We start from the raw sequence: 71,580 nt of genomic DNA on the forward strand, positions 1-71,580 counted from the left end.
GTCAGACACAGACACAGGTCATTTTCTCTGGAACCAAAAGCTGTGGAGGGTTTTGCCCACCCTTCAAAGACCACTAAATACTAATCTCAGCAAAGGAAAGAGAACTCTAATGCTTTCTCTAAGTATGGGACTCTGGTGGCAGACACCTGAACAGCTTTACCTTCTCTGCCCTTTTAAACTGTTGAGACAATAAAATAATCCATGTAAAAATGTCTGGCACATGGGAAATGCTACGTTAGACATTATTCACCATTAGCAACTTCTGTCATCTCATTCTGAATGTCCAGTACCTACTGTTCTTCCAAGTCATTCTGGATTTAACTACGGTCTTTACATTAAGTAATGGTCATTCCAGCACTCTCCTCATTCACAGATGCTGAGAACACCAGAACCCTAACCTAGTTCAGAATGTCAGCTGTCACTATTCGGATTTTTATACTGAGATTATGTATTTCAGAAGCCACAAATCACTTACCCTGCATTCTTCTAACAGACCTAATGATGTAGGCCATCTACCGTTCAGGTAGCAGAAATGTCCAAGTGCTTCCAAGAGGTGCCTTCAACAAATACTCCCATGAAGTATGTCATCTATCCACATTTCTGGCCCTATTTTTAAAATCCTGGCTCCTGGGGCACCTGGCCTGCTCAGTCAGAAGAGCATGTGACTCATGATCTTGGGGTTGTGAGTTTGAGCCCTATGTGGGGTGTAAAGCTTAAATAAACTTAAAAAAAATAAAACCCTGGCTTCTGATTTCTAGAGTAGGGTTATTTTTCCTAGTATGTTCAGTGAAGTTGCAAACACCCAAAGGCCTGTAACACAATCAAGATTGTTTTTTTAAAGTAATCTCTGCACTCAACATTGGGCTCAAACTTACAACCCCAAGATCACAAGTCACATGCTCTACCCACTAAGCCAGCCAGGCACCCCACCCAATGTGGGCCTTAAACTCCCGCCCTGAAATCAGGAATTGCAAGCTTACAGACTGAGCCAGCCAAAAGCCCCTCAATCTTGTTTTAAAGATGTCCAGGGGCACCTGGGTGGCTCAGTCAGTTAAGCATCTGCCTTCGGCTCAGGTCATGATCCCAGGGTCCTGGGATCGAGTCCTGCATCGGACTCCCTGCTCAGCCCGGAGTGTGCTTCTCCCTCTCCCTCTGCTACTCCCCCTGCTTGTGCTCTCTCTCCCTCTGACAAATGAAATCTTAAAAACATAAAGATATCCAAAGCTAAGGGCAAAATATTCTGTAGTAGCACCAAAGAGGGTATAATCAGATCTATCACCTTGACCTCTTCCAAGTCATGAGAGGTATCGCACTGCCACCCCAAAGATCTTAATTCATGTTTGAATGTGCCAGCCCTTTACAACCAACTCCAGTGTGGTCATGGGGAGGTAGTAGTGTGCTGGGGTTTGTCTTTGTGGTCTACTTTTAGTCACAGATCATTGAAAGGATTAAAATAAAAATGGTAGTTTTATGTGTAACAAAGTAGAGATTAATCACCCTTTTTTTGCATGATTCTAGGAAACAAAGTATGCTTAAGACCAAACATTATATAGCTTCTCCCCCAACTCCTCTGGCCTGCTGCATTCAACACACCTCCCAGACCCTCACTACTGCTGGCAAGGTACTTGAAAGGAAAGCTGGACCCAACACAGGAAAGGCTTTTTCTACACATTTTACATCTGGTATATTTCACTGTACCTCATAACCTGGCTTTTTTCCTGAGACATATCTGGACACTCCTGACCTTGGAATCAGGAGGCCTCCCCTTGACAAGGCTGACAAAACCTAACTACCAGCCATTGCCCCTGCCCCCTAGTACTATGCCATGCTAAAGCAGTTCTGGATCTACTGCAAAAGCTTAAACCAAATTAGACCACTGAATCTCCTTACAGCCCAGAGGTATGCTAAGCCTTGAGGTAGAGGCACTCAATGGTGTTTGTCATTTCCAATAGCTTTCATTGAACCTTTCACTTCGGTCTTCGTTGTTGACTCCACAGCAAGTACTCTTTCCCTTTTCTGTAACAATTCTGGTCTTTGACTTCCACCAATGGGCCCTGGACTTGCTGGCACCTACAGCTTACTGTTACACTAGGAAATGTCTGCTAATCATCATTGAAGAACATAACTGGTACTGTCCATGGAAGCCTAAATGGACTTTCCCAATGACAATACTCTGGATGGTTAAGGCTATCTCCAGAGAGATTGCCAAGGGGCAATCTAAGTAGCAGTATGAGCCACATGTTGCATTATTGTAGCCTTTTAGGGAAAGAAAACTCAACAGCCCATCTACTTATCCCAAACCTGTTGAGGACACAAACTACTTAAACAAACTTCAGCCACGAGATCTAGAGAACTGATGGGTACCAGAGGGGAGCTGGGTGGGGGGGATGGGTGAAATAGGTGAAGGGGATTGAGAGTACACTTATTGTGAGGAGCACTGAATAATGTACAGAATTGTTGAATCACTGAATTGTACATCTGAAACTAAAACAACACTGTATGTTAACTATACTGGAATTAAAACAAAACCTTCAGCCGTGAGAATTTGTGTTTTGCCGTAAAGAAAAAGAAGACATGGCCTTTTCCGAAGCATTTACTATCTATCTCTTTTACCCTCTGGGAGAGGGATTCTGGTCCAGGTATGACAGGAATCACACATCTAGGGTTTTCTGCTCAGTCCACTTACTCTTAGTTATCACTGATCTTTGCAAGTTCAACTTTTAAACAAATTTGTATGAATATCCATAATCCATATTTTCTTTCCCTCAAATTTATACACCAGCTGATAAACACTAACATATTTACAGGATAGCACTAGGACTGCAACAGTGCCATTTCAGCAACATCCCATTTTTGTCTAGATGGCCGTACCTGTATAAATATGCAGAATAAAAAGGAGAAATAAAATGTACTTATAGTCCCTGGACATAGGCTTAAACTAAAATTGAAACAAGTATGGAGACCATCAGGAATGCCCGAAATAATACATCCACAGCCTTCATAAAATAAACGTACAACTGTGAAGGGAAAAAAACCCAAGTTAAAAAGAAAAGTTTACAAAAACCAGAAATATGTCAAAGAATGTGAGAACAGATGAAGGCTTAAAAAAAAAAAAAAAGTTGCAGCTCATGGGAAGAGAATCCACTACAAAGCGAACATGCCCATCACTAATGCCCATTTCTAGGAACACATTATGGCTTTTTGAAAAGTAAGGGACTGCATATTATACAGGATAAAACTGTTGAAACAAAGAGTCACATGGTATATTTTAATTATTCACCAAAACCTACAACCACCACCAATCACCACAAAAGCCAATTTTCCTAAATTTGTAGCTGGGATACTGAGCAGTGATTCTTAAATCTAAATGTAAATTAAAATCACTTGGGAAACTTAAAAATACCTATGCCTGGATATGCCTCCAATTTAAATCGGAATCTCTGTGGGCATCAAGGCTAAGAACCACAGAAATAACCAGCCTTATTGTACTAATCTAAAGCTAAGTCTTATCTGAAAAATAATACTAATTATACTTGCATTTAAAACGTACCTACTGCAACCAAGAAAAGGAAAAAAGTCACCTGTTTGCTAAAAATATTCCATCTAAGGGGCGCCTGGGTGGCTCAGTCAGTTAAGCGTCTGCCTTCAGCTCAGGTCATGATCTCAGGGTCCTGGGATCGAGCCCCGCATAGGGCTCCCCGCTCACCGGGGAGTCTGCTTCTCCCTCTCCCTCTGTGTGGTTGCTCACTCTCTCTCTGTGTCAAATAGATAAAGAAAATCTTAAAAAAAAAAAATTCCACCTAAGAAATGAGCACACCATTTTACCATTTCATTTTACCCTTCAAAGTTCCAAAGCAAATTTCTACAAGTCATCGGTATAGAAATCTCAAAGCACTCATTTTTAGTTGACAAGTCTTTGATTTTTTAAAAAAAGTTTATTATAAAAATTCTTTTAATCTGTTACTAATTGAGAAATCAGCAACAGCAATTATGTATTTTTAAAGTGAAATTACTATACTTACCAAAGCATTTTTTTAAACCCACTTCATAATCAGGTAGGTTACTAACACTTTGTAGTTTAGAACACTAAAACCCATTCTGTACAATTAGAAACTTAGTTTAAATTCTGGAAACCATTTTAAACCCAAGCCATTTTGGCCACAAGCCCTTTCCTGCTAACCACTAGAATTAGAGAATCTGTACACCTGGAAGATAGTTCCACATGTTGATTAGAAAACGGGCATTCTTTCGAAGTCAGTTCTGTTACCACAGGACCTGAAAACAACTGCTTGGTATCTAGGTCACTTGGACCCTGGGTTAAAGCTACTGCACACCAGATATATTATTTGTTCAAAGAGGAAGGGCATTAAGTGAGAAAGCAAAAACACAGATAGATGTATTTCTTGTGAAAGCATAAAATAAAATGGAATGGAGACATGTAGAAAAACAGGGCTTTTTGCTTTGGACCACCAACTCCACAAGCCACCAAAAATACTGTCAATTAGATCAGAGGAGAGATAAAAAGAAACTAGACTTTTTTTTTTTTTAACATAGTGTGTGTGTACGTATTTTCCTAAAGCATCTTAGATGAGAAAACTTCCTTATCAGTTCCAAATTCAACACAATACAAAGCAAAGGAACTTTTATTACTACATTCACACAAGTAATGATTAAGTGCCCTGAAGTTTACCCTGATAGCTGAAGATTACCATTAGTTTCCACAGAAGACCTAATCCTATTCAAAAGAGAAAAGGGTGGGGAAAACTCATTAAGTGCTTAGCACTGCCACTTCATTTCAAATGCCATTTTTGTCCTTGGGTGAACGTATGTAACACCAAACCGTGATCTAGCAATAGTTTACTATTTGGTTTAACTAGTAGCACTTAAAGAGCTTAATACAGGATAATACTTTAACAGCTTTTTTATCTGACACGAAGTTAACTCTAAAATAACATGACAAGCAATGTACAAAATCTGTCCATATTTTTTTGTCCATCTTACATAGCAATATGATATTTATAACCAGATACTGCACTGAGAAGTAGACACATTAGTCTGTCAAGCTCTACCTGAAAACATGATGTTTTATTAAAACAAAAACCAAAACACTTAAATCTCAAGTTCTATGGTTTTACAGTCCAGTCTTACTGAAGTTGCACAGATTTCCTTTCTTGCAGACAAGGTAATATGCAGGAAGAACCCACGAAGAGCACGCTGGCTATCTGACAAATTGTACTATCTGGATTACAAATAAGTCTTGAAAATCTTCTGAAGAATGTCAAGGAGTTACCAGAGAGATTATATAGTGACCTTGATTTTTATTTTTCTTTACCTAGAATTCTACAAATTCTAAAATTTATCAATTGATGTATATCTTTTAAATAAACAGCACCAGTCTTGCCCATTGATACAATTAAAATTTGACTTTCTCAGTTCTTAGTTCACAAGTTTATTATGAAAAACACTGCAGTGCTCTTGTGCAGTAACATCGTCTTATAGGAGGGGAAAAAAAACAGTTCTGTTCAAAACAACTCACCAGGTTCTGACAATAACAAAGAACAACATGAGGCTGAGATTTGAGAAGGGAAATAAACTGAGTGCAGACAAATCATACAATTAAATTAAACGGTATCCCTGAAAATAAACAAAACGATTTCAAAAGTCACAAGTACAGGGGAGGCCTTGGTACTTATTTTTAAAAATGTTCATTAAGCTCCAATGATTGTTTGCTGCTATCCTTATCTACAGTCATGCTGAGTAAAGCTATAGCTAAATGGAAGTTAAATTGTATTCACGAGGTGTTAATGTTTACATCTTATTATCTGCAGTCTCTCTGAGAAAGCAAAAGTAACTACAAATAGCGCTATGCCAGAAACTGGTTTCTTGACCAACAATGTCGCTTCAGCATGCAATGAACTGGTTCATTCTAAAGTGGTCACGGCTGTTGATGACAAGAGGCTTTGTATTTTTATATGGCACATCTTTTGGTCCGTGTGAAAACAAGTTTTTTGAATGTTAACTATTCTCTGACACTTTGGAGTTACTGTTGCTCTTCCCATTTCCAATATATGGTTCATGGCAATACTGTACAAGTTTAAAATTTCATTACAGAAAGTAGTCTGGAGTACGACGAGTAACGTGTGGCTCGCCTCTGCGAGGTGCTGGGTCAAACTGCAAGCTGAAAAACAAAACATATTTGTTGTTTATACTGATGTATCAATGTACTGACAATCAAGAACATTATTCTTCCTATACAATTTCAGTTTGCCTTTAATGGAACAGAATCCTAACTGTAGCCTAATCATCCATTTAATAAGAGTCTTCTAGCTGCATGTCTCCTCAAAGAGCCAAGGCAAACTTCAGAGAATTTTTTTTTTAAGACAATTTTTATACATCAGGATTCCTTCTAAGATTTTTTGAAAGAAGGGTTCTACTAAACAAAACTTAAAGAGCCTAATGTACTCGTATTTGTAATCTCAACCTCAGGATATATTTTATTAACCCCACAATAAAAACATGTGTTTAAAAGTTAAAATCTAATAATTCACATTGGGGCCTATATAGGACAAGTTTCTATTGATGAGTTTCAACATATCCTAAGTCTGTTCAAAAGGAAACACAGGGGCGCCTGGGTGGTTCAGTCAGTTAAGCGTCTAACTCTTGGTTTCAGCTCAGGTCATGATCTCAGGGTCCTGAAACAGCCCCACACTGGACTCTGTGCTCAGTGCGGAGTCTGCATGAGATTCTCTCCCTCTCCCCCTCCCTGTACTCGCGCGCTCTCTCTCAAAATAAATCAAATCTAAAAAAAAAAAAAGGGGGGGAACATAAAAATCAAACTGGAATCTGGATTTAGCATGAGCCCTTCAAAACTCTTAAACTTCCCATTCCAACTATACAGTGTAACTCAACTGTAATGGCAGCCAACTACTTAGGTGTAAATACTTACAAAGAATATTTTAGAGTATCATCAAGTTCCATGATCGCAGCTTGATTACCACAACGATAACAATAGTTTGGAGCACTGAAAATCGTTACTACATTCCGGTCATGGCACCAGTTATATCCCTACAAGGAAAAGAAAGGTGATAAAAACCTATTTTACTCCCTTATTTACACAACTAAATGTGACTCAAAAAGAAAAAAGCCCCTTCCAAAAGGCTTAAAAGCTATAATGTTTTGTTTCTGGATATTTTAATAATTTTCTGTACTCTGTGCAACTTAAAAAAAATACATGAATTAATTTTTCCTGAATTACAAAACTAGATTATAAATAGAAAAGACACTAAAAAACAGCACCAATCACCAGAGAATAAAGTGCTTCTTCTACATCTGGCTTTCTGTGAATAGCAGTATCTCATCAACTTCCCACCACAGTGGCCCTAAACATGATCCAAGAATGAGTATATGGCCATTCCTTGTAGAGACAGATAACATACTCCTCAAGACCAAACCATATTAATTCTCTTCAGTCAGAGGTGAAGGTCCCTGCCCAGGTACAAAGAAAATAGGCCTCTAGGATCTCCAGCCTCATTTTGTCAAAATCCATGTAAATACATGAGTTACTTTTTAAGTATTGTACACAAATATTGTTCCCTGTCTTTAGCAAAGTCATACTTTTATAATAATCAGTTGTTATTAATATTAATGTAAACAGGACCCTAATTTTAAGTATGCTTATCAATGTCCCATTTCCCTTTTAGTTTCTTCTTTAAAATTATCTATAATCCGGGCGCCTGGGTGGCTCAGATGGTTAAGTGTCTGCCTTCGGCTCAGGTCACGATCCCAGGGACCTGGGATCGAGTCCCACATCGGGCTCCCTGCTCAGCGGGGAGCCTGCGTCTCCCTCTGACCCTCCCCCTCTCATGCTCTCTCTCTCATTCTCGCTCTCAAATAAATAAATAAAATCTTAAAAAAAAAAAAAAATTATCTATAATCCTACCATCCAAAGGACCACTGAAACATTTTGGTATTTCACCTCAATCTCTTCTCCATACATACACATGTTAAACACATGAAATAAACAAAACTGAGATAAAAATGTATATATTGCCTCCTCCCCTGTTCCCTGCACCTTACTTTCCCAGGCTTAAATCCCAAGCACTATCCAGTCATTAAGAATTCTCTGAAAATATGTCAACTATGAAACTCATTATGAGATCAAAAGCTTGAGATTTTAATTCTAGTGTGCATCTACTGTAAAGGCTCAGGCTACAACAGCAAATTCATTGGAAGGGATACATGGAGTATCCTCATTAATATCATTAATTAGCACCCCCCACCACCACCAAAAAACCCCTCCCTAGTATCTTCCTTCATTACGTTTACTTAAAAAGCAAATCAGATTTCAGAGAAGAGGACATACCTCCATCACCAGCTGGTGAGCTCTGGACACCAATGTGAGGCCATTGGCATGATTAAATGTTTCGGAAATGTCTTGCCCAAAGGTATAACCAGCTCCTCGAGGAGATATACCCCAACCACCACGATCATCTGGATCTGACCACAGCAAGTCACACATTGGACCCTAAAAAGCAAAGTAAGTTTTAAATTGCCTCTTGCAAAAAATGATTTGAGTAATTCATCTGACCACAGCAAGTCACACATTGGACCCTAAAAAGCAAAGTAAGTTTTAAATTGCCTCTTGCAAAAAATGATTTGAGTAATTCATCAGAGGGAACACCCTATGAAGTCACACTTTGAATGGTATTTGCTGAACAGTTTAAGGTTTTGCTTTAAAGTATCTCTGTCAAATAAACAAACTATTTCCCAACATTTTTAAGAGGCATATCCTACATCAATGAGCCCCAAGAGCAAAAAGCCCTATAGTATACAAATTTCAATGTCAGACAGTATTGACAAGTAATTAAGGCAACAACCGAGATTCTAAGGCCCAGTCCCAAAGGTGCTGTGATCTTGACAGGTTTCTTACTACTAGCTTCTGAAGACAGAGGTTGTTGACAAGAGTGTTCATACCACATGGGGTCATTTTTGAACATTAAACGAGAGAACACACATAAGAAAGTTACAGTAAAATTTTTCCTCTCTAAAAGGTTTTCTGAAAAGATTTTATTACCAAATAAAAGTCAATAACTCATTAGGAAAAAAAAAAAAAAACGGCAATACCTCATGAGGAACTTCTTGTAGGCGATCAAGTGCTCTGATGTGATCCAGTGTATCTATGGATGGTGAGAGGCCACCATGTAGACAGAATATCTGGAAAGAATGGTTTATAATATTAACATCACATAGAAGAAACTTTAAACATTCTGGACTAAGCTGTAGGCAGCAACCCATATCACTTGGTGTGACTAGTGTTTCTGTATTCTGCCAGAACCAGGCTTGTCTCTGCAGAGGCTTTCTTCTAGCCCACTCTAACCTAGTGAATATATTCCCTTTCTTCCAGATAAATCATTGCTACTGCACCCAGAAAACGTTTCTCTGACCTTAACCTCACACAGACTATCCATTCTTCTCATAGAACTTTTTGCTGTATCTTCTGTGCACTCCTCTATGTGGACCAATAAACAGCTAATTACATCTCCAAGACTTGTCCAGAAACAACCTGAGAGGATGGATGGGCTACATCTTCCATCCCTGTGGTCCCAACATACAGTTCAGTGCTTGATAGAAAGAAGGCATTTCAGAAGTCTAGAAGGGATGTGTGGGTGGAAAAATGACTGGACCTAAACATTAAGAAAGCAGATTCATGAAAAAACCAGCAATGTAAGTTTTAGGAAGACCTACATACCTGCCCATCCACCAAGGCAGTGAGAGGAAGATAGTCAAAAAGATCTGTAAAATATTTCCAAACATTTGCATTTCCATATTTCCTTAAACATTCATCATAGAAACCATATACTTGTGTGATCTGTCTGCTCTCATGATTTCCTCGAAGAATGGTGATACGTTCACGGTAACGAACCTGAAACAACAAAACAGAAAACAATATGAATACCTGGCTTCTTCAAAAACCAAATGACCATTCAGCAAACTTTCTACAGGAAAATTCAGAGTTCCAATTTTGGTGGGGGGAAAAAAAAAATCCCATCCCCCCACATCTACAGACATCTGTCCACGGAGTTATCGGCAAACCCTATCTCAACTACAATCAAACTCCTGCTACTACCAATTTCACAAAACATAATCATCAGCCATAGAACTCCGTGAAATTTTTTTCTACAGTTAGATGACTTTTGGTAAATTTATAGGTATGCAATAACCATCACAATTATTTTAGAACCTTTCCATCTTCAGTCCAAAAATATCCCCCCAGGCCGTCTCAACTCCTACTCCCAGCAACCACTGATTTGTCTTTTCTGTATTTCCTTAAATACTCATCATAGAAACTACGTACTTGTGTGATCTCTCTGCTCTCATGATTTCCCCTTTTGAGATCTTTTTGTAAAATTTCATATAAATGGAGTAATACAAGATATAGTTTTTTTGTGTGTCTGGCTTTATTCACTTAGCAGAATATTTTTGAGCTCATCTGTGTATGTATCAGTGGATTCTTATTATTGTGCTTTTTATTGCTGCACAGTATCCCATTGTATGGCTATACCATATCTTTTTTCTTTATTCCCCAGGAGGAGGAACATCTGAATGGTTTACAGTTTTTGAGTATTATGAGAATGTTGCTACGATCATCTTGCCTGTAAGTTTTTTGTACAGACATACAATACACTTTCATTTCTCTTGAGTATATTCCTAGTCCAATATAATTGCTGGGTATTAGTATGGGTATAAGGTTCTAATCTCTCCATAAACTAACACTTAGTATTATCAGCCTTATTGATGAGAGCCATTCTAATGGGTGTGACTCTGACTTTAATTTGTATTTCCCTGATGTTTAATGATTTTGCACATCTTTAGTATTTTGTCCATTTTTAATCTGTCTATAATTATTGAATTATAATAGGTTTTTATTATATGAACACAAATACTTTTTTCTTAGTGATATACTTTGAAGAACAAAAAATCTTAATTTTTTTAAAGAAGATTTTATTTATCTATTTGACAGAGACACAGCGAGAGAGGGAACACCAGCAGGGGGAGTGAGAGAGGGAGAAGCAGGCTTCCCACCGAGCAGGGAGCCCGACGCGGGGTTCGATCCCAGGACCCTGAGATCATGACCTGAGCCGAAGGCAGACGCTTAACAACTGAGCCACCCAGGTGTCCCCAAAATTCTTAATTTTGATGAAGTCCAATATAACAATCTTTTTAATGGATTATGCTTTTCATGTCTTAGAAATCATTGCCTAACCCAGAGTGACAAATACTTTCTCCTATGCTTTATTCTAGAAGTTTCATAGCGTTAGCTCTTACATTGAGGCCCCTGATTGATTTTGACCCATTTGTATGGTATGAGGTACCTAAGCCCATTTTTTTGTATATGGATATCCAACTGTACTCGCTCAGGTTTCCTTCCCCCAGTGCCCCCGTACTAGTGTGCAAGGGCTGCCATAACAAAGTAGAACAAATGGGCAGCTCGAAGAGCAAAAATTAATTTCCTCACAGTTCTCGAGGCTGGAAGTCCAGATCAAAGTGTGAGCCGGGTTAGTTTCTTCTGAAGGCCGGTCTACTGGGCTAATAAAAGGTCATCTTCTCCACGTTTCTTATCATCTTCCCTCTATATCTGTGTCCTAATGTCTTCTTACAAGGACACCAGTCATATTGAATTAGGGCTCACCCATATGACCTTATTTTACCTCAATTACCTCTTAAAGGCCCTATCACCAAATACAGCCACATTCTGAGGTACCGGGGGTTAAGACTTCAATGTACGAATTGGGGGGGGGGAGGTGTATGCGGCACAATTCAGCCCCAAAACCTTTAAATATAAATTCTTGAAGGCAGCATATTCATTCCTCTGCTAAGCACTGGGATTCATCCTGGGCTTTAAGTACAAATTAGCTTACAATGTTGTTTTCATAGTACCTAGAGAAACTTTCCATCACTTAATCCAACTGCTTTATTTTACAGATGCAGAGAACTTAGTATATCCTCCAAAAATGTTTTGTAGCATGTTACATGATTCAGATTATAGTAGCTTCATGAGCATATACATTATATATTGCCTAAAATCCAGCTCTTCCCAAAACCACATCTTACCACTTTTGCAGTATTAGAGGTTTCTGGCAGCCGGTTTTATCACTGTGAACGTTCTTTAGTAAAATCTCCCCTAAAGGTAAAATCACACTTTCTTTCCAAGGAAAGGCAGAAGCCTGCCATTCCAAAAACTAGTGACCACTACGTGTGTCTCACTTTCAGATCTTTGTACAATTCCCACAGCTCCAATTGGCATAAAGCAGCTTGCTTTATCATTCTTATTGTCCTAGATTGTCAAGTTTTAATGGCTGCCAACTATTCCACAGAGAAATCATAATTTAGATATTCACTTTTGTTGGATATCTAGATCAATTCGTTTTCTAGGATTAAACATAATGCTGAAATTAATGTTTTCACACAAAGCTCTTTTCCTCTTGAATTTCTTCTTCAGTAAAAGTCTAATTATAGGATTACTGCATCAAAAGATGTGAACATCCTGACATTTAGTATCTTTAATTTCAAAAGCACCTAGGAAAGGTAGTTATACTACCTCCCCACACCCTAATTAACTGAAGAAATATTTTTATTTGACTGGCTTTCTAACGTTTTTCAAATAACTTGAATGAGAATAACCTTTTTACTTTTATTCTATACCATCCCCTTATTCAGAATGAAGACAGACGTATGATTTATAAGTCCCAAACCTGAATACCTGCATTCCTAAATATGGAACATTCAGAGAAAATCACAAATCACTGGGGAAGAAAAAGAACAAAACTGTCTCACCCAGTACAAAATACCCCCAAACAAAATTGAAATTACCTTGAGAGCTACAAGCAGAGTAACTGTTTCAACTGAATAATATCCTCTGTCAACATAATCTCCCATAAACAAGTAGTTTGTATCTGGTGATTTGCCACCAATTCTAAACAGTTCCATGAGATCATGAAATTGCCCATGTACATCTCCACAGACAGTGACTGGACATCGAACCTCCTGCACATTGGATTCTTTTGTCAGGATTTCTTTAGCCTACAGATGGAGATAAAATAAACCAATACATTTAGCATTAAACAACATTAACAAAAATAAACTTAATGCAGCTTAAAGAACAGACTTGGTGTAAGACGAAATTGTAGGCACTGATAATTCCATTAAAGAGGGCAAGATATGGCCAGATTCCATCTATTGGTTATCTCACTCCTGATACTTAGAAAAAGCATGTTATCAAGATGCATAGTTCCATTCCTCTCATCACTATCAGTTTTTAGGCCTATCAGTTACCATCTAACTAAATGCTAAATAGTTTATTACTAGCAGCCACATAAGATTAATGAAAATGGAACAAGACATTCAGATACCTAGTTCCTTAGCTTTAAAGTTCTAATATGCTTTATGGATTCCAGGATATGAAGAAAGGTTTCTAATTCCCACTTAACTGTTTTTCTGGGGGGAGGTGGGGGGGAACAATACATTAAAATTTCACCTGTATTTTTACACTCAATACTAAAAATACAAACTTTTGTTTTACAACTGTAACTATTCAATATACATGGTTTTTATAAAGTTGTTTGGCAGCATATGCATTCCCCCATGTAATCACAAATTCAAACATTACTTTTAAGGGCAGCATAACATTTCACTCACTCAAAACCCTATCGTCATTCAACATACATTTACTGATCATTTACCTTACCCCAAAAACCAAAGTGCACTGGAGAAGACCATCATTCACTTGCTCAATCATCCGAGTGATACTATGTGCCAGGCCTTGTGCTAGCCATTGGGGGACCACAGCGTACAAGATCGGTCACAGGGGACAGGGGACCACAAACAAGTAACCAAGCAACAAAGTACAGGCTGTGTTAAGTGATGAAAGAAAGGGAAAAAGTAAACGGTGGAGACCCATTTACGTAAGATATCACAACGAACTAGACTGCCCATAAAAGCACACAGTGCAGCATGAGCAGCAGACAATAAAATGATCAGGCCAAGTGCTAAGACATGCTAGAGTAGGCTGCAGTGTTCCAGGATCACAAACTAGGACAGCTAGGAAACCTGCCTGAGGTCCAAGGAATGGGTGAAAGTCAGTTACAGGAAGGGGATGGGAGTAGGAAATGGGAAGAGGTCCAACATAGGCAAGGTGCGATCATGTGTATAAATTCTCAGGAAGAGGAAAAGGTTTTACATGGCTGAAGCATACCACTTAAGAGAAAAGGGCAGACTGGGGTAGGCACAGGGTGACCCAACTATCCTGGTTTTAGTGCTCAAAGTCTGGCATCCCAAGAAATGCCTCAGTTGTGCTCAAGTAAATCATGATAGTTGGCCATCCCAGGTAGGAAATGAGGGGGAGAATAGGGCATGGACATGGACTGAAGAACAAGTCTAATCAAAGCAGTACTACTAGAACAAAGATCCACTGGTGGAAAACTTGAGTGAATTTAGGATTTCAGAGGTAGGGCCATACATGTGGATATCTGAGACAGAGCAGAGCTTAAAGACCACTAGTATTCAGTGACCGATTGGTCACTAGCCTCCCTCCAAAACCTATCTCAAATCAATCTATTTTTATCTTTTTTGCCACTACCCTGGTCCAAGCCACCACTACCTCACCTGGATTACTGTGCTAGCCTCCATACTGAACTCCCTGCTTCCATTCTTCCTGACTCCAATCTATTTTCCACCCAACTGTCCCAAGTTAAGAGCTAAAAAAATGTTCACCAGGTTCCTTTAATTCACCACTGCATACACAGCACCTCGCTAGGGCAATGTCTGAGATGTAAAAGGCATTTAATATCTGTTTGCTTAATGAATCAAGAACTTATACTGGGATACTGGGTAAGTCATCTTCAGGGAAACCCATGGACATCTCTCAGGACAACATCAGAAGTACAGGCCTGGAAACTGGTACCAAGTTCTCTGGAGAATGAAGAAATAATAGGTAACAGTAGTAAGGAAAGGTGCCTGGGTATCCAGGTAGAGAAAAGAAGCCTGAAAAACAGGGAATTTTATCTTAGAGGAAGGCACCATCCATCTATCTGGGAGGGCTACTAGAGAAAGTATAGGACTTCCTCAGGAAGAGTCAGATTTCAGTTCAGCCAAGAAGGTAAAAGAAATCTGTTCTGAAAATGGGTTAAAAGTATTTACTTCATACACTCAACATTTATTGAACATTTTCTTCTATGTGCAGCTAGCATTATGAAATGGTGTTCCAGAATGTACAGTGGGAGGCTGCATCAGGGGAAGGCAACACACTAGAACATGGAGGTGAAATTGCCATAGCGAACTGTTGCTAATGAGCCACTGCTCATTAGATTTTAAGCAACAACCAAAAGTAACAAGGACTGGTTTTAAGGCAGTAGTATGCAATCTTAGCCACATATTAAAAATCATTTGAGCTCTTTAAAAAAAAAAAAAAATCTAGATGCTAAGGCTACTCCTCTCTCAAGCCAGAATCTTTGGTAGTGGAATCCAAGCATCAATAATTTTTTTTAGTCTCCCCTCCTTATTCCATACCAGTGCTTTCTTAGGTGCAGTGAAGTTTAAGAACCATTTTTTTTTAAAGGTTTTATTTATTTGAGAGAGAGGGCGCAAGCACAAGCAGGGGGCGGGGGGGGCAGAGGGAAAGGGAGAAGACTCCCTGTTGGGCAGGGAGCCCACTGTGCGGCTCCATCCCAGGACCACCTGAGCTGAAGGCAAACGCCCAACTGACTGAGCCGCCCAGTCACCCCTAAGCACCATTATTTTCAAGTCTCCAAACATTTGGGGAGCCTAGTTCAAGACACTGATCATTGACATCCAAAAATTAATCATTAATTTGTTCTATTTTTAAGTTTAGAAAAAATTTCCGCTGTGTCTCAAAAAGTGATAGTTCTTCAGAAATACATATAATTCATCTCGCTAGGGTAATTCCAATCTCCCATGATTTATTATTACTAACAAGCAGAATTTCACTAGGCATATTCCTTAAGACTGTTTGGCATTAATACCATGTCCAGTGTTTTTAGCACCTGGCCCATAGTAATGAAAACAGCCATGAATGAAATGATAGGTCCCACTTCAAAGAAATTTGCAAGTTACTCAGAAGTTTTAAAAGGACAATGACAAGAAAACATGGTCACAACCCTATAAATCTTGCAATTCTATGAGAAGTTAAATTCCAAAATACATCTCTTGACACTTGCTTACAGGTAAGGCTATTCTCTATATGAATGGTAAAAAGCTGCCATTCACAACTGCCTGAATTTCCTTATTACTATCTACTCAAAATTTCTATTCAAATCACAAAAGGACAATTAAACCTAAATGCTAGCTGTTCCTTTTATTTCAATTTTGACATATCACAATGATAAGCACTGTATCCTTAATTTATTTATTCAGGTTTTTTTTTTTTTTTAAGTAGGCTCCACTCCCAATGTGGAGCCCAACACGGGGCTTGAACTCACAACCCTGAGATCAAGATCTGAGCTGAAATCAAGAGTCAGATGCTCCACCTACAGAGCCTAGCAGCCAGGCACCCCGATCTTTAATTTTACTTTTAAAACTGTGCAAGTTATAGTGACACATCCTTTGAAAAAAAAAATTTAGCAGCAGATAAAACCAAATGTCCCCTTTGACCACTCTCCACAATCCCACTCCTCTTGGGAAAAGTAACCACCAAGAGTATTCTGATGTACATCCTTTTGAAAGCCTGTTGACAAGTTTTACATACATATTGTATGCCTACAAAAACATAATCATTTTCTTTTGCACTTTAAAACTAGGAGCTGTATTATTCAGCAGCCTGCTTTTCTCGCCAACAATCCATATTGGAGATCATAATGCATACATATAGGCTTGGTTAATTTCTCACACTGGAGGTAGAGTATTCCCTGAGAGATTATTATAATACAGTGAGGGGGAGGACGAAAAGGTAAACACGCTGCAATGTACATCCTAGTATTTGCTCCCTGGTATACACCTGGTATACATCTGGTATACATATACAGACACTTCCTGAAAGAAGATACCATGAAGTTGACATATTAGCAGATCGAACAGTTAGCTTCTTTTTATGTTGACATTATAAAATTGTCCTCCAAAAAAGAAAGGACACTGTATTTATAAAGTAAACCAAAGTAACTTCTACGTCTGGGAAAGCCAAAGCTCTTTTCTTCTCTTCCTACCAAATTTCAGACCAGAACAACTACAATTAAATTCGGGAGAAAACAGTATTTATTACATATCAGATGCCATCAAGCCAATTATTAAGTATATTTTAACAACAAAAACTCAAGCTTACAAAGAATTTAAGTATACCTTTTTTTTTGGTCTCAACTCAGCTTTCAGAGGATTACTACACCAAAATACACTATCCCAGAACACCAGAACAATAATGGTTGCACATCTCCTCATTGAAGATTATTTTACAGTTAAGAAAAACTAATCACAGAAAAAGAAATGTCTGAGAAGCTGTGCTATCACAAGGAGTCAGGCGTTTCAAGTCTCAGAAGCACCTAATAGAACCCCTCTATGGGTCACCTAATGGGACCTCTAATGAGTCATCTTTACACTTGATCTTAGCCAAAAGGCTGAGAAGCAATCTAATGAGTCACCTTTAGAACCTGCAGGCCTTCACCAACCATCAGTTTCTAAGGTAGATATACTTCAACTCTCTAGTTTAATATTCAAGGTAAATGGCAGAACCAGATTTTCAAAGCAACTTAATTAACATTACAGAGGTTTATACTTCTAATAACTACCTTTTCACTTTCTGGTATTCTGATTCCTCTAATTTAAAGCCTCATGTCACCTGAATTATGCAAAGAAGCAAAAGCAAAAGATACACACCCCAAACTTTTGCTTCCCCTAAAACATTTTTTGAGGGCTTGGGTGGGAGGATGGGTTAGCCTGGTGATGGGTATTGAGGAGGGCACGTTCTGCATGGAGCACTGGGTGTTATGCACAAACAATGAATCATGGAACACTACATCTAAAACTAATGATGTAATGTATGGGGAGTAACATAAGAATAAAAAAAAAAAGAAATCGTATTTAGCAAAAAAAAAAAATTTTTTTTTTTTAAAGATTTTATTTATTTATTTGAGACAGAGAGAAAGAGAGAGCACATGAGAGGGGGGAGGGGCAGAGGGAGAAGCAGACTCCCCGCCGAGCAGGGAGCCCCATGCGGGACTCGATGCGGGACTCGATGCGGGACTCGATCCAGGGACTCCAGGATCATGACCTGAGCCGAAGGCAGTCGCTTAACCAACTGAGCCACCCAGGCGCCCCAAAACGTTTTTTGAGGGCCTCAAAAAGTCTCCACTAATAAACATTTGGGAAAAAAATAATTAAAAATCAAGTTTTTAAAAATAGTGTAATCAGCATCATATTTATTTTTTCTTTATTTATCAATTCTTCAGTAGGAGCCCTACTGAAATTCAAATGGCATAAACTGAAATCAGTGAATTCAAGGAAAAAAGATCTAATAAATATGTCTTCACAGAACAAGGCTGAAGCTGAAATAAGCTAGTCCAATAATAACAGCTTAACTAAAAGTTAAATTTTTCTACAGTCCTAAAATTCAAACAATTTGGAGATTCACTTGAAGAAAAGAAACCTTCAGGAACGGTAATTTATTATCAATGTCCTCTCTGCCTTCTGAGTTCAGATTCAGAAATCTTAAAATTTTATTTTCAACTAACATCAGGTTTCTTGGGTATGGGCCATCCCTAACCACCATAATAATATGAAATTACAAAAAAGCAAATTTAAATTAGACTCCTAAAACCATCCACGTCAAGATCTTTCAAGGAAGACAAGTAAAAGAGAAAAAAAACAGGAACCAACAAAAGGTTCACAAACCATTTATATATTAATTTCCTTAAGGACACACAACAGCAGTGTAACTTCTCCTTAACGTGTACCGTAGAAAAAGAAATGCATTTTTATATTAAAGTCACACAACATATTCATGCATTTTCATTATTAAACCAAGCAAACATTTTAAAATGGAAAATGATTACAATTATGTAAAAGTTCTTTGTATGAGAACACTGGAGAACATAAAATGTTGATAGATTATGGCTGTCTTAAACCTACCACACCAACAAAAACTACTCTCATTTCTTTGTATTCCCTTCCAGCTTTTACCCACATACTGACCTCGTGCTTAAAACTGGTAAACGTCTCAATTTCTGTCCTAAAGTTCATATTCATGGGGGCGCCTGGGTGGCACAGTCAGTTAAGCATCTGCCTTGGGCTCAGGTTGTGATCCCAGGGTCCTGGGATCAAGCCCCACGTCAGGCTCTCTGATCAGAGGGAATCCTCACCCTCTGCCCCTCCCCCTCATTTGCTGCATGCTCTCTCTCTCAAATTCTTTAGAGTTCATATTCATAAATCCAATGCCTTATAGCATCATAGTGATCATTTTAAACTGCTATATAGTATCTTCCCAAATTTATACATGTACTGTTTATTTGACTTACTTCCCTTCAGGAGATTTTTCAATTGTGGGACTAGAGAGCAAAATACGTGAACGTTTTTTGGTTACATACGTAGTCTATAAAGCTCAATTATTCCCAACTTATATACACATTAATAAATGTTAGAATGCACCCATTCTCATCTATTTCAAATATAAAATGCTACTTTCTGATTTAACTGGTACTTTTCATTTTGGAGTTCAAATTTTTTATTCCATGTTTATTTACTATCAGTTATTTCTCCTCTTACACAGATTGTTCACACAAATTCTTTGAGTTATCTATCGATACAAGGCTAAATGATGCTCTCATATTTTTCTATTAAAAATCTGATTATTAATTCAAATGTTCACTGGAAACTATTTCACATAAATTAAACATTTCATACTTTAAGCACAATTGAGTATATCTTCTACCAATATAGCCATAAAGACATAAGAGAAGCAAACCTAAAAAAATGCAATAATTAATTTTTGAATTTTACTTTCCAGTTTCAGAATTACAAACATTTGAAAACTTTTTTTTAAAAAAGATTTTATTTATTTGACACAGAGAGACATAGCGAGAGAGGGAACACAAGCAGGGGGAGCAAGAGAAGAAGAAGCAGGCTTCCCGCGGAGCAGGGAGCCCGATGCGGGGCCGATCCCAGGACGCTGGGATCATGACCTGAGCCGAAGGCAGATGCTTAACGAATGAGCCACCCAGGCGCCCCTTGAAAACATTTTTTTTTTTTAAAGATTTTATTTATTTATTTGAGAGAGAGAGAATGAGAGAGAGCACATGAGAGGGGGGAGGGTCAGAGGGAGAAGCAGACTCCCTGTCGAGCAGGGAGCCCGATGCGGGACTCGATCCAGGGACTCCAGGATCATGACCTGAGCCAAAGGCAGTCGCTTAACCAACTGAGCCACCCAGGCGCCCCCCTTGAAAACATTTTTAAAAAGCAAGTTCACGGGGCGCCTGGGTGGCTCAGTCAGTGAAGCATCCAACTCTTGCTTTCAGCATCAGGCTCAGCGGGGAGTCTACTTGAGATGGTCTCTCTCTCGCTCTCTAAAAAATAAATAAATCTTTAAAAAAAGGGCAAATAAGCAAGCAATAATAAATTTTTCCAATACCATAAGAGAATTTCATTTTGCTTCATATTGCTTTTATGAAAGATAAAAGGTAGGTTTTCTTGATTTTCATAATTGGGCAAAAAAATTAAGGTTCATGACAAACTAGTATATATGGCTAGATTTTTACTTTGGACTGATACATAATGTAGACATACTACTAGCCCTGGAAGCAAATAAATCTTGAGTTATTCATCTTCAACTGTCAAACCTTTCTTCATATTACTTGTCTTTCATTAATTACACTGAACAGATGCGTCAAACATTTTATGAAACATTTTGGTCTTCTGTATGATTATACTGTATGTACACTATCTGTGTGATTATACTATAAAAGTACTATAATCCTCCATGTAATGTTCTACGAACTAGTAGTTACTATGTGGTTTTAAGGTTAGGATCTAACCAAAAGAAAAAGGTCAGGTATGAGGGATAATTCTAAAATTGTATTAAAGGAAAATACTTAAGGGACACCTGGGTGGCTCATTCAGTTAAGCGTCTGCCTTCAGCTCAGGTTATGATCCCAGGGTCCTGGGATGGAGTACCTCATCAGGCTGTCTGCTCAGTGGGGAGTCTGCTTCTCCCTCTGCCTGCAGCTCCCCCTGCTTGTGTGTGATCATGCTCTCTCTCTGACAAATAAAATCTTTAAAAAAAATTACTTAAGTTGATGTTTTTCCACCTCTGTCAAATACACATGTGCAGGAATTAAAAATTCCCAATAATTCCTGCATAGGGGATAAATATATATATAATCTAAACAGAGAAATGCTGGTATATATGTAGTTGTTTAAAAATTCTCACCACAACAACCCATCATGAATCCATCAACCACTCTGGATGTCTTTTTCCTCCCTTATCTGTACCAGGTGACGGCCTAAATGGTTTTTAAGGTTCCTTCCATCACTGAAATTTTACCAAAGCAATTCTTAAGCCTTTTCACTAAGTCACAGGCACCCAACAGGTAGTGGGCACTACTGCCAGTTTACAAACAATGGGTGGCAGACTAATGAAATGCACTTGATCACCACTAGCACAAATATTTTAAAACCTTTCCCATCTATAGAGTTTACTACAAGTTCAACCTCCTGGCTAATGTGAAACCCTACTATTAGAGCAAAAAACTAGCAAATCCCTAAAACAATGCTACTTAGACAAAGCTAAACAGTGAAAATGAGTAATGCACATAATAGGAGTTTAATAAATTTTGACTGATTTCCAGAACACTGTCACACCGTTAATAGCATCACTGACACTCCACAGTCTTTGTGAACTACACTTTGTATATAACTCTAGCTAGGTAAATGAACTGTCTTCCCAGGAGCACTCTGGAAAAAGGTTTTCAATCTTCTTGCAGCCCCCTCAACATCAGCCATACTCCCATCTGGAGTAGTAACTGAATGACTGAAGCAGAGGTGAGGGCATGGAGTACCAGAGTGACTGGCTGACTGGTCACACACAGTTTAGAAAATACCCAGATTCATATTATGCTGAGCGAAATAAGTCAAAAAGAGAAAGACATGTATCATATGACCTCACTGATATGAGGAATTCTTAATCTCAGGAAACAAACTGAGGGTTGCTGGAGTGGGGGGTGGGGTGGGAGGGATGGGGTGTCTGGGTGATGGACATTGGGGAGGGTATGTGCGCTGGTAAGCGCTGTGAACTGCGCAAGACTGTTGAATCTCAGATCGTACCTCTGAAACAAATAATGCAATATATGTTAAGAAAAAAAAAGAAGATAGCAGGAGGGGAAGAATGAAGCGGGGGAAATCGGAGGGGGAGACGAACCATGAGAGACAATGGACTCTGAAAAACAAACTGAGAGTTCTAGAGGGGAGGGGGGTGGGAGGATGGGTTAGCCTGGTGATGGGTATTAAAGAGGGCATGTCTGCATGGAGCACTGGGTGTTATGCACAAACAATGAATCATGGAACACTACATCTAAAACTAATGATGTAATGTATGGGGATTAACATAACAATAAAAATTAAAAAAAAAAAAAAGAAAATACCCAGATTCAGATATACACACCTGTCACTGCCTTGTTCATCCATCCTAAACCACACTACCAATATATAAGTAGGCAACAGCAACTCTGTATTGTTAAGAAATTAAGCAGGTTTTTTTTTAAGATTTTATTTATTTATTTGACAGAGAGCAGGAGAGCACAAGCTGGGGCAACAGTAGGAGGGTGAGGGAGAAGCAGACTCCCCGCCAAGCAGGGAGCCCGATACAGGGCTCGATCCCACGACCCCAGGACCATGACCCGAGCCAAAGGCGAACGCCCAACCATCTGAGCCACCCAGGCGCCCCAAGAAATTAAGCAGTTAATCCCAGATCGCTCTTTACAATTTTTTTCAGAATCCCTCCCCAACCATTTACCAGCAGCCAGACCTCTATTTCAACTTCTTCTACCACTTCTGCACCAGAAGATGAAAGAAAAGCTATTTAAAACAGCAAAAAAACAAACTCTTTTCCCTTCATAGTTCTAGTCCAATTCCTACCTCACTTGTGTGGGAAAGCGCCGTTTAAAGGTTTATGAGAAATGAGTACAGAGAAAAAAAAAAAAGAAATGAGAGATGTGTCAAAAAACTAAAAAAAAAAGGGGGGGGGGTTCTGCCACACCAAACTTTCCCTCTCTTCTGAGCACCTTCAAAAAAGACCCTTCCCTACCATTACCTCAACGCAAACCTAGTATCTCCTGGTTTTCCTAGCTCACCTCCTCCAACCTAACAAAGCCACAGGTAACTGACAAATGACTTAGAAGGCTACCAGCAATATCCTCTGCCATTAAAGAGGGCGTGGGAGAGAAACACCTGACAAGTGATAGAAATGTTACCCATACACTCCTCCAGTGTCCCTCATGCTTTCTACAGCATGAGTTTCACCTGCCAATATTTACAGGCAGAACTCTTGACTTTGACAGAGGAAACAAAAGGAAAGTTGGGGGACCTGTGTTTCCGAACAGTATGACTGTTCACCTTTTCGACTCTTCCTCATTAAGTGAACCCAAAACCAAGGGCACTACTGCTTCATGACTAGATCATGAAACACACACAGGCACATATAGGTCTGACTGTGGAAGCCATGATAAGGCATTTTACAAACTGTACTGAACAATATAAATGTTAGTTATGCTTTCCTGGAATACTTTAAAGTTCAGTTTCTAGACCATGATTTGCACTAAGGATACACAGAAAATGAACTGGCATTTTCTTCTCATTAATGTTATTTGAGGGGCAAATGCTGCCAGCCACATTCAAAATTGAAGAATAATTACGGTTTCCTCCTCCAGGACAAAGTAAGACAACAGTGCGTGCCATGAATGGGAAGCTTTCAAGCAATGAGAATAATAATAATGCTTTATTTTACAGAGCTGTTGATTCTACAATTCGGCTTGCCCCCAATTCACCTCCATTTTTCATTATTAACACCACCTAAAAAGAGAGGAGAGGCTGTAAAGCAACACTAGAACACTGGGCTGAGAATCTGTAAGGCTGCACAATCTCACTTTAGCCCCTGAAGTCAAGTCACTTTACCTTCCTGTGCCTCTGGTTTCCGTCTATAACTGAGGATAATAACTGTCTCATAAACTTGTTAAAAGAACTGTGTATGTGAAAATATGATGCAAACATTCTGCATCATGCTTTCCCCATTTGTTCTCAATATTCAAATTACTTTTATGAAAATGAGCCAAACAACCTTTTAAATGTTTGGTTTTGTTTGTTTGTTTTTTAAGATTTATCCATTCCAGAGAGAGGGAGGGAGGGAGGGAGGGAGAGAGAGAGAGGGAGGGCGAGTGGCAGAGAGAGCGAGCACATGAGCAGGAGGGAGAAAGAATCTCAAGCAGACTCCAGGCTGAGTGCGGAGCTCAATGTGGGGCTTGATCTCATGACCCTGAGTTCAAGACCTGAGCCAAAAACAAGAGTCCAAATGTGCCACCCAGGTGCTTCCAAACAATCCTTTAAATTAAGCACACATACAGACTCACAAAAATTTATTACCCACTTCATATAGAAATTTAATCTTAGTCAAGCATTTTGCAGCTCATCCAGTGAGAAGGAGGGTTTGCTTTTTCCCATACTCATGTACAAATGTGAGGCCTTAATGACTGCATTTTATTTATAGTGTTTGCAGAGCAATGGAAAAGAGCATACCTAGGTAAAGAACTCCTTTGGGGAAAGAAAAAAAAACTGGCTATCAAACAACATTCTCCACAAGTTTGGAAAGACCTGAAAGGACAAAGCCAAAAATCATACCTAAATTAAACCACTGGTGAAGTCACATAATAAAAGACTGTTTACTGTGGTTGATACTATTTACTTCATCCAATCTGTAAATGGAAACATACCATCCAGTTATACAAATGTAGTAATGTTACTGACTATAGAACTGTACCTGAGACAAAACTGCATTCACTCACCACAATTTTTCAACAATCAACTAAAATTATGATCCCCCAAATGACAAAGTATACTCCACACACAATCATCTTGGCTTTGATATAAACCTTAATCACACCTTGAAGGGAAAAAAGCTTAACTAGTCAATTGCATAAAAACCACAGTCACCTTTGTCTATAAATACACACCTGAATTCTCTGCATTTTGAACACCTACCACTGTTAATTGCTAATGGGAGACCATAATAATGGTCTCTGAATTTTTTAATCACCATGACCTCTCATGGTATACTTCTATCTTTACCATTTAAATATTTCATTCAGATCAGGCACCTTCAGGCAGATAAAAGGAGGGCTTTTGTATTACTTTTCCTTCTTAAAATTAAAGAAATGATCAACTACTACCAAGGACCTATCTCCAACAAGTATCTTTTCTTTAAAAGAAAAAACTATTATACAAATGAAAGATGGTTCCCTCAAGATTTTCAAAATATGTAGCTTTCACTAGATGTGCTATTGGCTATTCAATTAAGAGTGAAAAGAGAATTTTTGTTTTAGTTTCCTAGTACAAAAAATCATTTCAAGTCATGCATCCTAACTCATTTCACATACCTAAAAAGCTGCCTTAAAACTTAGTTTACAAAGTTAATGTAGTTCCAAAAGTTCAAAAACTTTCAAGTTAAAAAGAGTATGAAGACTGCATAATATTCTCCCTCAAATGATCCATTTCTTGGAAACCTAACTTCAAATATTATTTCCACCTTTTTGGCTCTAAGAATAAAAATCTGGACACACTGGATAAGCAATGGAGAGCTAAGTATAAATTGTTTAATCTCACTACATCTTAGTTTTACAAAGATGGGAAAAGCAATCACATTTACCACATTCATCAATCTTGACACACCCAATCTAAGCACCCAGTATTATCTCCTGCAGTCTCCAACACAAACCCTCTACTTCCCTGGTTCATCTACTACTTATTTCCAACTAGATTCAGGCTCCTTGAGACTAAACGTGATTATACTTCATTGCTTTTCCTTTCTCTCATAAAAGTAAGCAATCGCAGATAGTCAGTAGGTGTTCGATATTTAAACACAATGTACTAATTTAAATTGGATTATACAATCTCAGATTAGAAGGGACTCTGGAACATCTATTTTAACTCTTTAGTTTAAATAGCAAAATGTGGACTAAGTGTCCCAAGATCAGTCACAATTACTCTGCAGCAGAAAGAGGAATAGTGTCCAGGTCTAACTTGTTAAGTCCAGTGGTCTTCCAATTACATCATTATCTCTCTTCCAATGTTTTCTACACAAATGACTAGTCATCTAACCAAATGCTGACTCAAAGTCTACATAAGGTATTGATCCCTAAAAGTCATTAAAATCATCACTTCCAGCACCTAGAAATTAATACTTGACAATATACGTTAAGTTTTAAAAGCCTCTTTCTAAATAAACCCTTAATACAAACACCATCCTTATTTGATGAGGGTAAAGAAGGAACCAAAGACTCAATACATTGCTAACATTAAAATTCAGCTCCAATAGATAATTTACCACCTCATCAACTAGTAGGAGAGTTGTTCAGGCTAAGGATAAATAAATCTGAATTTGACTCATTTAAATTGCAATTATTCACAGCACAGTTTCTGAAAAAGCCTGCTTTAGGAACATATACACCAAACTCATGAACCCAATTTTCCTAACAAACCGCAAAGGAGTCAGCATAATTGCTCTCTAATAACTCTCCTCACTAACACAAAATGCAAATACGGTATTCCACAATTCTGCACTACAATGAAATACTGCCAAGTTAATTTTGACAAGAGAAGTTAAACTATTTACAGTGGAGATAAGCATTTTCTATATATCAGAAAACTGAGTCATAAGACTTTCAAAAATACAACACAGCCAATAGCTAAATAGGCTGTTTCCCCAACCCCTAGGTAAAAACAAAACGGAATTAGGTAATTTAAAATGGACTTATTAAAGGAACTACAGCATTCCATTTTCAACATCTGTAAACACTAAGCACAATGTCTGGGACATAGTAAAAGCTCAACAAACAGCTATTAATATTATCTTGCTACTTAGAGCCTCAAAAATACAAACAAGTAACTTTCCCAACAAAGAGCCAGTATACAAAATTTGCTGCTCGCAGTTTACGCTGTTCATTTTAAAAATAGATGGCAAAATGCCAAGTACGTTCAGCTCGCAGAAGGGTTTCACAGTACCCAATTTGAGTCAGCATATAAATCACAGATCAAACTGACACTTGATTTCCAATCCCAAAGCTCCTTACGTAGTATGACTCACCAAATTCTCCATTTCTTGCAACTATGAAACCTAAGTTGTACTCCTCCCTGCACCTACCACCGTGACCTTCGTAGAAATTAGGTTAGAAATGTATTTTTAAATTCTTGTAACACACATTTTTAAATCGGTCTCTGGAAAGGACTGCTCGGTGAGTTTAACATAAACCACCAGGGATGGTACTAAAGGTGAGCGACCTTTAGACAGGTCTTGCGATCCGGCCTACGAGCTCGCTTTGGGGGAATCCTCTGGACAGCTTTGGACCGAAGAATGAGGCCTGAGTACAAGTAAAAAGCCTCTTACCCACCTCACAGTAGAGTCACAGTCCCGCATCCCAGGCCGTAGAACCCAAGTCCTCTCACATGCACCTCAAAACCGTCCCCGACCCTGACATACAGGGTCTCTGCTCCCCCAGCCACCTCGCCCGGCACCAAAGCCGGGAGGCTCGGGAGCCCCGGAGTCGGGTGAACGGCGCCATTTTAGGCCGCGGTGGCGGCGACAACCAATCCCTGCGCTGGAGGCAGGGGGCGCCGGGTCGCCCGGGAGCCGCCGCCGGACCGCGCCGGGCGCCGGTCTTGGAGGCTCGGGGGGCCCGGGCCGGCTGCCTCCGCCATGTTGCACCCTCCCCACGGCCGCGTCCTTCCCGAGGGGCTCGGCCCGCGGCGCCTCCCACAGCTGGAGAGAAGCTCACCTTTTCGCAGAGGCTCTTGACCTGGGACTCGGACAGCTGCTTGCACTCGTTCAGCTGCTCGATCCATTGGTCCAGCTCCTTGGTGAACACCTTCTCGTCCATGATGCCACCCGCCCGAACCGGCTGCCGCTCCGCGCTACTCCCGCGCCGCCGCCCGCACACGGGCCACACCGCACACGCCGCCGCCGGTTCCCGGGGTACCTGTGTGGCTGCTGGCGGCTGCTCGGCGCTAGCGCGAACCCGCGAACTCTCCCTGCACTACCCGGCCACCGGCCGCAACCCTGCTCCGCTCGATCTAGTCCCGGAGCTCGGCTCTCTGTAATGGCGGCCGCCGGCGTGGTGACATCACGCCCGGCGTCAGGAGGCGGCGGGGAAGAAGGGCCGGGACAGGAGCTGCGCAACTGCAGAGCCAACCCTGCTCCGCCGCCAGGGCCGACTAGGGGGGCGGGAACCAGGGGCCAAGGCGCAGGCGCAATGTAGCCGGCTGGTAACTGAGGCACCTTCGCTTTTAGGGCGTGGTCGTCCAGAAGGGAGGGGTCGGGGGTGGGGGGGGAAGGGAAGACCGAGGCACCGCAAGTGCGGCGCCTCCCGCAGAGAACCGAGCTAATTCCAGAGCACGACGTCCTGCGCGGCGCGGCGCGGGCGCCGGCGTGGCGCAGACGCAGTCCCGGGGTTGGAGGGTGTGGGTGGAGAACCTAGCTGCGGGAGACTTTTTCCCTAAGGTGAGCCGGCTCTGCGGTTCACCCCGCGTTTGCGTCCAGGTCACAGAAACTAGCGTTGTGACCTCGTGGTGCGCTGGAATTGTATGGGATACCCAAATCTTTGGGGGCAGGAACGGGCGCCGAGTGGTAGCCTGGTTGGAGTGACCACCTCCGCCTCTGGGCGCGGCAGGCACCTTGTAATTAGGTCACTCGTGGGCGGAGGAGGGTGTGACTGCCCTGGGAGTGCCGCGCGGTGCACCTGACTGCCCCCCCCCCCCCGCACACACCTGTCCTCGGGCCTAAGGTGTCCTGTTGGGCGCGATGCCTGCGGCCGAGGCTTGGGCTTCTCTCGGAGCCTCAGACCGCGCGCCTGGCTGCCACACGCCCCACGCAGCCTCGCCCGTTGTTGCCTTCCCACCCAGGTGTGCGCCTTCTTACCCCTCGGGTTCCTTGTGGGAATGAGAACAACACCCCCCCCCGCCCCCACCCCTATTCTCTCTGGCCTACTTTCTAGAGGGACACGACCTGAGGGTGTCAGAAGCGGCTACAACCCGCGTTTTAAAGAAAGCTCAGATACCTTAGGATCAGATCTCGGTCTGGCTATGAATCTCTTTGGGGTTTGTGAAATGTTTTCACATCCCCATGTCCCTGCATTCACAGAAGTATTTGTTACTGTAAAACGCCAATTATGTGCTCGATCCCACGCTTGGGAGAAAGAAGGTCAGCCTTCCCAGACTGAAAATGACAATTCTGCTTTCCGTTCTGCCTCCCAGCAGCGTGCCCAGAGGAAAGTGTCTCAGATCTACCTCCCCAAAGGCTTGTAACATAATTTACCAGACTTGAAAAAAAAAAGTTATTTTAGCCCAAATTCTGACCATGTTTTGCAGTTATCATCCCCAAATAATAGAGGAGTAAGAGTTAAGATCATGCAGAATGTGTGAGGAAAAAATCATCGCTTAGTGCTCATGATTATAAAGCCATGCTTAGTGTGCTGTCATCTTAGGTCTTACTCTTCACTGTTGCCCTGTACTGTGTGAGAACTGGTCCTGTCTCATAGGGCAAGAAGCAGAGGAGCACTCAGAAAAGAGAAGGGACTTCCAAGGTAGTGATCAGGATTTGAAACTTTATAGTCCCACGTGCAGGGTCTCAGGCACACTCACACAACCGACCTCCAAGGACTGAAATATGGAATAGGGTCAATATGATTTCCCTTTGCCTGAGTTACCCTGTTTAGAAAGGTGGGGGTGAGATTAGTTTGGTTCATTAAAAAGTATTGGGCACCCTAAGGGCTGCATTCATTCATGTTTCAGAGGTCCTGAATGGGTGCAAATGTGTCCTGAGGACATCAAAATTTTAAGCATCTGCAGCAGCGTTTTACAAAGTAGTTTCCATGGACCATAATTCCAATGAGAAACAAATTCCTTTCAAAAGGAAATTTAGAAAATGCTATATTGTCAGAAGTCATGTGGTTAAAAAAACAAAGCAAACAAAATAAAAACCTCATGGGTTTTATCTACCCTAAAAAAAAGTATTGAGCACCTACTATGTGTTAAGATTATAAATGAGTGGGTTTTTCCAAAGTGATGTGAGCTCCTAGTTGGTAGCCCTAATGTACGTATTATTTATTTTCTCTTGATGCAGATTACTTGGCTCACCACCACAAAATGGAGAGAAGATATAATTATATATACTTAAAGCACCCTGCCAAATAATTAGATGCCGTAACTTAACTTCTTAAGGAATGAATTCTAGGAAGCTCTTATTAGCATTCAAGCTGTGAAGTAAAGCATATGTGATTACAAACAATACAGAACTAAATCAGAATGTCTTTTCCTTTAAAAAGAATCTAGAATGTTTTCTACTTTGTGGAACTCAAGCTAGCCATGGATCTAAAACTTCAGTTTGATTAATCTGGTCTTGACTAATTGGACCTGACTGTCTGAATTCTAGAGCTCAGGAATACTTGAAACAAAAAGTTAAAAGAAAAGAAAAAAAAAAGTCCTTTTAATTTCTTGGCAAAAACCAGAGAGTGAATAAAGCAAATATGCTTTGAGAAAGAATCTTTGCTCAGATGGAAAATTCAGTATACAGCAAGTCTAAGTGTTACCTATGATGTTTAAACATAGCTATAAATAAAAATCATCTGATGATGAGGGCGGGGTAGGAGGAAAATGACCTTCAGCAAATAGCTTTATAATAGATATCTTAGCCAAAGTATAAAAATTGACATTAAACATCGAGAAGGAAAGATATATCTTTTTGTCAACAATTCTCTTGGCCTTACATTAGGTTTATTTTGTTGTTGTTCCTTCCAGTTCCCTGACTTTTAAGCTTACTGAGACAGAAAGTAGAGCCATATAGGTAAGAAATGGCTCTGGAGTCAGATGGACCTGGTTTGAATTCTGGTTTTGCATGAAGTTTGGAAGTTACCTAAACTCTGAGTTTCAGTTTTCTCATTGATAAAGTGGGAATAATTGTAATTGCCAAATAATAGGGTTCTTCTGAGAATTAAATGAAATTATAAATGTAAAACACAACACAGCATATAATAAATGTCCAGTAAGTATTAAAGTGTTAGATCTTCTTCTTCTTCTTCTTCTTTTTTAGAGGGGGGGGGCGGTGGGGCAGAGGAAGAGGAAGAATCTCAAGCAGGCTGCACAGAGCCTGACGCGGAGCTCCACCTCCTGACTGTGAGCCGAAATCAAGAGTCAGATGCTTAACCGGCTGAGTCACTGAAGGGCCCCTAGGTATTCTTATTCTTATTACTTCTAAGTGGTCTCTGATTCTAAATATCCTCTAATGCTACTTGGAGCACCACAACGCCTGCCGTGAAATACATAGTGGTCCTTGGAAACAGAACATCATGATATCAAAGAAATCATATAGATACAAAGCCATTAGATGAAGTGAAGATGGGTGGGGTGGGGGGGAAGGATTCAAGAAAAGAGGGTAGAGATGAAACAAAAAGAACATCCCCTCTCTTCCCTTGACATCATGGAAACATTCAGAAGACCTGTTGTGTAGAGAAAAAGATAATGAGGAATAAATCCAAGAATTAATACAGTTGGTCAGCCTTATGTTCCTGTTGTACCAGAATCTTTTCTCTGTAAAGGGTGCCATATCTGATGGCATGCGCTTTGCACCAAGGCCTTCTATACCCCAGAAGCTCCAAAATAAAGACCTACTTAGTCAACATTTTAGTGGCTATGCCCATGAGAAACCTGCCATGCTCTGGCCAATTGGACCTGCCCAACTACCAGAAGATTTCGTACGCAGGATACACAGTGATACTTGCAACTCGTTGGTATCCATCCGTTTTTCTCTTTTGCAATTTTCAGAAAAATTCAACTTACATTGCCCTTTCACCTGAAATTAGAATTTTATAGATGTGGTCAAAATTTTGTGGCCAGGAACTTTGCCACAAATATAATAAAGCTCTTTCACCCAGCTACTGCAGTTTGACTAAAGAAAAAAAGAGAAATAACCATGTCCCTTGGTAATGTCCATGACATCTAGATACCATTCTCACTTACAGAGGAAATATTTCTCTCCGTTACAGGGGAAAAAAATAATCTTAAACAAAAGGCAAAGTTTATCACTCCAGAGGGCGGGATAAGCCTTAAGAAAACTGTCACTAACTATGCAGGTATTATCAGAGAAGTACGTTTATTGACATGGAACATTACGCACAATATAGTATTAAGTGACAAAATTACCTTATAAAACAGGATGTAAAACCCTAATTTTACTAAATAAATATTATAAATAGATGTTTATGAGAGACTTTAATAAAGATTTTATTTACTTATTTGAAAGAGAGAGAGCAGGGAGAGGGGCAGAGAGAGAAGGAGAAGCACTCCCCGCTGAGCAGGGAGCCTGACGCGGGGCTCGATCCTGGGACCCTGGGATCATGGCCTGAGCCGAAAGCAGATGCTTAACAGACTGAGCCACCCAGGTGCCCCCATGAGAGACTTTAGAAATGTACACAATGAAGTATTAATAGCAGTTGCTTCTGGTGAATGGGATTTTTATTTTTTTCTTTTTATATACTTGAGTCTTCTGTAATGAAAATATGTTGCTCATAATTGTGAAAAGAAAATTTCAGAAGATCTGAGTAAACATGACTAGGCACCTCTTAGGGGAAGCACAGGCCCCAAACAACATGCAGCTAATAGTTCTGCTAAATATTCCTCTATGCCCTGGAATATTAATATTACCCACTTTCCTGTGAAGAGTAGTCTCACCTTCATGTGGCCTTCTCACATGGCCTCTTCACAAAGCATTTCAAAATGGTCTTTTCTCCTTCCTTCCCTCTCATTAAAAGGTTTTACCCTCAGCTCAGGTGGCCCTCTCACTGTCTCAGAGAAGTGCTATACACCTCCATTCCTACTTTCACCTCTTTGCGCAACATGTCTTGCTCCCCAGGCAGCCAGTTATATCTATATGAGCACTACTTGTCATTCAGGACCCGTTCAAGCCCCACACTCTAGGTCATCCATGTAGCAATTGGACTATACATACTGGGGAGCTCTCAACCTAGGATTCAGGGGGAATCCATCAACTCCCAAAGGAATTTTCTTTTTTATTGAAATTTTTATTGAGACCATTTTTTTTTTTAAGATTTTATTTATTTATTTGAGAGAGAGCAGCACGAGTGGAGAAGAGTGGCAGAAGGAGAGGGAGACTCAGCAGGGATCCCAGGATCCTGGGATGATGACCAGAGCTGAAGGCAGTCTTTTAACCAACTGAGCCACCCAAGGAGCCACTGCACTCCTTGAGACAATTTTAGATTCATATGCAGGTGTAAGAAATAATACAGAGAGATCCCGGTTTCCCAATGGTAACATCTTGCAGTACTATAATACAGTATCACAACTGGCCATTGATACGGATACAACCCATATTCAGATTTCCCCAGTTCTACATGCACTCACTTTTGTATGTGTTGGGGGGGGGGGGCGAGGGGACTTTTACTGCTATACAATTGGGAGTTTTCTTTTGTACGTGTTTTTTCTGGGGAAAAGGTTCTTAGCTTTCATCAGATTCTCTCAAGTATCATAGATGCAAAAAGGGGGTTGAGTCCTAGCTCTGAGAATTCTAGGAGACCATACCCCAAATGTTATAGCTGACTGTTCCAAAAGCAACATTTAATTGGCACTTGCCACATGGCAGGCATAGGGATGGGCATGGGGGAGAGGTGATGGGAAGTAGTGGAGGAAAAGCGGGGAAGACCCAGAGGTGCATAAAACACAGCCCACTGAGCTTATGCTCCAGCAGGGGAAGACAGACATTCCGACAGATAAACAAATCATTTATTAAACATGTATAGAAGAGGAATGGCCTTGTTGCTTGGGGCGGCTTGGGAAGTATTTCCACAGAAGCTGATGCTTGAGCTACATCTTGAAGGATAATCCAGAATTCTTCAGCTGAGAAGAGAAGAACTAGCTGTTAAAATCACACCCACTTAAATTTTATCTATTCTAGATGTTTTGAAGAAAACATAGGAAACTATGCCTCCATTTGTTTATTCTACAATGTTAAGGTATCAGATTCTTCAACTCCCGTGTGTAAGTGTTGAGGCCAAGGGATATTTTCCCCCTGAGTCTATTTTCCACTGTCTTGTCCAAATGGGATACAGATCCTGCCTGCTTAGCTTGAGAAAGGCATTTTATCTCTGGCGCCTTGATCACATCAGAGCTTATATTTAAAGCATGAGTGATGAGAAGAGACCGCAGCTGAGCCCTGGCTCTGTCCTAACCCTAGAGCACCTCTCCACTGAAGGCTCTAGAGGCCATCCTACAGTGGCTGGTGAGAACCAGAGTTAGTCAGAGTCCTGAGTAAAATCTTTGTTCTACAATCCAGGCTGCACTTACTGGGATCTGCCACAGGGGCTCATCAGAAACCCTCAAGGACTGGGCTACCTGGCTCCCCACGTGTGCCCCCCTACACACACCCATGTTTGATGGTTGGCTGCCTTGTGTGGACTCAGGCTCAGACACCCCTTGGAGGCCTCAACCTGTTTAGGTTGCAGGTTCCACATCAAACTGTTCAATTCCCAATACTGCTCACAGGGAGCTCATTCTCTCTGGTGCAGCCATCCTGTACCAGGGAGGCCAAGACCCTACCATCAGCACACCCTTTGAAGAGCCTCCTAGAAGCCTGGCTCAAGGCACCACTTTTTATGGCCTCTGTGTTCTCATGCAAAGTTGTGGAACCACCTAACCATCAGTATTTTCATCTGTAGGATGAGGATCATAATAGTACCATCCCCATAAGTTTATTTCAAGCTTTAAATAAATGAATCCATGTAATGCTCTTAGCACATAACAAGTACTCCATCTACATTAGCTATTATTATTAACTATTTTCATAATAAAATTATTTCTGGTTGTAAAAAAATTAATGATCACTGCAGAAAATTTGTGAACTACTGACAAGTTTGAGGAAGAAACAATCACAACATCCAGAAATGAGGAATATATATATACATAAAACTAAGTTCACACTGTATGTCTGTTCTGTAATTTGTTTTATTCAACTGATGTATCATGACCTTTTCCCCATACTGTTAAATACTTAGAAAATATTTTTATTTTTTTATTTTTATTTTTAAAGAACTTATTTATTTGAGAGAGAGACAGAGCACGAGATGGGGGAGGGTCAGAGAGAGAAGCAGACTCCTGGCCAAGCAGGGAGCCTGATGTGGGGCTCAACACAAGGCTCGATTCGGGGCTTGATCCCAGGACCCCGGTATCATGACCTGAGCCAAAGGCAGGTGCTTAACCGACTGAACCACTCAGGCACCCCTAGAAAATATTTTTATTTTTATTTTATTTATTTATTTATTTTTAAAGATTTTATTTATTTATTTGAGACAGAGAGAATGAGAGACAGAGAGCATGAGAGGGAGGAGGGTCAGAGGGAGAAGCAGACTCCCTGCCGAGCAGGGAGCCCGATGTGGGACTCGATCCCGGGACTCCAGGATCATGACCTGAGCCGAAGGCAGTCGCTTAACCGACTGAGCCACCCAGGCGCCCCAAATATTTTTAAAAGACTACTTTGTTTTTGGGGCGCCTGGGTGGCTCAGTCAGTTAAGCGTCTGCCTTCGGCTCAGGTCATGATCCCAGGGTCCTGGGATCAAGTCCCACATCAGGCTCCCTGCTCAGAGGGGAGTCTGCTTCTCCCTCTCCCGCTCCCCCCCTGCTTGTGCTCTCTCTCTCTCTTTCTCTCACTCTCTGTCAATAAATAAATAAAATCTTAAAAAAAAAAAGACTACTTTGTTTTCAGGTATATCAGTATAACCCAATTTATGTAACTAATCCCTTAGTTTGATAGACTGTTTCCTATTTTTATATTTATAAATATCACAAGAAGTGTCTTGTTCATGAATGTTTCTCTGCATCTTTGTTTATTCCTTAAGATAAATGCTTGGAGGGCACTTGGGTGGCTCAGTTGGTTAAGCGACTGCCTTCGGCTCAGGTCATGATCCTGGAGTCCCTGGATCGAGTCCCGCATCGGGCTCCCTGCTCGACGGGGAGTCTGCTTCTCCCTCTGACCCTCCCCCCTCTCATGTGCTCTCTCTCATTCTCTCTCTCTCAAATAAATAAATAAAATCTTTAAAAAAAAAAAAAATAAATGCTTGGAAGTGAGATGACTGTGCCAAAGCCTCTATAACCTGTTTTTGTTTTGTTTTGTTTTGTTTTGTTTTTTAATGGCAGGTATATAGAATTGGATTAACCATAATCCCTTGTTCTGACACTCTCAGAATTGGTATGGATGGCCTGATTTTGTTAAGTTAGGTAGTAAATTCATTAATTTTAATAACATATTCAGTACCTGTCAATCCACAACCCAAAACAAAAGCTAGGGCCTCAACAATAACCAATACTGAAGCATAAAGCTCTCCACCCCATCTTCTGTGCTCTCTACCCAAGGGAACTGTTCTAAATTGTATGTTCGCTTCCTTTTCTTTTTATATGATTTTGCTGTATCTGTATATATTCCTAAAGAGTAATTTTTTAGAACTGTCTTCAGTTTTATAAAAAGGACATCAAGCTGTACGTAATCTTTGGGGACTTGTTTTTTCCACTTACTTTGCTAAAATTCATCTATATCGTTGTATTCCACTGTAGTCATTTTGCCTGGTATTAAATACCCCACTGTGTAGACATACCGCGGTTTATCATCCTCTCTCCCACTGATGGGCAGGTACATTGTTTCTAGGATTTAGCTCTTGCTCCCACTGCTGCTATGAACAGTATACCGTAAATGTTCCCTGTTGTATATGTACAAGAGTTTGTCTAGGGAACCAATTTGCACCCCCACCAGCTATAAATGAGAGAGCCTCTAGATCCACATTCTCTGGTATACCATGGATCCGTGTTGTCAGGTTGTTCTCCAAGTGGCTGACTCAGTCTACCTCCCTCCAGCAATATCTGGGAATGCCAATTTCTGCAAACTCTTTCCAACCCTAAGGATCATTCAAAATTTTTGACCATGTGACAAGGAAAAGATACATCTCCCTTCTGTGTAACTTTGTTGCAAGGTCCTGACTCCTCTAAAAGCCAAGAGAGAAGCGGTTTGGCTCAGAGCATTGTTTCCAGTCTGATAACTTCAGTGACATTTCTGGGACTGATTCCCCAGTAGCTCAGCTGCTTTCCCACGTCCTAAAAGAGGTGACATGGTTGGAAGGAGGGAATGAGGGGGGCCAGGATGGGAAACAAGCCCAACTCGCCACAGTGGAAGCTTGTCTCCTGGTCCCAGCCCCTGCCAGTGTCAGATCACTCCCTCTCCTTGATGAAGCAGCCATTATCTCTTCCCTACCCCCCACGGAAGAGAGCCAGTATAATGCTACCCTTTGTTATTTGAATTGATAAATTTCAACCTCTTTCCCTGCTCTGCAGTAAAAGAACTTTCTATTTTGGGCTTAGTGACATAGCCCAAACCAAGCAGAGAGCGGCAGGCTGTAGCATGAGTTAACAGTCTTTCTTCAAGGGAGAGAACCTACAAGCAGACAGAAGGACCTTCCAAAGTACATCATCTGCATACTAACGGGCAGCCTATTTGCTTGTCTTTCTGCGGACAGAAACATTTCAAAGTTCAAAATTGAACAATCCCTAATCTTCAGGGTAGGCTGATGAGTAAATCCTGAAAAATTTCTTCCATCATTTCGCCAGGAATTCATTGATGTCCACTTGTGTACCTAGGGCTGGACTAAGTATTGTCAGAGAAGAGAATTTTGTCTTCAAGGGGAATTCTAGCCACCCCAAATTATAATGATTTGAGGAGTGCCTAAAACATTTGCCTAAGAATATGCTTTCCCCCTTAGTACTTTTCCCTGCCTGAAATCTCACATTGCTGTAGGGTCCCAGGTCCCAAGAAGCCTCCAAGAGTACACAGAGGTCATGCTTACAGGAGGAGCAATCTATTTAAACCATCAGCTCCTGTTAGCACAGAACCACAGCCTGGAAGAATAGGACAGAAGACAAGTGAGTTCCCCCCACTTTTGTTTCGGCAAACTTTATCTTAGGGAAAGTTTCAAATATGCTGTGTAACGTAAAACGAAAACACCAATTTATTGTGCTTACAGATTCGAGGTGTCAGAAATTCAGAAAGAGCACAGTTGGGATAGCTTCTCTCTGCTCCAAGCTATCTGGGGCCCCAGCTGGGGAGATTCAAAGTCTGGTGATGACTTCATAACTGGGAGCTAGAAGCATCTCAGGTTTGTTTACTCACATGTCCAGTGTCTGAGCCTGGAGCACTCAAAAACTCGGACTGCTGACCAGAGCACCTACACACAGCCTCACCATGTGGCACGGCTTCCTCCCAGCTTGGTATTCTCAGCATAGACTTCTTACAGGGCACCTTAGGGCTCCAACTCCAAGCATTCCAGTCAGCAGGTGGATGCTAGATCATCACTGTTTATCACCTAACCTCAGAAATCACATTGTCGCTTTTGCTGTGCTCTGTTGGTGGCAAGCAAGTCCAAAGCTCACCCAGACTCAAAAAGAGTAGAATCACACTCCCCCTTTACAGAGGCAGGGGTAAAGCTGCAGAAGAGCATGGAAGCATGGCAGATACTGTCGCTCTACTTGGGGATGGGATGGTCAATCAAGCCTGCCTTTCCAACATCAACCAGAGAAATGTTGCAAATCATGGGAACCTGGTGGAGGAGAGAAAGGTGGGGGAGCTTATTTGTTTGCAGGGTCACATCCTACAGTCGTGTAAATTATACCCTTAATAACCAAGGGGGTGACTGGGCTGAGACCAAGTCCACTTGCTGTGCCTGTGCCTGACTCTGGGGCTGTGTCGCCGGGAAGAAGAGGCACCTGCTCTAATTCATGTAAGGTACCACAGGGACAGGAGGTGTCCCTGGATGGATAGTAAAAGGTCATTCAATCTAACTGACACTTCTTAGATACCTATTGAACACATGCTACTTTGAAGAATATTATCTTTTTTTTGGTTTAAGTAGCACCAAGTTGACTAAGAAATATCTCAAAAATGGTCCTGGATTTACTCATATACTTGTTAAATGGTGCAAGTTTCTAGCCATCAGACAACTGTTGATTGCATTGGTCTAGAATGTTCTAGATGTATCTTGAAAGAAGCTAGGACACCGTGTCCCAATGACCATAGGCCCAATCTGACCCATCTGCCGCAAGCCTTGAGTGAATGCAAAAAGTCATTACAGGATGGATAGGAAACAAGGCCAAACAGAACCGAGGGCTTTCTTCTCTTCTCTGCAGTCCCTATTCTTCATTAACATAGCTTTTATGGTTTGATTAAATCCCCAGGGAAGCAAATGCTTTCATTTCTGTTTATGGCTATCAGGAAAATAAAATAATGTAGATAAGGCCAGGTAATTTCCAAGGATTTTAAGGACCAGGAGAACATCAGACCAACCTGAGTTTGATAAGGGCAGACATGTTACAAGGAAACTCACTCAAGTCCAGATAGAAGTCTCTGTCGGTGAGAGTATTAAAAAGCTGTGATCATGTTGATCTAGCAATGCTACTGGTCAACAGCTGGGTTGAGGAAAGCCTCAAATGGCAAGGTCTAGAGCACCTTTTTTTAAAAACTTATTAGGCCTCAGGTGTTGAGTGTTAAATTAATTGCACTTTTTAGTTCAGATCACATTCCCTTAGTCGGTCCATACAAGGCCACTCTTAAATATGGATGCCTGTATTTTCTCCTATTTCCGCTCCTCACTCCTATCCTACCTCCCTGCAAACAACCATTCTAATCCAAGGTCAAACAACCATTCTAATCCAAGGTCAAACAACCAATCTAATCTAAGGTCAGTTCCAGGACCCTGACGGGGCCATGCATTTCTGGTGTGAGGACTGGAAAGGGATGAAGTTATGCTGGAACCATTTGAGAAGGATAAGTCAGGTCTCAGTGGATGACGGATGCCTTGTCCTGTGTGAAGCAGTCAGCCCTTTTGTGAATCTCTGGATCTTTCTTGTCACATGGCAGCCATCTCCAAGTTTTAACCTTTGCTCCTCTTTCTGAATGTGAAGCTTATATTATATTTTTTCTGTCACAGGCCCACTTAGTGGTCAATATTTTCCAGACCCTGATGTTTGTTGATGCATACAACTGATTAGTACTTCTGTTCTTTTGCATTGTGTCAAAGCCCACCCCTTTCTCATTCACAACTGCACACAATAACAGTAATGCCTGTGGTATTCAGTGTGACTCACATCCTTGCACGATTGACTATTATCCAGGCTTCTTCTGAATACTGAAGTGTAGTTCTAAATTCACAAGCATAATCCAGAAATGTATTAACAGTTTGGTTTTGGGGGGGTTGCCTTTCTTCCAGAAATCTGAAAATTCCATTGATTCTTTTCTGAAAAATTGTAAATTATGACTTCTGTCTTCTTCTAGAAGTTCTCCTTGTGTTTATCCTCATTTGACAGCTGAGAAAACATCAGCATGAAAATAACAGCTTTCTCTGTAACTTAAGTGTTTCATTGACCTCCATACACAGTTATTTTAAGAGGATTTAGATATATCTGAATGGCCACTAAGAATTTCTGATGGATTTGAAACCTGACCTGTTTAAAGGAGTTTGTCCTGGACAGTTGAATGCTGGCCTGTCCAGGTGACCTTGAGTAAGGACCTAAGGACCATCAGTTCTTCGTTGTGCAGGTCACAGGATGTTCTCCAAGGGCCAAAGGCAGGATGGCTCAGGGCCAGATGTCCACCATTTGTGGCCAAGCCAGTCAGAGCGGCTGCCTTGTGAATATGAGCCCAACCACTTCACCTGTGTCCTGTGACAACAGCATTAAGAGAAAAGATGTTTCTCTGCCATCTCCAAGACCAAGTGAGGGAGTAAAGTACTTGGGCCCTTTGCCTTGGCCTCAGGCAGGTCTATCTGAACCAGCCCCAACGATTCCTGTGTATTGTCACCATGTCTGACTCCCCAGTTCCCGTGGAGCTTGTACACTAGCCATGGTGTTCCCACAAACTGCATCCACCCAAGTATAAAGTGCCCAGGGAATGTAGCCCTGCTTGATCAAATTAAGTAGACACAGATCCCATGAGGATATTTCTGGGCTCAATTGACACCCTCCTCTTTCATGTACCGACCAGGAGTGATGTTGCAAGTGAAACCTGCTAGAAGTAAGAATTGGGGAATGTTTGTTGGCAGGGCCACCTCCTACAGTTGTACCCTGAAGAAGACTCCAAATGAGGGGGTGAGTGGGGGCTGAAGCCCAGCCTGAGCTCTACGTTGCCAAGCCTAGCATTTTACTCTGGGGCAGTTTTCTCCAAGGGGGGAAGAGGTGTCTTTTCTAATGCACTTAAGGACACCTATGGGCGAGACGTTGTCTAAAGAGATTGCCATACAGGTCCAAAATTGGTCACATAGGAGGCTGCTCATGGCAGCAGTGTTTTGGGTGGTGGGAAGTCAGAGGCACTGGGGGTGCCCATTACTGGAGTACTCTGCAGCAGTCAGGAAGGATGGACTGGATGTGCACATAGCAATGTGGATAGGTCTTACAAAATGTGGAGTGGAAACAGTAAGACACGGAGTGAGACCTGTAACACAATGCTATTGTGTAAATTAAAATACATGCAGAGCAGACAATAACACATCCACATGAACACATAGAAGCCAAAAAATATGAGTAAATGGATTAGAATGGTGGTTTGCAGGGAGGTAGGATAGGAGTGAGGAGCGGAAATAGGAGAAAATACAGGCATCCATATTTAAGAGTGGCCTTGTATGGACCGACTAAGGGAATGTGCCCTGAACTAAAAAGTGCAAGTGTCTCTTGGTTAGATCCCCATCCTGATATCCTGGAGTCACTAACTCACATCATTGGCTTGTTGATGTTTAAAGACCTCCAAAGAGGTCTGGGATGCCTTCTAAACCATGTGAATCCAAAGCCAGCATCTCTCCCTGCATTGTCAGCCCAGGCTCCTGCTTTTTATCATTAAGAATGACAGAGACCACGAGTAGATTTCAAATGTTCTCACCACAAAAAAGAAAAATGGTAAATATATGCTGTGATATATTAGCTAAAGCTATGGTGGTAATCATTTTGCAGTACAGAAGTGTATCAAGTAACACATTGTACACCTAAAACTTACACAGTTTTCTATGTCAATTGTATCTCAGTAAAGCTGAAAAAGGAAGGAAGGAAGGAAGGGAGGGAGGGAGGCAGGAAAGAAGAGAAGAAGGGAAGGGGGAAAGAAATGATGGAGACCAGAACTGGCTCCTGTAGCTCACTGCAAGATCTCAGATTGAATTTGGATTCTGAGGCTACCTTTCCCACCCTCTCTCCTATTTGATTCCTAGTCTAAGGTATACCATATTTGTTTATTTACATACTTGTTTATTGGATTTAAAAGTATCTTTCTTGGGGCGCCTGTGTGGCTCAGTCATTAAGCTTCTGCCTTTGGCTCGGGTCGTGATCCCGGGGTCCTGGGATAGAGCCCCGCATCGAGCTCTCTGCTCGGCAGGAAGCCTGCTTCTCCCTCTCCCACTCCCCCTGCTTGTGTTCCCTCTCTCGCTGTGTCTCTCTCTGTCAAATAAATAAATAAAATCTTAAAAATAAATAAATAGGGCGCCTGGGTGGCTCAGTTGGTTAAGCGACTGCCTTCGGCTCAGGTCATGATCCTGGAGTCCCTGGATCGAGTCCCGCATCGGGCTCCCTGCTCGGCAGGGAGTCTGCTTCTCCCTCTGACCCTCCCCCCTCTCATGTACTCTCTCTCATTCTCGCTCTCTCAAATGAATAAATAAATCTTTTAAAAAGTTAATTAATTAATTAATTAATTAATTAATTAATTAATTAAATAAAAGTATCTTTCTTCTGTGTGAGGGAATGGGTGAAATAGGCCATGGGGATTAAGGAGTGCCTTGTCGTGATGAGCACCAGGTGATGTGAAGAATTGTTGAATCACTGTATTGTACACCCGAAACTAATACAACACTATGTTAACTAACTGGAATTTAAATAAAAACTTAAAAAAAAATAAAAGTATCTTTCTTCTGAGAAGCTCAACTCATAATTTTTTAAGAGGGGTGCCTGACTGGCTCAGTCGGTGGAGCATGTGACTCTTGATCTTGGGGCATGAGTTCAAGCCCCACATTGGGCATAAAGATATTACTTAATAAAAAATGAAGAACAAATAATCTTTTAAAACAATTTTAAGGAATGGCCACTTAATAATGACCAAGAAATTATGGTATCACCAGATGACTAATCAAGAAGAAATGAGCCCAAATTAAGGCAAAGGAGATGTGAGTTGGCTCCTGATGAAGTATATGGCAAAAAAGGAAAATTCAGGCTGGATTAGGCCATGGACAGAAGGATGGGAAGTTCATCTCATTCCACAGCCCTTCAAGGATCAGAGCAGGAGACCTTACATAGTCTAGACTCAAGGCATGCCTACCTGAAAGCAGGGAAAGGCCAAGGCTCCTTATAGATCTGGTAACACTTCAGAAGAATGGCTAATGGCTCTAGCCAACTGAATTTTTTTTTTTTAAGATTTTATTTATTTGACAGAGAGAGAGGACGAGCAGGAACACAAGCAGGGGGAGTGGGAGAGGGAGAAGCAGGCTTCCCACTGAGCAGGGAGCCCGATGCGGGGCTTGATCCCAGGACCCTGGGACCACGACCTGAGCTGAAGGCAGACGCTTAACGTCTGAGCCACCCAGGCGCCCCGCCAACTGCATTTTTTATTCCTAGCAGCTGAACAAGAACCTATTCCTAGAGGAAAAAGGAGTCCTGGGAGCCTGTCTAGGATTCCAAGAGCTCAGATAACCTTTTATGTCTGCCCTCCCAAGCCCCTGGAGAATGGATGTGTTCACTATTGATTTTCTTAACCACTTTTTAGAGGCCAAGGGAAGGGGAATCTTAAATGTTAATGTCCATTTAGTGGCTGAAACTTTCAAATAATCAAATAAATAGTACCTTTTCTATCAAAGCTACATTTGGCAGTTATCCATGCAGAAGCAGGATACAAGGTTTCTCCTAAACGCAACTTCCTGGAGGACTTGAGCAAGGCCAGACAGGGAAGACACGACATCACTGCAGTTCCCAGTGAGCTCCTCAGAGCACACAGGTGCGTGGGTCCATTCCACCGACTGGCAGTTCCCAGCCCTTCTCAGCGGGGGCCCAGCACGTGCCTGAGAAAGTTTCCCTCTGCTGCCTCAACCAACTGCTAGAGAATCAGGAATTCTAGGTCGCATACCAGGCTGCTTAAGCAATGACGAATCTGCTTCACTCCCTCCTTTGTTTCCTAACCGAGAGTGTAGTCCAGTTTCAGTGTGGAGGCCAGAAATGGCTGATGACATCACCACTTCCCCACAGCGGTTCACTCCATCATCTCAGCAGGTAAACCACCTTCCCTACACTTCCTTTGGAAGGCCAAAGCTAGAGGTGGCAGTCCTTAAACAGGGCACTCAACCTATCGACTCCTAGCAGACCACAGTTTTCAAAACAAACCTCCAGGAGGTGGAGAGTTGGGCCAATAGTACTGAGACCTGGTGGCTACCATGGGCCCTGCTGTATAAGTGTATGGCCTGGAGCAAGTCTGTGCGTATTCAGTGCCTTTGGATAACCTTTAAAGGGATGCTTTGACGTGTGCCTTCGGCTCAGGTCACGATCCCAGGGTCCTTGGATCGAGTCCCTCATAGGGCTCCTTGCTTAGCAGGGAGCCTGCTTCTCCCTCTGCCTGCCTCTCTCTCTCTCTCTCTCTCTCTCTCGGACAAATAAATAAATAAAATCCTAAAAAAAAAAAGTGCTGTTTTGACCTATCTCAGCAATAAGATTTTCTACAACTCTGGGCTAAAAGAGGAAAAGGGGCTGCAGTTGCTGCAGAAGACTTCTGGTGGTAACTTCACCTACCTAGAAGAATTAGAGCCGTGTTAGAGCCACATCAAGAAGACACAGACCCAGGGCTGCGAGCACAGCCACCTGGGGACAGGTGCATGGTCCCCACCACTTGGGGATGAATTTTGGAATAACCACCGGCTCACTGGAGAACACAGCTGCCATTCTCATCCATTTCCTTCCTTTTTCTCTCCTTTTCTTCTGTAACCTGAGGCCAGATTATTTCTGATTTACAAGAAGAAAAAGCATGATGTATTCCCCCTAGCTTTAGGGAGAATCACTCTTGTGACTGAATTGAACTCAGATGTTCCTGACACATAAATCGACATTTAGATAATCACCATCCCTTTGCAAGCCTTTTGAAAAGTACTGGCTTACACTGATCTACTATCTTATCTTTAACACTTTATTTTATCATCCTTTTTTTTTTTTTAAAGATTTTATTTATTTATTTGAGACAGAGAGAATGAGAGACAGAGAGCATGAGAGGGAGGCGGGTCAGAGGGAGAAGCAGACTCCCTGCCGAGCAGGGAGCCCGATGTGGGACTCGATCCCGGGACTCCAGGATCATGACCTGAGCCGAAGGCAGTCGCTCAATCAACTGAGCCACCCAGGCGCCCTATTTTATCATCCTTGAGAAATCATAGTACCACGCGGATGAAGAGCTGGTTACATGGAAAGTCCTGCCATGATGAAATTACTAATCAAATGGAAGAGACAAGCCAGAGGAGAAAAAGCAGGGGCAAATGCATAGGAAGCTAATCACAGCTCTACAGAGTTAGTGAAGGTTTGGAGATGGGGGACAGACTGACTAATATACTATGTACTGAGAAGAGAAATGACTGGGCATGCACATTTTTCTAGAAACAATTCATTAATATTTCTTTTTCATTGCAGTACTCGGCCCAAAATCTAGAGTGATCATCTAAAAATTATGTATAATTTCAAACATATACATGAGTAGACCTTTCATAAAGCTTATAATTATTCACTAATTCATGTAGGATTATAATGATCCCCCATACACTCATTATCCAGTTTCAACAATCACCAACTCATACCCGTTGTACCCATTATTATTTTATCTGCACCCCTGCCAACTTCCTCCATCCAGTGTTGTTTGAGGCGAATCATAGGCATCATATCATTTCATGTATAAATATTCAATATGTATCTCTAAAAGATAAAAACTCATTTTAAACTGAATCACTCCCCCCACTTGAAATTAATAATTCTGTCATATCCAGGTGATCATGTTTCAGTCAGCATATAAAAAGTGTTGACCAATGTGGAGAGGTGTGAAATAGTACCATTCCCACAGACTACACGATGAAATGGGACACAGTCCTAGCTTTGCCAATAAAACATCAGAAAGTGGGTGATGAAAAACCTCATAGTCAACCTAATATTTATTGTGTGTCTATTCTGCATTTAGGGATGGGGAATCATGGGACAGAATCCCAAAAGGAAAATTAGAGAGCCTGCCTCCTCATGAGCAATTCCCTTCGGACAAGAGGAGACTCCATGTAGTCAGTCAATGTCATGGTGTCACTTGTTGCCTCAGAGCTATACACACAACTCAGGAATGTGAGCCAGCTCTGCAGGCAAGGGAATTAACTGTAGATCCAGAGCACACTCCAGAAGCAACAGTCTATGAGAGTTTTCCAATGCCTAATTCTACTGGTTTCTGTTTCTTTGGAAATATTTTAAGAATTTATTGGACCTGTAATAACATTTAGTGTCATTCACAAGGGTTAGAAGAGAAAGTAGAGTCACTTAACAAAAGGGGGGGTGTTTCAAGGGATATATACATATTCCCTGTATTCCTTTGTACTGATCAACAAACGCTCCCTTAAGAATGTTACATAAACACAGAGGTTAGTTTATGCGGATCCCAAAGATTTATGTGCAAAATATTCTCTAAGTCAAATCCTATTTTTAAAGTTTTCAAATAGAGCACATTTTGTAAGCTAATTCATGTTCTCTAATTCATGTTGTTTGTGAGACTAGTTTTTTTTTAGAAGATTTTTTTTTTTTTTGAGAGAGAGAGGGGGCGGGAGTGGGGGGGGGGGCGGGAAAGGGAGAGGGAGAAGCAGACTCCCCAGCTGAGCAGGGAGCCCGATGCAGGGCTCCACTCCAGGACCCTGGGATCATGACCTGAGCTGAAAGCAGACGCTTAACCCACTGAGCCACCCAGGCGCCCCAAGACTAGATTTTTGAACGTTTTCTTTCTTTTTTTTTTTTTTAAAGATTTTATTTATTTATTTGAGAGAGAGAGAATGAGAGACAGAGAGCATGAGAGGGAGGAGGGTCAGAGGGAGAAGCAGACTCCCTGCCGAGCAGGGAGCCCGATGCGGGACTCGATCCCGGGACTCTAGGATCATGACCTGAGCCGAAGGCAGTCGCTTAACCAACTGAGCCACCCAGGCGCCCCGAACGTTTTATTTTCTTAACATGAAACAATCCTAGCGAGGCTTGCAGGAGGAAATCACATATTCTTGGGGCTGTGCAAGCCTTTTCACTCCTGCACCACTCCTGCAATAGCCACCTAACTGGCTTGTATGCCTCTCCGCCCCTCCCCCCCCGACCTGTCGTCCTATAGCACTTATCTAGTTCTGCCACTTCACTAATAGGCATTTAATGCTTCCATCACCTTCCAAAAATCCCTAATTCTTTAGGATAGCATTGCAAGTTCTGAGACTTGTCCTTGACTTACTGGAACAACCTTATTGCTCACTGCTCTCTACTCTCCACATACCTTATTCTCCAGCCACATCAACTAGTAAATGTTTTTAGAACATAGGCCATGTTTTATCAAACAATGAAACACTGAATTCACTTCTTAAAATAAGGGACAGTATAGCCCAGTGTTCAAGAGCATAACCTTCGTGTCAGACTGGTTCGGATGCTGGCTCTGTCACCTACCAGCTGTGTGACTTTAATAAAAATCAGTTAATCTGCCTGAGTCACAAGTTTCTTCAACTCTAAAATGGGAATGATGAAAGTACCTTTCCCATAGAGTTGTGGCAAGATTTGGTTGGATTAAGCATGCAAAATGCTTAGCACAGTGCCTGGCACATAATAAACACCCAATATACAACAGCTCTTATTTCAGTCTATTGAGGTCCATCTACCAGTCAAGAGACACCACTCCTTGAAGCTTTTATAGTTCCCCCAGCTGACGGTCACCCAGATCATTCATACCTCTTTCTCAGCACTACTTTCTGCCTTGTATTATTATTATTATTCTTTTTTTTTTTAAAGATTTTATTTATTTATTTGAGACAGAGAGAATGAGAGAGAGAGAGCACATGAGAGGGGGGAGGGTCAGAGGGAGAAGCAGGCACCCTGCCAAGCAGGGAGCCTGATGCGGGACTCGATCCAGGGACTCCAGGATCATGACCTGAGCCGAAGGCAGTCGCTTAACCAACTGAGCCACCCAGGTGCCCTATTATTATTATTCTGATACACATCTTTTCTGTTCTATTTTGTTGAATCCCTGCCATGTACTAAGTGCCACGGGGAATAAAAGATGAAGAACATTTGGGGGCACCTGGGTGGCTCAGTCGGTTAGGCGTCTGCCTTCGGCTCAGGTCATGATCCCAGGGTCCTGGGATCGAGCCCCGCATCAGGCTCCCTACTCAGTGGGGAGCCTGCTTCTCCATCTGCCCCTCCCCACTCTCATGCTCTCTCTCTCTCAAATAAATAAAATCTTTAAAAAAAAAAAAAGATGAAGAACATTTGGCTCTTTGCCATGCAAGTAGTGCTTAGAATCTAGTTAGCAAACACACATTGGCAACTCAATACAACTCACCAATGTTTGTTCAATAAAGTTGTGGTTCATTACCATTATTATGATATTGTTTCCCTAAGGTCCTCTTTTACAGAAGAATCTCAAAGACTGGGCTAGATTTTAATAGAGGGACCATTCCCCTACTACTAAACAGAATTTATGGGGCACCTGGATAGCTCAGTTGGTTGGGCATCTGTCTTCAGCTCAGGTCGTAATATCAGGGTCCTGGGATCAAGCCCCACGTCGGGTTCCCTACTCAGTGGGGAGCCTGCTTCTCCCTCTTCCTCGGCCATTCCCCCTGCTTGTTGCTCCCTCTCTCTCTCTCTCAAATAAATAAAATCTTAAAAAAGAATTTACCTCTGGAGAGCAAATGCTGTAAAATACAATTGAACATTGCTGAGTTTAGGGAACTGTCAAGGGAAAACTATTATCAGTGATGTTTTGAGATTGAAATGATAAAATCAGACTATGACTTCCTCTGCTCCCAAAGCTTTTGCCAAAATAAACACACAACGTGTTAGACCTAAAACATGGCACAGAGCTAGAAGCACTTCTAGCCTGCTTTTCCTGGTGATGCAGTTGTGCTGTGCATTCTTGGTATATTTGTAATTCAAGGGCAGAAGAGATGGTGAAGGCTGCACAACTATGCTGCATCATCTAACCCTGCCTATAGATAGTCAAGACCATGAGGCCAGTGACTACAACTGGGTTTCAGCTGCAGAAAACCAGCAGTCCTAATTGCTGAACGAGTCCTCTGCCTTGTACTAAATAATGTTTTAAGTCAGTGCGAAGTTCCCAATGTCAACAAGACTTCAAGTGAGACTGCTCAGATTCCTGCCTCACCCAAATACCAGATGACACCTACAACACCTATTACAACAGGAAACAATGCAGCTGAACAGCGTAGCTTGACCATATGACTGGGCATACGTCGTCAAGATGGTTCCTCATGAAATAATTGCTCTGGGCTGCTAGAGAAAGAGGAGTGGCTTATTCTTCTGGACAGAGCTCACCACTCCCTTTCTCCTGCTGCCCTCCACAGCAGGCTGGCTGAGAAGTACAACCTTGTGGCAGGGGTAGGCTGGTTTTCTCCTTAGTCCATCTCCATAATTCTAGCTCGGTGGGTAACTGTGAGAGAGGAAGCATTCCTCAACTATGGGCAATTTTGTGTTTCTGAAAACAGATTCAAATGCAAAGGTATGGTCAAACAATGGGTTAAATGTTTTAAGGACAGTTCATTCCTAGAAAGCTAAGAACATTATGTAATCCCTAATTACATTTTGCGTTTTATTTATTTATTTATTTATTTTAAGATTTTATTTATTTATTTGACAGAGAGAGACACAGCAAGAGAGGGGACACAAGCAGGGCGAGTGGGAGAGGGAGAAGCAGGCTTCCCGCTGAGCAGGGAGCCTGATGCAGGGCTCGATCCCAGGACCCTGGGATCATGACCTGAGCCGAAGGCAAACATTTAATGACTGAGCCACCCAGGTGCCCTACATTTTGCATTTTAATTATAGTATAGTATTAAACAATATATTTGCAGCATTTGTAGATATTCTTCCTTTTTTTTTCTTTTCTTCACAACTGAATATGTCATCTGGCATGTGACTAAGAGTCCAGATGGACCAAAGATTCATGCTTTTGTACCCCTAAGGAGCTCATCTTTGTCTTAATGGTATTACATTCAGGAAAGTGATGCTTCTAATCATGAGCCTCAGTAGCCTCATGTTTCTGCTCCCAATAATTTCTATTTTTATGCCCAAAATATTCAAAATGTCACATGAGCACCACTGTGCCAACAATGAGAGCACCACTTTCAAGACTACGTGATGGACCTGGCAGAGGATGCCAGACTACATTAGTCCAACTGATGGATGAGAGTCTCAATGTTGGATAGGTGGACTAAGGAAAAGCTATAAGTACAGTGACTACAGAAGTAAAGCATGTGAGAGATGAGGGCTGCTGGTTGTATTAAAACCACCTTTGTATAGCACCTAATGGGTTGCAACCTACTTCCACGTACATGACCTCATTCGGTCATCACCTCACTCTTTTGTCTCATCCCACGCCCTTCTTTGTTTCAAGAAAGAACCAGGATGGTAAGGTGACAAAATCATCATTTGCTTAGCGGTATTATTAGTAAACAAAGAAGTATTATATTTCTACCTTTCCTGATGGTAAATATTGAGTACCTGCACAACCATCTAACAGGGTATTACGAATAAAGATATGCCACAGGCATTCTTTACACAAGGTCTACAAATTGACTGAAAAGAACATTATCACAGAGTTAAATGATTACCAGTGATGAACAAACCCAGTATCTGTGGAAATGCCTGCCAGTTTCCACAAGCCACCTGAAGAAGTTTAGATTCTCGGCCCATCAGTGGAGTGAGCAGGTGCCCTCCACTCAGTGAGATCTTCAGCCCAACACATGTTCAACAGAACTTCACTTTCACTGAATGCCTTGTGCAGAGCAACCCATCAGCAATTTAGAAAAAAATTAAAACAGAGGCCTGATTCAAACAATGTGAAAATGAGAAATATGGAAATTTGAACACTGAATAGTTGATGATATTAACAAAGTGTTAATAACTGTTATAAAGACCTATAATTATGTCCTTGTAAGAAGAGGTCTTAGCTTTGATACATATTGAAATGCTTAGGGGAGAATTATATGATGTCTTGGATTTGCTCCAAAATCATATAAGAGGGTAGGAAATGAGTGGGGAAATTGATGAAACCAAACTGACCACATGTTGATAACTGTTAAATCTGGGAGATGAGTACATGGGGGACCGTTATGATACTCTGCCTACTCCTGCATATATTTCAAACTTCCCACAACAAAAAGTTTTTTTTTAATTTTGGAGCATTATAAACATAAATTAAGACTGGATACAAGGAATCCTGCCAGAGATACCTGGTTGGCTCAATCGATAGAGTGTGTGACTCATGATCTCGGGATCGTGAGTTTGAGACCCACACTGGGTATAGAGATTACTTGAATAATTAAACTTAAAAAAAAAAAGAATCCTACCATATCAACATGGATCAACATTAAAAAAAAAGGTTGGGGGAAAAGGTGTTGCAGAAGGATATGTCCTGAATGATGCCATTTATTTTTTTTTTTAAAAGATTTTATTTTTTATTTATTTATTTGAGAGAGAGAGAATGAGAGAGAACACATGAGAGGGGGGAGGGTCAGAGGGAGAAGCAGACTCCCTGCCGAGCAGGGAGCCCGATGCGGGACTCGATCCAAGGACTCCAGGATCATGACCTGAGCCGAAGGCAGTCGCTGAACCAACTGAGCCACCCAGGCGCCCCTGAATGATGCCATTTATATAAAATGCCAAACATGTCAAGCAATACAATACAAACAATACAATACAAACTCTTAAGGGCACGTGCATGAAATTAGGAAGACAAGTATGGGAATGACAGATACAAATTTCAGAATCATGGATATTGGAGTGCAGGAAGGGGAATGTAATTGGGGAGGGTTACACCAGGGGCTTCAACTATTTTTGTGAAGTTTTACATAAGGTCACAAACACATATGTGATTATTATATTATTCTCTATTCACTCTTTTTTTTTTCTTTTTTTTTTTTTTTAAGATTTTATTTATTTATTTGAGACAGAGAGCATGAGAGGGAGGAGGGTCAGAGGGAGAAGCAGACTCCCTGCCGAGCAGGGAGCCCGATGTGGGACTCGATCCCGGGACTCCAGGATCATGACCTGAGCCGAAGGCAGTCGCTTAACCGACTGAGCCACCCAGGCACCCTCTATTCACTCTTGTACTTATGAAATATTCCACAATAAAAGGACACACAAAAATTAAAATTAAAAAATGAAACAGAAAGTGGATAATCACCTGTGGGGATGATCTGGAAGGGTCCTGCACTTCTTGTATTGATTTCTAAGAACAATACCCATCACCACTCCAACCCTCAGCTTGTAAGAATTGCTTCTTTTCTGTTAAAATATTTTTTATTATGAAAAAAATCATGCTGACAAAAATATAATTAGCATACTTGAATAATAATAAAACAAACTCCCTTGAACCATGATTCAAGATCAGACAGCACTAGTACCACTGAAGTTCCTTGGTACTCGCTCTCTCCATTTACATCCCAGCCGACAGAGCTGCTATCCTGAATTTTGTGTTTATTTTTCCTGGCCTTTCTTTGCAATCTAATCATATATTGTGTATTTAAGATACAGTTTTGCATGTTTATAACTTGTACATGTGGAATCATACCTTGTCTTGCTTTTTTTAAAAAAAGATTTATTTATTTGAGACAGAGAGAGAAACATAAGCAGGGAGTCTGGGGTGGGGGGGGCACACAGACGGAGAGGGAGAAGCAGACTCCCAGCTGAGCAGGTAGCCCAACGCCGGGCTCGATCCCAGGACCCTGAGATCATGACCTGAGCCAAAGGCAGATGCTTAACCGACTGAGCCACCCAGGCGCCCCCTAACTTGTTTTTTTTGATGAGAGATATTATGAGATTCATTGATGTTGATGCATGTGTTGTAGTTTTTCCTTTTCACTATGTTTGTATTAAGTTACTATTTATTTATCCAGTTCTATTGCTGATGGACTTTTGGATTGTTTCCAGTTTTTGCTATAACAAACAACATTCCTTGACACATCCTTATACTTACCTCTTGAAGTCCATGTGCAAGACTTTCTCTACAGTAGACACCAAGGAGAGGAACATTCGGGCATAGGGTAAATCCATCTACAACTTTATTAGATAATGCCAGATTTCCCACAGTGCTTGTCCCAATGTACACTCCCACCAGCAATATATGAGAGATCCCGATGCTCTGTATCCTCACCAACACTTGGTATTGACAATTACTTTTGCCTATTGAGTAAGAGTGAGAACTGGAATCTGAGGTTTTCTTTTTCTTTCTTTTTCTTTTTCAGTTAATGGTCTTTTTTACTGGAAAAAAATGGCTAGCATTGACAACTTGGAATGGACGTAAATTGTAATTTCTTGATCAGCAATGTTGATGGGTGTGCTGAAGTCCATATCCACAGCCTACTCTGCTGGCTCTAAGTCATGGTTCAGGAGGTTTTAAAAACAGAGTCCCAAGATGCTCCCTTGGTAAAGGTTTCTTTTAAAAAAAAAAATTTGTGTGTGTGTGTGAATGGTGAATGGTGTGAATGGTGACAGCGTGACACCCATTTCGCTCTAGGACAACACGAGACAACGCTAAACCAACACACACAGCATGCCACCGGGATGAGTGTCATGGTCACCATGGGTGGGGGCCGTCCTGCTAAGTGGGGCTACGTCTAGACAGTTTATCCTTCACCCATTTTTCTGCACAGCATCCTGAGGTAAACCAATTTGAAATGTTTTGTTTTCAGTAAACCAGCTATGACAATTTATACTAACAAGTTGAATTAGAACACATTTGAAGAAGTTTTAAATTTGTTTTTCACATTTTTCGCTTTTAATACAAATGCCTGACTGTGCCCAATTGTCAAGCTGCTTGCATGAAAAACTGGCCAGCCCAAACAGTGTATTAATCATGAGCAAAGGGAACTGCAAGGAGTCCACTAGGTGCTTCCTTATCATTAAGGTAGTACAAGTATTTATATTGTAGAACTGATGTGTAGCTTGATCTCTAGGGGACAGGAACACCAACCAATACTTGCAGATTTTGTGTGGACAGAAGGTACTTTTGACATTCAGTTTTGCTATATAGAAACAGAATGAGTAAATGAACTTTTTTTTTTGCAAGAGGCTAAGTAAAAGATTCAATCTGATTCTTCTAGAAGGGGGGAAAGGAGTTGAAAGTAGGCCTTCATTTGGCAGTCATCATCTGTACAAATTCTTCATAGTTGACTTGCCCATCTCCATCAATATCTGCTTCTCTGATCATTTCATCTACTTCTTTATCTGTTAGTTTTTCTCCCGTGACATGACGTAGCTCCGCTGATGTGACTGTTGCCATCCTTGTCGAAGACTCTGGATGCCTTGCGAATTTCTTCTTCACTGTCTATATCTTTCATTTTTCTAGCCATCATAGTCAAAAATTCTGGGAAGTCAATGGTGCCATTACCGTCGGCATCCACCTCGTTGATCAGATCCTGCAATTCAGGTTCTGTTGGGTTCTGACTCAGTGACCTCATGACTGTTCCAAGTTCCTTTGTTGTGATGGTGCCATCGCCATCTTTGTCAAATGGGGAGAAAGCCTCCTTGAACTCTGCAATCTGTTCTTAGGTCAGCTGATCAGCCCTGGTGCGAGCGAAGGGAAGAGGAGCAGAGGGAGCGAGGGCGGCTGCACCAGCGCGGGGGCTGTGCGGGCGGGGCGCCTCCACAGAGCTGCTGCTCTGAGGTTTTATTTTTCACTTCCCTGCTTATTGATGAAGCCGAGGCTCTTGTCATGTTAGTGCCCATTCGTCTTCCTGCTTTTGTGAAATATCTGATTCTGTCCTTTGCTCATTTGGGGGGTAGGTGTGTTGTCTTTCTTGTATTTTTTTTTAAGATTATTTATTTATTTATTTATTTGACACAGAGAAAGAGAGAGAGGGAGAGAGAGAGAGAGAGCGCACAAGCAGGGGTAGTGGGAGAGGGAGAAGCAGGCTTCCCGCTGAGCAGGGAACCCGACATGGGGCTCGATCCCAGAACCCCGGGATCATGACCTGAGCTGAAGGCAAACGCTTAACGACTGAGCCACCCAAGCGCCCCCCCTTTTTTATAGATTTTATTTATTTATTTGTCAGAGAGAGAGAGAGCACAGGCAGGGGTAGCGGCAGAGAGAGGGAGAAGCAGACTCCCCGCTGAGCGAGGAGCCCGATGCGATGCGGGACTCCATCCCAGGACCCTGGGATCATGACCTGAGCCGAAGGCAGACGCTTAATGACTGAGCCACCCAGGTGCCCCTCTTGTATTGATTTTTAAAGGAATTTGCTATATATTTTAGGTATAATAATATAAATTATGTAATTTCCCAATTGTGACCTGCCTTGCCTCCTCTAAAATAAATGTTTCTCCCCTCTTCAATCTGTTAGAGTGGTAGACTACACTAATAGATTTCCTAATCACCCCTGTATTCTGGGATAAACCCAACTTCGTTGTTATACAAGTATCACTTTTATATATTCTGGATTTTGCTTGCTACTATTGTGTTTAGGAGTTTTGCAGCCATACGTAAATGACAATGGGCTGTTATTGTCCTTGTTTTATTGACCTTACCTGGTTTTAGTTTCAAGACTATTCTATACATTCATTCACTGAACAAAAATTTTTTTGAATGCCCACTATACCCAAGGCGCTTTTCTAGGCACTTGGACATATCATGAACAAAAGAGAAAAATGTCAATCCTGGTGGAGATTACATTCTAGCCTCATATGATGACTTAGGGTATGTTCCCCTTTTTCTGTTCTCTGGAGGAGCTGTACAACTTGAGAATTATCTCATCCTTAAATGTTTGAAAGAACATCCCTTATTGTTTTTTGGTTTTTTTAATTTTCAAGTAAGCTCTGTGCCCAACATGGGGCTTGAATTCACATCCCTACAGAAAGAGTAGCATGCTCTACTGCCTGAGCCAGCCAGGTACCCTTGAAAGAACATATTTTTTAAACCTGGTACTTTAACAATTGATTCTTTTTTTCCCCCAAAGATTTTATTCATCTATTTGAGAGAAGAGAGCACAAGAGCACAAGAGCACATTCATCTACTGAGAGAGAGAGCACAAGTGGGGTTGGGGAGAGTGGAGAGCAGAGTGAGAGGGAGAAGTGGGCTCCCCACTGAGCAGGGAGCCCGACAGGGAGCTTGATCCCAGGACCCTGAGACCAGGTCCTGAGCCAAAGGCAGAGCTTAACCGACTGAGCCACCCAGGTGCCCCTTGATTCTTTTTCTTGATTGGTTATAGGATCATTCAGGTTTTCTATCTATTTTGAGTCAGTCTTAACTAATATTTTGTAGAAGTTCTTCCATTTCATTTAAATTTTCAAATTTATTTGCCGGAAGTTGCTGGCAATGCTTTTGTTTTATTTTGCTTTTATCTCAACTACATCAGTACTTATGGCCACCTTCACATTTCTTACCTTACCTGCCTCTTCCTCATTTTTCTTGATCCATTTCACAACAGGCTTATCAATTTTACTAGTCTTATTAAATAATCAGCTTGTGGCTTTGTTCTCTTTGTATTATATTCTCTATTATATCTCCATTTTCTTTCTCTTTTTTTTTAAAGATTTTATTTATTTGACAGAGAGAGAGAGAGAGCACAGGTAGGCAGAGCAGTAGGCAGAGGGAGAGGCTCGCTGAACAGAGAGCCTGATGTGGGGCTCGATCCCAGGACCCTGGGATCATGACCTGAGCTGAAGGCAGACATTTAACCGACTGAGCCACCTAGGCGCCCCTATATCTCCATTTTCATTTCATTAATTTCCATTCTTAAGTTATTATTTCATCCCTTTTATTTTGGTTTTGTTCTGTTCTTTTAAAAATTTCTTCAGTTGGTGTTTAGTTCATTAATTTTCAGCTATTCTCGTTTTTTTAAGGAGGGTTTGTTTTTATTTTGTTTTATTTTTTATTTTTTTATTTTTTTTTAAGGATTTTATTTATTTATTTGTCAGAGAGAGAGTGCAAGCAGGGGGAGTGGCAGGCAGAGGGAGACGCAGGTTCCTCCCTGAGCAAGGAGCCCGATGCAGGACTCGATCCCAGGACCCTGGGATCATGACCTGAGTTGGGGGCAAATGCCTAACTGCCTGAGCCACCTAGGCATCCATCAGCTATTCTCTTCTGATAGAAATATTCAAAGTGACATATTTCCTTCTTAATATCACAAGTCTTCTTTAACTTTTATAAAAACCATAATACAAAAATGCACAAATCATAAGAGTTCAGCAAATTCTCACTAAGTGAGCAGAGCATGTGTGACCCCAACGCAGGTCAAAAAATAGAACACTGCTAGTACACCTGAAGCCTCTCGTGCCTCTCCTAATCGTGGTCTCCTGCTTTCTGGGAGGTAACCACCATCACGACCTTTGTCACTACAGATCAATTTTACCTGTTTTTGAACATTATGAAAACAGAATAATGTAGTATGCATTCTTTTTATATTTGGCTTCATTTTGCTCGATATTATATTTATGAGATCTAAGTTGTTGCATGTGGCTATAGTTTGCTCATTTTGTTGCTTTATATAATATTTTACCATATGAATATACTAGAATTCATTTATCCATTCTTCATTGTTGATGAACCTTTGTATGGTTTCCAGTTTGGGGCTAATGCAAATAATGCTGATGTGAACATTGTTTTCTTCTGAAATAATTTCAAACTTGTAAACAAAGTCACAAAAATAGTACAAAGCATATTTTTTCCTGAACCATTTGAGACTAAATTGCTGGTATGATGCCCCAAATAACTTAGAATTTATATGTAATTCCTATGAACAGTGGTATTGTCTTACTTAACCCCAATACAATAATCAAAAGCAGGAAATTAACATTAATACATTCCTATCATCGAATCCACACACCTCATTCAGGTTCTTCCAAGCGTCCCAGTATGTGTTTCATAGCAAAACACTCCAGTCGGGGATCACATGTTTTATTTGGCTTTCAGATATTTCTCCCTCAGTATGGAGTAGTTCTTCAGTCTTTCCTTGACTTTCAAGGCCTTGACTCTTTTGAATATTACAGACCAGTTGTTTTGTATAGTGCCCCAAATTTTATTTTTTCTGATATTTACTCATGTTTAGATTCAGGTCATGTATTTTTGGTAGAAATATCAGGGAAACAATGTTGTTGTTTTCATTGCATCCTGTCAGGTAGTAAATTAGGTCAATTTGTCCCATAAATGAGAATGTTCACTTTGACCAATTTACTAAGGTGTTTTCTAACAGGTTTCTCCTCTGTAAAATTACTCTTTTCCCTTTGTAATTAATAAGTATTTTGTGGGAGACACTTTGACACTATGCAAATATCCCATTTAGTTTTAGCATCCATGAATGACTCAGTCTGCAATAATTATTAGTGTGATGGCAAATGTTGATTTTCTTTCCATCATTTCTTTTACATTTATTAAATGGAATTCTGCTATAAGAAAGAGCTGTGTCTTCTCCCCCTACTTACTTATTTTTTTAATTATTAACTTATATGTATATGGACTCATACTCATCTTTATTTATATGTTACACTCTATTGCTATGGTTGTTTTGTTGCCCCCATTGTCTCACAATTGACTATGAAAAGTTCCTTCTAGCTGGTATCTGTGTCCTTTCAAAATGTTTTTAAAGGTCTTTTACTTTCTGGCACAACAAAAATGTTCCAGGCTCATCATTTATTTCCCCTACCCCAGCCCTGGAATCAGCCGTTTCTCCAAGGAGCTTGGTCTTCTTTTACTGCAGAGTAATATTTAGAAACCAAGATCTAGGCGCTAGGTGCACTCATTGCTAGAGCTGTGTCAGCAGAAAAAACTAAGAAAAATATAAAAGTATATACATAAACACATATATACATCTCTATCTTATAAAACACCATGAGTTCATTCCATAATATACTTTACTCAACCCTAAAAATACATTAAAAAACCATAAAATTCATAAACATTTCAGAATTGTTAACATATGCTCCTGTAATACAGGAATTTACTAACTATAGTATGACATTTGTGTACTGTTCTTTTTCTTTTTAGCTGTACAGTATATAGACAAAATACTTTTCTAAAGTTATTTAGGTTAGTTCTTTTCTTCTCTACCCTCTCCAGTGTGGTTATGTTATTCATTTATTACTATTTGTATTCAATTTTGGGTCCCACCTCCAACACACACACACACACACACATGTGCGCGCGCACGCGCACACACACACACACACACACACACACACACCCTGGTTTCAAATCAATTAAATGGGGGAAAGGAAAAGTATTTTTAGTGATGGTGACAGAATAATAGGATATCTCTTTGGGGAAATAATGAGCCTCAACCTCTATTACACTCCCTACGCAAAAATTAATTTGAGATTAGATCTAAATCAATCAAACACTACTACTATAAACTTCTGTAAAAATACATAAGAGAATATCTTTGCAACTTTGGGGCAGGCAAAAATTTTTTAGTTCATAGAAAACACTAGCCATAAAAGAAAACATTGATAAGTTGGACTTCATCAAAATTAAATATATCTACTCATCAAAAGATACCATTAAAAAAATGAATAGGCGGGCCGCCTGGGTGGTTCAGTTTGTTAAGGGTCTGCCTTTGGCTCGGGTCATGATCCCAGAGTCCTGCCCTTCTTATCTCCCTCCCCCTGCTCATGCTCTCTCGTGCCCTCTCTCTCTCTCAAATAAATAAATAAAATCTTCTTCTTTTAAAAAAAGAAAAATTAGTAGGCAAGCTATAGACTTATGTACTGGAAAAAATATTCTCTATCTATCAACAAATATCTGTATTCAGAATAGATTTTAAAGCCCTAAAAGTCAACAGTAAAAAAGACAAGCAACCCATTAAAAATGAATAGAAGTCTTGAATGGGCAACCAAAAAAGCATATGAAAAGGTATTCACTCATTACTCATCAGAGAAATGCAAATTAAAACCCCAATGAAATACAACTACATCCCCCCTGAAATGGTTAAAATAAAAGAGATGACAAACCTGACATCGGTGAGAATATGTAACAACTTAAATCCTCAATCACTGCTTTGGAAAACTCTAACAGTTTTTCTAGAAAGTTTAACATACATCTACTCTATGACCTAGCATACACAAAAACTCAAAATGGATTAAAGACCTAAAAGTGAGTCCTGAAACCATAAAAATCCTAGAAGAGAATGCAGGCAATAATTTTTCTGATATCAGCTGTAGCAAACATTTTTCTAGTTATGTCTGCTGAGACAAGGAAAACAAAAGCAAAAATAAACTATTGGGACTACATCAAAATAAAAAGCTTTCCCACAGTGAAGGAAACCATCAACAAAGCAAAATGGCAACCTATCAAAAGGAAGAAGATATTTGCAAAGATATATCTGATAAGGGGTTAATATCCGAAATGTTGCACAACTCAACATCAAAACAGCAAACAATCCAATTTAAAAATGGGCAGAGGACCTGAAAAGACATTTTCCCAAAGAAGACACACAGATGGCCAACAGACGCATGAAAAGATGTTCAACATCACTTGCCATCAGGGAAATGCAAATCAAAACCACAATGAGTTATCACCTTATACCTGTCAGAATGGCTAAAATAAAAATAACAAGAAATAACAAGTGTTGACAAAGATGTGGAGAAAAAGGAAACCTCATGCACTGTTGGTGGGAATGTAAACTTGTGCAGCCACTGAGGAAAACAGTATGAAGTTTCCTTGAAAAATTAAAAATAAAAATACCATGTGATTCAATCATTCTGCTACTGGGTATTTACCCAAAGAAAACTAAAACACTAATTCATAAAGATATCTGCACCCCTATGTTTACTGCAGCATTATTTACAATAGCCAAGATATGGAGCAACCTCAGAGTCCACTGAATGGATAAAAAGATGTGGTATATATATACAATAGAATATTACGCAGCCATATTATTATTATTTATATACATATTACAATGAGATCACATCATCTGCGACAACATGGATGAAACTTTATGGGCATTATGCTAAGTAAAATAAGTCAGACTGAAAAAGATAAATACCATATGATTTCACTCATATGTGGGATCTAAAAAAAAAATGAATAAACAAACAAAAAGCAGAATCAGACCCGTAAATATAGAGAACAAACTGATGATTGCCAGAAGGGAGAAGAGTCAGGGGATGGGAAAAATGGGTGAAAGGGAGTGGAAGGTATGGGCTTCCAGTTATGGAATGAATAAGTCACAGGAATAAAAGGCACAGCATAAGGAATATAGTCAGTGATACTGTAATAGTGATGGTGACAGACTGTAGCTTACACTTGCGGTGAACAAAACATAATGTATAAATTGTCAAATCACTATGATGTACACCTGAAACTAATGTAGCATTGTGTGTCAATTATACTCAAATAAAAAAATTTTTTAAAAAATCTGTGAGCAATTCAAATTGTATCAGCTGGAGAATGGATAAAGAAACTATCCATGTGGAGAGTGGACAAATTTGAAACATATTGGAACACCTGGCTGGATCAGTTGGTAGAGCATGTGACTCTTCATCTCAGGGTCCCGAGTTCAAGCCCCATGTTGGGTGTAGAGCTTACTTAAGTAAATAATAGTTTGGGGCACCTGGCTGGTTTAGTGGATAGAGTGTGTGACTCTTGATCTTGGGATCATGAGTTCGAGCCCCATGCTGGGCATAAAGATTACTTTAAAAAAAAGTAACTGTGGCATATTCACACAAGGGACTACTACTCAGCAATTAAAAAGGACTGAACTACTTTAAATGGGTAGATTTTATGCTATGTTAGACATTTCTCAGTAAGGCTGTAAAAAAAGGAATGAATTGAATACACATGTACAACATTGATGAATCTCAAAAACACTGTCAAAAAAGAAACCAGGTACAAAAGAATATATATTATATGGTTCATTTACATATATACTATATGATTCCATCTATCTAATGTTCAAACACAAATAATGCTAATCTGTGGGAACAGAAGTCAGATAGCGGTTGCCTCTGGTAGGAGATATTAAATGTAAAAAGGGTAATGTGGGTTATAATTGTTCTATATTCTGCTTTGGGTGGTTGTTACATAAATATGTTTGTCACAACGTATGAAGCTAAACAGAATTTGTGCGTTTTATTTTACATAAACTGTACCTTAAAGAGAATATCATTAAGAAAATGAAGAGACATACCACACATTGGGAGATAATATTTATGATGCATATGTGTGACAAAAGACTTATATTCAGAATATATCAAGGACCTCTAAAAACTAGCAATAAAAAAGCAAACATTCCAATTTGAAATGCGCAAAGTATTTGAACAATTAACAAAAAAGATATGAGGCTGTCCAATAAGCATGTGAAAAGATGCTTAACATCATTATTTACTAGGGAAATGCAAATTAAAACCTCAATGAGATACTATTATACATTCACTAAAATGGATAAAATGAAAATGACTTATAATATCAAATGTTTATAAAGATGTGATAAAACTGGAACTCTTATTCATTGCTTGTCGGTGTGTAAACATTCTCTCATTTTAGAGAACTGTTTGGTAGTTTCTTTTTTTTTTTTTTTTAAGATTTTATTTATTTATTTGACAGAGAGAGAGAGAGAAAGCACAAGTAGGCAGAGAGGCAGGCAGAGGGAGAGGGAGAAGCAGGCTCCCCACTGAGCAGGGAGCCCGATGTGGGGCTCGATCCCAGGACTCTGGGATCACGACCCGAGCCGAAGGCAGCCGCTCAACCGACTGAGCCACCCAGGCGCCCCTGTTTGGTAGTTTCTTAAAAATTTAAATATAGGGGCGCCTGGGTGGGTCAGTCGGTTAAGCGACTGCCTTCAGCTCAGGTCATGATCCTGGAGTCCCTGGATCGAGTCCCGCATCGGGCTCCCTGCTCGGCAAGGAGTCTGCTTCATCTTCTGACCCTATCCCCTCTCATGTGTTCTCTCTCTCTCAAATAAATAAATAAAATCTTTAAAAAAAATTTAAATATATACCTGCCCTATAACCCAGGAATTCCACTTCTAAGCATTTTTCCCAAGAAAAAATGGAGGTTTATATCCACAAAAAGGCTTGTACAAGAAAGCTCATGGCATCCTTAATCATAATAATTAAAACAACCCAAATATGCATCAACAGGAGAATGGATAAAGAAATTGTTTTATATCCATACAACGGAACACTACATAGCCATAAAAAATAACAAATAACTGACACCTGCAAACCATGGATGAATCTCAAAAATATCATACCAAGGTATATACGCTGTATTCCATTTATATGATTCGAATTTCATGAAGTCTAAAAATGGGCAAAACTAATCTATGGTGGGGCGCCTGGGTGGCTCAGTTGGTTAAGCGACTGCCTTCGGCTCAGGTCATGATCCTGGAGTCCCTGGATCGAGTCCCGCATCGGGCTCCCTGCTCGGCGGGGAGTCTGCTTCTCCCTCTGACCCTCCCCCCCTCATGTGCTCTCTCTCATTCTCTCTCTCTCAAATAAATAAATAAAATCTTAAAAAAAAAACAACTAATCTATGGTGTTAGAATTCAGAAAAGGTTTGGATTAAAGATGAGCAGAAAATTCACTGGAAAAGGGACTAGGGTGATGGAAATGTTCTAGATCTTGTTTCAGGTAGTGTTGCATGGGTGAATACAATTGCCAAAACTCATTCAACGGAAGACTTAAAATCAATTCAAAAAGCCCTAAAATGAAGATGAAATAAAGATATTTTCAGAAAAACATAAATGTTGGGTTTGTCACCAACAGGTCTGCACTAAAGGAAATACGAAAGGGTAGTTTTCAAGCAGAGAAAAATGATCCCAGATGTAAGCTTGGAGATTCAGGGAGAAAAATAGGAAAAAAATGTGAAATACTGAGCTGGCTCAGTCGGTTGAGCTGCAGACTCTTAATTTCTGCTCATGTCATGATCTCTGGGTTGCCGAATCAAACCTCCCTTGGGGCTCTGGGCTCAGCACGGAGTCTGCTTGAGATTTTCTCTCTCCCTCTCCTTCTGGCCCTCCCCCCAATCACACTCACTCTCTCTCTAAAGTAAATAAATACAGTCTTTTAAAAAATAAAACAGTAACAGTATATTGCAAAACTAACATATACATAACTAAAATACATGACAAAAATGGCACATGAGTCAGGAGAGAAGTAAAAGGAGTGAAAATATTTTCAGGTCCTTTCATTGTCCAAAAACAAGTAAAAGTTTTAATTTTATTAAATTCTAGTAAGTAAAAAATGCACGCAGTAATCTACAGAGAATTGTGAAAGAATATATAATTAACAAATGAATAAAAGGGAAATATTAAATAACGAAATACTCAATAAATCCAAAGAAAGCAATAAAGGGAAGAAAAAGAAAAACAATAAAAAGAAAAATGGAAAGTAAATAGTAAGTTGATAAATTTAAAACCAAACATATTGGGGCGCCTGGGTGGCTCAGTCGTTAAGCGTCTGCCTTCGGCTCAAGTCATGATCCCCGCATCCTGGGATCGAGCCCCGCATTGGGCTCCCTACTCCACGGGAAGCCTGCTTCTCCCTCTCCCACTCCCCCTGCTTGTGTTCCCTCTCTCGCTGTGTTCTCTGTCAAATAAATAAATAAAATTTTTTAAAAAATAAAAAAAAAACCCAAACATATCAATACTACATTAAATATAAATGGCTCCAAATAAAATGCTTCAAATAAAAGACATAAATTGTCAGACTGGATTAAAAACAATTAAACCCAACCATATGCTGCTTATAAAAGAACCATTTAGATGAAATATAAATCTATAGGAATATTCAAAGTCAAAGAAAATTAAAAGTGTACCATATAAACTCTAAACAGAAAAAGCTAGTGTAGTTGTATTGATAACAGATGAAGTAGACTTTATGGCAAGAAATATTACATAATGAACAAAGATGAGAGATATTTCATAATGAAAAAAAGGTACAATTCAGCAGAAAAATATAATAAATTATATTTTATGCACCTAAAAACATAGCCTTAAATGTACATAAAGAAAAAAAACGGATAGAATTAAAAGGAGAAATAGACAACTCCATAATCATAGTCAGAAATTTTAACACACATTTGTCAATACCTATTAAAATAGGCACAGGCCAAAGAATCAGAAATGATTTAAAAACCTGAATAAGACAATTAACACTCTTGACTTGATACCTGTAGAACATTGTACCCAACAACTAGAGAATACACAGTATTTTAAAGTTCAAAAATTTACTACATACTGGTACATAAAACAAGTCAATAAATTTCAGAGGACTGAAATAACACAGCCTGTATTCTCTGATCACACTCTAATTAAGCTAAGTTCCAATTTCAAAGATTCTCATGTGTTTGGAAACTGAGAATTACATTTCTTGATAGCTCGTGGGTCAAAGCAGATATCACAATAGAAATTAGAAAATATCTTTTACTGAAAAATAATGAAAACACTACATATAGAAACTTGTGTGACACAGTTTGGCTGTGTTTAGAGCTAAATATATAGCTTTAAAATGCTTATTATAAAAAGAACAGTGGCTGATAACGATATAAGTTCAAAAATGAATACAAAATTTATGCAAAAGAAAGTAGAAGGAAAAAAATAACAAGGATAAAAGTGGACATTAATGACACAGAAAGCAAACAGAGAGAATCAACTTCACTGAAGACTTTGAAACTGATTGTCTCTGTCAAAACTTACCAAGAAAAAAAATGAGAGAAAATAGAAACTACCACTATCAATAATGAAAAAGGGGACTTCATTACAAATCCTACAGACTTCTTTGAGATAATAAGAGAATATTATGAACAACTTTATCCCAACAAATTTAAAAATTTAGGTGAACTGGACAAATTCCTAGAAAAAAAATTCCTAGAAAAACCTAACAAACAAGCAGCAGCTAAAAAAAAAAAAATCTTAATAAGCTCTAACTTTCAAATAAAATGAGTTCATCATTTAAAACTTTCCCACACACTGCTGCTGTTGTCAACATCATACCAGCCCCTTGGATTCTAATGAAGTCAGGTGATGCTCCAGAATGAGAGACAAGCCAATTTAAGGGAAGTTTGGATCCAGCCTCATCTATAATTACTATTAGGTATTTGATAACAACAAACCCATCTAGATGCAGAATATCTTGATGCATTTTGACAATGTGAGGACAGCGGCGCCTGGGGAATGATGAACTCATGGAGAAGTGTTCTAGATTTTCATTTCAGAAAATCTGGCATGGTACCATAGCGCAAGACCTCTAGCCTGTACCCAAAAACTACATCCTCAGTTCAAGACCAATGTAAACCCCATCTTTTTTTTTTAAAGATTTTATTTGAAAGAGAAAAAAAAAAGAGAAGCACAAGTAGAGGGAGAGGGAGAAGCAGGCTCCCTGCTGAGCTGGGAGCCCTACATGGGGCTCCATCCCAGGACCCTGAGATCATGACCTGAGCCAAAGGCAGACACTTAACCGACTGAGCCCCCCAGGCGCCCCATACACCCCATCTTTTTATTGAAGTACAGTACTGATGCTTAGCTTTGCGCTAATCACACATTCAGGTTTGTCTTCTACAGTTTCAGCTGATTTCTCAGCCATGTGGCCACACTATTACCTACTCCCTCCTCTTCCTGATATAAATCACAGTTCCCTAGATACTCCAAAAATCGTGGACAAATAAGTAGGGCTGTAGTAACAGTGATGCTGTTGTGCTATGGCCATTGAAGAGTCATTTAGTGTATTTGGATTATAGTTTTTTATCTGACGTAAGTCTGTGTGATACCAGCACAACCTGTAGAAAGAGTACATAATGGACTTTAAAAATATCTATAGACAAGTGAAGCACCTGTCTGGCTCAGTCTGTAGAGCATGCGACTCTTGATCTCGGAGTTGTGAGTTCAAGCCCCAAACTGGTCATAGAGCCTACTCAAAAAAAAAAAAAAAAAAATCAGGATGCCTGAGTGGCACAGTCACTTAAGTGTCTGACTCTTGGTTTTGACTCGGGTTGTGATCTTGGGGTCACGAGATCGAGCCCTGTGCTGGGCTCTGCGCTCAGTTCGGGGTCTGCTTGGGATTCTCTCCCTCTCCTTCTGCCCCTCCCACTCATGCTCTCTCTCTCTCTCAAATAAATAAATAAAAATAAATCTTTTTTGTTTTGTTTTGTTTTATTTATTTATTTGACAGAGAGAGAGACAGCAAGAGAGGGAACACAAGCAGGGGGAGTGGGAGAGGGAGAAGCAGACTCCCCGCTGAGCAGGGAGCCTGATGCGGGGCTTGATCCCAGGACCCTAGGATCATGACCTGAGCCAAAGGCAGACACTTAGCGACTGAGCCACCCAGGCACCCCAAAAATAAATCTTAAAAAAATCTGCTGACAAATTTCTTTTTTTTTTTTTGAAAGATTTTATTTATTTATTTGACAGAGAGAGACACAGCGAGAGAGGGAACACAAGCAGGGGGAGTGGAAGAGGGAGAAGCAGGCTTCCTGTGGAGCAGGGAGCCTGATGCGGGGCTCGATCCCAGGATGCTGGGATCATGACCTGAGCCGAAGGCAGACGCTTAACGACTGAACCACCCAGGCGCCCCAACAAATTTCTTTAATGACCAAAAAAAAGTAGCTAATTCACAGCCCAGATATTAATTTGTTCAGTTGTATGAATGCTTCATTATAAAACAAAACCATGAAAACTAAAAGAAAGAAAAGAGAGGCGGGAGAGGTCAGAGGGAAGATTAAGAAGATACTCCCACAAAGAGAACTCCAGACCCAGATGGCTTCACTGATAAATTTTATCATGTTAATAAGAAATAAATCTAATCTTACACAAAATCTTTCAGAGAAGAGTCAAATTTTGCTATCTTACACTGTGGAAACAAATAATCCCTAAGTCTCAGTGACTCAGAACAACGGAGATTTCTTTCTCCTGTTACATGTCAGATGTGAATTTGCTGCAGCTCTTCTCCAAGCTGTGGGTATGCCGTGGCTCTCATCCCTGTGTCTTTTTTGTTCAGGATCCAAACTGAAGGAACAGCCCGTATTTGGGACTTACTGTTCTCATCATCTAATGTCAGAAGATAAAGAGCAAGAGAGCTGGCACAAAGACAGAATGGCTCCTTTCAGACATGGTATATGGCCCATCGATTTACATGTCATTTGCCAAAACAAGTCACCTGTTCAGTCTCTACTCAGTGGGTCAAGGAAATGTACTTCTTTCACAGGGCACCACTACAAATCACATGGTAAGAGGCAAGGACGCATAATCGTTTTAGAGGAAAAGGGAGTGAATATTTGTATAGCAATACATAGCACACTTGCCAACCAATTTTACTAAATCAGCATGACTAGATCCAAAATCTGACAAGGACATTGTAAGAAAGGAAAATTATAGCTCAGCCTCACTCACGACATAGATGTGGAAATCCTAAACAAAATATTAGCAAATTGATTTTGGCAATATGCAAAAGTATGAGAAAGTTTTTAATAACCTATTTTTTGTCTCTATTGATTTCTCTGTTCCAGACATTTCATACGAATGGAATCATATAATATGTGGCCTTTTGTGACTGGCTACTTTCACTTAGCAACATATTTTCAAGGTTCATCCATGTTGTACCATACATCGGTATTCCTTTCATGGCCATAAAATATTCCATTCCATTCCATATGGAAATGCCACATTTTGTTTATCCATTCATCAGTTGATGGAGATTTGGGTTGTTTCTACTTTTTGACTATTGTTAATAATGCTATTATAAACATTTGTGTACAAATTTCAGTGTGTATAGATACGTTTTCATTTCTCTTGGGTATGTACCTAGGAATAGAAGTGCTGGGTCATAAGGTAACTCTATGTTTAGTTATTTGAGGAACTGCCAGACTATTCTTCCAAAGTATCTGCACCATTTTATGTTTCCACTAGCAGAGTATGAGGTTACAATTTCTCTGTATCCTCACCAACATTTGCTATTATCTGACTTTTGGATTCTAGCCATCCTAATAGGTGTGGAGTGGTATGTCCCTGGGGGCTTGATTTGCATATTCCTGATGATTAATGGATTAATGATGTTGAACATATTTTCAAGTGCTTATTGGCCATTTTCTATGTTCCTTGGAAAAACATCTGTCCAGCTCCTGTCATAGTCAGCTCAGACTACCATAACAAAATACCATAGACAGGGTGGGTTAAACAACAGAAATTTATTTTCTCACAGTTCTGAAGGCTGAAAGTCCAAGATCAGCGCACCAGCATGGTCGGGCTGTAGTGAAGTCTCTCTTCTGGGCTTATAGACACCACCATTTCACTGTGCCCTCACATGGCCTTTCTTCAGGGCATGCGCATGGGGGTTGGAGGAAACAGAGAGAGAAAGATCTCTAGTGTCTCTTCTTAAAAGGACACTAGTTTATTAGATCATGGCTCTACCTTTATGATCTTATTAACCTTAATTATTTCTTTAAAGGCCCTATCTCCAATGCAGTCACAGTGGGTGTTAGGACTTTATCATATGAATTCTGTGGGGGAACGCAATTCAGTCTATAGCAGGTTCTTTGCCCATCTAAAAAAATTGAGTTGACTTGGGGCGCCTGGGTGGCCCATCGGTTAAAAGCATCTAACTCTTGATTTCGGCTCAGGTCGTGGGATCCAGCCCAGAGCCGGGCTCTGCGCTCAGCACGGAGTCCACTTGAGATTCTCTTTCTCCCTCTCCCTCTGCACCTCCCCCTGCTTGCCCCTCTCAGTCTCTCTCAAATAAATAAATAAATAAATAAGATCTTTTTAAAATTTGGGTTGACTTTGTATTACTGAGTTTTAAGAGTTCTTTATATATCATGGGTACTATCTTATCACATATGTGATTTACAAACATATTCTGCGATTCTGTGGGTTGTTTTCCTCTGTTTTTAAATTTTCTCCATATCCCTGCATATTAATCATACGTTTTTATTTTCTGTATTTTTGATGCTTTGGCATCTTGACATCTTGCTGACCTTGAAGGGACTGCCCCTCCTAAGGCTAGCCAATTATTGGAGATTGTACAGAACTCACCTGTAAGCATACCTTTCATATGCAATATCCCAACTTCCTCCTTTATCAGACTGTTACACTGCAGGTCGCTATTCCCTTGCCCTAATCACCCCAGGGCCGGGTATAAGACAATTAAGGACAGCCCCTACTGAGGACCTCCTGAAATTATTCAAACTAGCCAGAGCCTCCTGAAATGATTCAAACTAGCCAATCCTAAAACTGCTTACCCTGACTTGTATATTCCTTCCCATAGAAACCAAAATAAAGGCTCTTCCCTAGATTTTCCCCTCATTCCCTCCGCCTCCTGACCAACCCTGGTGCTTCCCCAGGTGGTGTCCTGTGGCACGAAGAGATTCCTTTCTCTTGAGATCTCTGAATTTAACAATGTGTTCACTGGCAATCTCCTGATCTGTTGACCTCACCCTACCTGAATAGTAATAAGCCTTTGTTTTAATACATCCTGTTTTTTAGCAACTTATTATGTGCCTTGCTGGAATCTTCTTTGTGTTTATCCTGTTTGGGGTTCACTGACCTACCTGGATCTGAGGATTTACAGTTTTTATCACATTTGAAAAAAACATTTCAGCCACTCTTTTTTCAAATATTTTTTTCCTGCCCTTTCTTTTCCTCTATTTCTGAGAACACATGTGTTATAATGATTAATATTGTCCCACAGTCATTCTGGTTTTATTTCAATTTTGTTTCATTTTATTTCAAACTTTCTCAATGCTTCCATTTGGATGGTTTCTATTGTTATGTCTTAAAGACACTGATATTTTCTTCTACAGTATCTAATCCATTTTGGATTCAATTCAGTGAATTTTCACTTTACTTCAGATATGGTATATTTTAGCTCTAGAAGTTCCATTTGGATCTTTTTTGGTATTCCATTTCTTTCTTCATTATTTTCATGTTTTCCTTTAAATACTTGAGTGTTTTATAACAGCTGTCCTAAAGTCCTTGTCTGCTAATAATTATCATTTCTTTATCTCTTTCTATTGACTGATTTTTAATTTTCATTATGGGTAACTCTTTTCTGGGTTGTTTTCAAATCTAGTAATTTTAGTTTGAATGATAG

General features: G+C 40.4%; 1 protein-coding gene and 1 pseudogene across 2 annotated transcripts; both read right to left on the reverse strand.

Annotated features, from left to right (window-relative positions):
* Positions 1-5,066: 5,066 nt before the first annotated feature.
* On the reverse strand, positions 5,067-28,409 carry PPP2CA (protein phosphatase 2 catalytic subunit alpha). Of its 2 annotated transcripts, none has more exons than XM_021702225.2 (7): positions 28,029-28,409; positions 12,871-13,080; positions 9,749-9,922; positions 9,124-9,213; positions 8,363-8,524; positions 6,947-7,065; positions 5,067-6,178 (listed from the first exon to the last, which is right to left on the reverse strand). In XM_021702225.2, exons 1-7 carry the CDS (start codon positions 28,128-28,130, stop codon positions 6,106-6,108), a joined length of 930 nt encoding a protein of 309 aa, XP_021557900.1. In that variant the 5' UTR covers positions 28,131-28,409; the 3' UTR covers positions 5,067-6,105. The 2 variants fall into 2 exon arrangements, with proteins under 2 accessions (XP_021557900.1, XP_044773095.1); XM_044917160.1 differs by lacking the exon at positions 28,029-28,409 and adding an exon at positions 14,662-14,985.
* Positions 28,410-54,697: 26,288 nt separating this feature from the next.
* Positions 54,698-56,966, reverse strand: LOC110591208 (annotated as a pseudogene).
* Positions 56,967-71,580: the final 14,614 nt, after the last annotated feature.

This window comes from Neomonachus schauinslandi, chromosome 7, assembly GCF_002201575.2.
Source record: "Neomonachus schauinslandi chromosome 7, ASM220157v2, whole genome shotgun sequence".
Taxonomy (NCBI): domain Eukaryota; kingdom Metazoa; phylum Chordata; class Mammalia; order Carnivora; family Phocidae; genus Neomonachus; species Neomonachus schauinslandi.

Excerpts from the sequence above, each read along its gene's own strand:
- PPP2CA (XM_021702225.2), bottom strand. The coding sequence starts at position 28,130 with ATGGACGAGAAGGTGTTCACCAAGGAGCTGGACCAATGGATCGAGCAG. Across the intron at positions 13,081-28,028 it reads TCAAGAGCCTCTGCGAAAAG|GCTAAAGAAATCCTGACAAA; the intron begins GTGAGCTTCTCT and ends CTCCATCTGTAG. Across the intron at positions 6,179-6,946 it reads GATACTCTAAAATATTCTTT|CTTGCAGTTTGACCCAGCAC; the intron begins GTAAGTATTTAC and ends TTTGTTTTTCAG.